The sequence below is a fragment of the Chiloscyllium punctatum genome, chromosome 20, assembly GCF_047496795.1.
Source record: "Chiloscyllium punctatum isolate Juve2018m chromosome 20, sChiPun1.3, whole genome shotgun sequence".
Taxonomy (NCBI): domain Eukaryota; kingdom Metazoa; phylum Chordata; class Chondrichthyes; order Orectolobiformes; family Hemiscylliidae; genus Chiloscyllium; species Chiloscyllium punctatum.
In genome coordinates this window covers 61,037,152-61,109,240 of record NC_092758.1, presented here as the reverse complement: position 1 = coordinate 61,109,240, position 72,089 = coordinate 61,037,152, and the positions used below count along the sequence as shown (strand labels likewise).

Genomic DNA, 72,089 nt, shown 5'->3' with positions numbered 1-72,089 from the left:
TGAGGCAGAATGTTGCGTCTGAAGATATATTCGTCCAAGATTGATAAAATTGATGCCAACAATATACATTTAATTGATGCCTCATTTGAAGTGTACACAGAGCTGTGATTGGAGCAGTGGAGCAAAGAAACATAATCACCTCAAGCAACAGTGACTGGATATTTTCCTCGAAAAATAATAGCCGACCTCCATCTCAATGAATTTTATTTACACAAACAGTGATTTTATTTGTAAAATATCATGAATTTTTAAGGAATATCTGGTGTTGGTACACATTTTATCGATTGAATGAAACAAAAGCTTTGTAAACATGCTTTTTTGCGTAACTATGTTCAGTACAGCTTCCTTTGGTTATAATCCGATCAGTTATCTGAACAATCAGTAACGGAACAAAACACTCCCCATCCGTCTCGTTTGGATAATTGAAGTTGTTCTGTATTAGTGTTCTGCTAAAAATGAGATCCCGAATAGCATGCAGCATTGTACTTTGCAACGTTGGTATCATGGACAGTTTAACTAGAGTTCTGTAATTACTAAATATAGCTTGAGCTTGTGTTAAAATGTGAAGAACACACACCATCATGATGGCAGCAAAGAAGATTTCAGTCGAAGGTTAAACAGTGATCCTTTTTTGCATTGATGAATCTGAAACCTACTAGGTACTGTTAAGCAATCATGAGACAAGATTGAATTATAAGGCAAAAAGATCCTCAAAATTCTGTGAAAATCTTGCACTTTTCCTCTCACATCACATATCTTCCAAGTGTGAGGTGATGTAGTTGAAGAGCTGAAGCGAGGGAGCGTTCTGTGGCAGCATGTCTGCACTATCTCTTAGCAGTTATTGTCCTCTGAGGCCCTTTGATGTGTTTGAAGGGCCAACACATGCAATAAAATGGGAGGTCAGGAAGGTGCTACTCCGTAAGTACAGAAACACTGGTGAAACAGCTGTAATTCCATGCCAGTACTTACTTAATATACAGTGGAGCCCATTGCCAAAGAGATCCTGAATGAAATCTTCACAGGTTTCGAGCCAGTGTTAGCAGCCTTCAGTTTTATTTTAACCCTAACAATTCCTTTCTTGAATGAATTCAGTCAAGCAAAGGATTCCAGAAGCCAGTCGTATTGATAGATTCCATTGAATGTTTATACGGTGTGGCTAATTCATGCAAAGATTAATGGTCTTTTAAACTCTTGATGGTATAGTTCCTGATTCATTACAGTTGGAGCAAGCACTGACCCTTGAAGAGGTAAACTGGCATACAACAGGCTGAGAGTAAAACGTAATAATGGCAGTGATCTCAAGAAAGACTCCAATTCATTTGTCAGTGAACAATTCTCAAAGATGACTGCTTTCACAATCAAGAAACTTGCCAAAATAAAATAAAGGCAAGAATTTGAAATGCTGACATCAGCATCCTAAATGACAAGATTGTATAACTGAGGGCATTCAAGTTCTTCGGTGGTTTTATAATGTCAGATTGTCTCGGCATTAAATCACATGGATCACTTCCAGAAAAAAAGCTCAGACACTTGAAAAGGGAAAGCAGACAGCACAGATATTACATACGTTCTTAGTCAAGCAAATATTGTTGTATCTGCAGAAGACTGATAATCTGGACCAAGATGACTTAAGACTTGCCTTGATCAGTCCCTAGAGAAGAGAGATCGAATAACAACAATTCCTTACAAGCCAGATTTCTGAACAAGGAGGAAGTGAGGACTATAGATGCTGGCGATCAGAGTCGAAAAACATGGTGCTGGAAAAGGACAGCGGGTTAGGCAGCATCCGAGGAGCAGAAGAGTCGATGTTTTGGGCATAAGCCCTTCATCAGAAATGTAGGGGGGTGGAGCTGAGAGATAAATAGAAGAGTGGGGTGGGGTTGGGGGAAAGGTAGCTGGGAAGGTGAAAGGTAGATGCAGGTAGTGATAGGTTGGAGGGGAGGGTGGAAAGGATAGGAGATGGATTGGTAGGACAGTTCAAGAGAGTGGTGCTGAGTTGGAGGTTTGGATCTGGGAGGAGGGGAGATTAGGAAATTAGTGAAGTCGCTATTGCTGCCGTGTGGTTGAAGGGTCTCAAGGCAGAAGATGTGGCATTCTTCCCTCAGTTGTTGGGTGGTTTAGATTTGGCGGTGAAGGAGGCCCGCAACTTGCATCTCCTTGGCAGAGTGGGAGGGCAAGTTGAAGTGGTCAGTCACAGAGTAGTGGTCATATTTGGTGCGTGTGTCCTGGAGATGTTCTGTGAAACATTCCGTGAGTTGGCGTCCTGTCTCCCCAATGTAGAGGAGACCACATTGAGAACAACGGTCACAGTAGATGAGACGTGTAGATGTGCAGGAAAATCTCTGCTGGATGTGAAAGGATCCTTTGGGACCTTGGATGGAGGTGAGGAGGGTGGTGTGGGCACAGGTTTTACACCTCTTGCAGCAGCAAGGGAAGGTGTCAGGTGTGGAGGGTTGGTTGCTGGGGGGCGTGGACCTAAAGAGCAAGTCGCAGAGGGGGTGGGGAGGGAAATATACCTCTGGTGGTGGAGTCTGATTGCCGGTGGTGGAAATGGTGGAAGACAATGTGCTGTAGCCAGAGATTAATGGTGGGGAAGGTGATGACCAGGATGGTTATATCGTTGTTGTGGTTGGAGGGGTGGTGCTCAAGGGCAGTGGTGCAGGAAGTGAAGGAGATGCTGGAGGGCATTGCTGACCACACGGGAAGGGAGAGTTGCAGTCTTTGAAATAGGAGGTCATCTGGGATGTCCTGGAGTGGAATTGCTCCTCCTGAGAACAGATATGGCAGAGGCGGAGGAATTGGGAATAAGGGATCATGTTTTTAACAGGCAGGGGAGGTGGGTGGAGGTGTAGTCCAGGTAACTATGGAAGTCAGTGGGTTTGAAATAGACGTCCATGTTGAGTTGGTCGCTGGAGATGGAGGGGTCCAGGAAGGGGAGGGAAGTGTTCGAGATGGTCCAGGTGAACTTAAGGTCATGGTGGAAGGTGTTGGTGAAGTTGATGAACTGTTCAATCTCTTGTGAGAGCACAAGGTGGTGCCCATACAGTCATTAATGTAGCGGAGGAAAAAGTGGGATGATGCCAGTGTAACTGCAGAAGATGGACTGTTCCACGTACCTGACGAAGAGGCAGGCATAGCTGGGGCCCAAGCACGTACCCATGCTTACCCCTTTGGTCTGCAGGAAGTTGGAGGATTTGAAGGAGAAGTTTGAGAGTGAGGATCAGTTCAGCCAATCGAATGAGTGTGTCGGTGAAGGGGTGTTAGTTGAGTCGGTGGGAGAGGAAGAAACGGAGGTTCAGAGTCCTTTGCTATGGCGGATGGATGTGTACAGGGACTGAATGTCCATGGTGAAGATGAGGCATTGGCGACAGGGGAACTTAAAGTCATGGAAAAGGTGGAGGGTGTGTGTGATGTCCTGAATGTATGTGGGGAGTTCCTGGACCATGAGGGACAGGATGGTGGCAAGGTATGCAGAGATACATTCAGTGGAGCAGGAGCTGGCTGAAACGATGGGTCGACCGGGGCAGTCAGGTTTGTGGATTTTGGGTAAGAGGTAGATCTGGGTGGTGTGGGGTTCCTGGACTATGAGGTTGGAGGCTGTGGATGCGAGATCTCCTGAGGTGATTAGGTTGTGGATGGTTTGGGAGATGATGGTTTGATTATAGGATGTGAGGTCGTGGTGGAGGTAGTAGGAGGAGGTGGCCATGAGTTGACGCCTGGCTTCAGCTGTGTAGTGGTTGGTGCACCAAACTACCAATGCATACCCCCCTCCCCACACCCCCCCCCCCCCCCCCCCCCCCGCCCCACCGAACCTTGTCCGCTGGCTTAATGGTAAGGTTGGGTTGGAGCGGAAGGAATTGAGGGATGCATGTTGTGAAGGTGAGAGGTTGGAGTGAGTGAGAGGGGTGGACAGTCTGTGGTGGTCACTGTCATGGTAGCAGTTGGAGATATAGAGGTCAAGGGAGGGTAAGAGGCCATGACAACATGTCCGAGTGGATGGAGTATGTTGGAGGTGGGAGAAGGGTCCTTGGAGGGTGGTGGGTGTCATGACTGTAAATGGAAGCACGGAGGCAGTGGAAAAAATGTTTGATCTTACAACGTGTATGAAATTCATTGACCCAGGGGATGAAGGTGAGACTTTTACTGAGGACTGATCATGCATTGTCAGTGAGGAGAAGATCTAGGGGGATGGTTAAAAGCTTGGCAGGGTTGGAGGCTGGGGTCTCGGGGCTGGGGTCTGGAGTTGGTAGTGGAGGTGGAGACTGTCTTTGGAGTGGGGGTGGTCATCTGATCATTGGTGGTGTCATGGTTGACATCGCTGGAGAGATTTACACAAGCAGTGGTGGTCAAGGTCACAGAAACAATGCATTTGGTGGCACTCACGGGCTGATGTTCCCTGCGACGTTCACTGAAGAGGTGTCTTCGGCGGTGGCGCTGCGGTGGGTGGCATGGTTGTTGGCAGTGTTCCGGTAAGTGACATCGGTTTGGGGTCAAGTGGCTTAGGCGATGGCAGCTAGTGGGTCGGAAGTGACATAACAAGCAGTGTTCCTGCAGGTTTCGGTGGCGGAGGTTACGGCAGTGTGGAGTCGGTGGTTCTGGTGGGGATCGCAAAGGCAGTATGGTCAGCAGTGGCTGTGGTCTGCAGTGGCTGCAGTTCTTGGGACAGTGGGGCAGAAGTGACATCATCAAGGTCCATTGGATTGCCTTCCCAGTCTTTTTTTCCCTCTATCCACAGCTCCAATTTTTTTTTCTGTATGTGTGTTAGGGATGTTTTATAAGGTGGTTAGAGTTTCAACTAGTACAGTTATATTTGGCTGTTCATAAAGGTTCAGCTATAATTAGAATCTATTTATTTGTAATAATTAGTCATTCTTTTTCAGCTGAGAAACCTGGTCCATGCTTTCTATTCATCTGTGTCTAAATATACAGGTATATTGGTGAATTTTTGAGTTCTTTGATGATTTTTAACTTTCTTGATGATTCCAAGATTAGCTGGGCTTCGTTTCCAGTTTGCTACCTGAGTGAGGCATATTGTGTTCAACAAGGCATCTTATCATGACCACCAGATATTCCAGTTCATGTTGAGGATATTTATTGGTGAAACACTGGAGGCGGTATTTATAAATAACTTTAAGGCAGACATAGAGAGACTCTTAATGAGCAAAGTATTGAAGCTTTTTCAGGATCAGCAAGAATGAGGAGTTGAGGGTAAAATCATATCAGTCATGATTAGATTAGATTCCCTACAGTGTGGAAACATGCCCTTCAGCCCAACGAAGAGTAACCCACCCAGACACATTTCCCTCTGACTAATGCACCTAACACTATGGGCAATTTAACATGGTCAATTCACTTAAACCTGCACATTTTTGGACTGTGGAAGGAAACCAGAGCACCGGAGGAAACCCACACAGATGCTGTGCAAACTCTACACAGACAATCCCCCAAGGGTGGGATTGAACATGGGACCCTGATGCTGGGAGGCAGCAGTGCTAACCACTGAGCCATCTTATTGAATGGTAAAGCAGGCCTGAAGAACTGAGGGGGCTACTTCTACCTAATTATGTTTGTACAGCAAATATATTCACTTTGGGATGACTAACCACAGCTTTTCCAAGGGCATAAGCTTTCATTTAACAAAGGTTGGTTGACATTTTGAGAAGGTTTCCTTCAGCTTTCTCAGCCAACTGAACTGGATGACACTTCATAAAGAATGTTCTCAAACATTCCAAGAGTTCCAACTATTCCAAGTCAGTCTTATGATCCATAACTAGTTACATCTGTTTCTTCTTCAGAGATTGCTAATTAGGAGATACCTAGAGAAGACCTTAATACCTTGCTCCAGTCAAACTTAGTTTTGTCTTTTCAACAGTTTACGGTGATTCCTTTGATAATAACCTTCTAGATCATAGAGGGCAGAATTCTTCACCAAGTCTTATTTAGCCCATTCAGCCTTCTCCATCATTCGATCTTGGCTGATATGTTTCTCATTCTCATTCTCCTGCTTCTCTCCAAACCCCTTGATCCCTTTACTAATCAAGAACCTATTTACTTCTGTCTTAAAAACACTCAGTGCCTTAGTCTCCACAACTTTCAGTGGCACTGAGTTCCACAGATTCATCACCTTCTCGCTGAAGCAATTCTTATTCCTCTCAGTTCAAAAGGGTTGTCCCTTCAACCTGAGGCTGTGCTCTTGGGTCCTAGTCTCTGATACTAGTGCAAACATCTTCTCCACGTCCACCTGCAAACTAAGCAACAATGCCCCCAGTTCCTTTGTCCCAATCATTAATGTTTAATGTGAATACTTTGGTTACAATGCTGATCCCTGAGGAACTTCCATAGTCACTGGTTGCTATCCTAAAAAGACCCCTTCATCCTTACTCTGTGCCTTCTGCCAGACAGCCAATCCTTTATCCATGCTACTGCCTTGCTGTTATCACCATGGGCTCTTATCTTGTTTAGTTATGTCCTGTGCAACATCTTGTCAAAGATCTTCTGGAAATCCAAATAGATCATTTCCATGGACTGCCCTTTGTCTAACTTGCTTATTACTTTCTCAAAACATTCTAACAGATTTATTGGGCATGACCTCCCCTTGACAAAGCTCTGCTGACTCCATCCTTTTTACTATGCATTTCCATGCACTCCATAATCTCATCCTTAATGATGGACTCTTAAATCTTACCAATGACTGAGGTCAGGCTAACCAGCCTATAGTTTCCTGTCTTCCGTCTCCCACCCTTCTGAGATGTGTGCTACAATAGCCATTTTCTTGGACCCTCCTTGACTCCAGTGATTCTGAAAGATCACCGTCAATATCTCTCACAATCTCCTCAGCTGTTTCCTTCAGAACCCTTGGGTGTAGTCCATCCTCTCCTGGTATATACTTCAGACCCGTCAGCTTCTCCAGGACTTTTTCTCTAGTGACAGTAAGGACCAAATAAGGACAGCAGTTTCCTTCATTAAAGGACATTGGTGAACCTGACGGATCTTTCTTGACAATTGGCAACGGCTTCATCGTCATCATTCGACTCCTAATTCTAGAATTTATTTTAAATTGAAATCAAATTCCATCATCTGGGTCCCCAGGACCTGTGCTCTGGATTAATGGCCTTAATGGGTTCTCCATTAGTATTTCTCCAGCCTCAGTTTCTAATGATCCAATGCCCACTCTGCCTCTCTCTTACCTTTCATATATCTAAAATAGAATTGCAATTTTCTTTTATACTAATCGCCAGCTTACCCTTATATTTCACCTTCTCCCCCCTTATTCCTTCTTTAGTTATCCTCTGCTGGTTTTTAAAGAATTTTCCTCTTGCTTCCCACTAATCTTCATCACATCTTATACTTTGTCTTTTGCTTTTATGCTGTCCTTGACTTCACTTGTCAGGCTTGGTTGCCTTGTCCTCCCCTCAGTTTGTTTCTTCTTGCTTGGAGGGGAATTTCTGCTGTATCTTCTGAATTATCCCAAGACACACCTGTCATTTTCTGCTCCAAGATCTTCCATGCTAGACTCTTCTTCCAATCAGCTCTCGCCAGATCCTCCCTCATGTCCTTGCAGTTGGCTTCCCTCAATTGTAAAACAGTTACATCTGATTCAACTTCTCCCCCTCAAACTGCAGTGTGAATTCTCTCATGTTATGGTCACTGCCCAATAGAGGTTCCTTCACCTTAAGCTTCCTAATCAATTCTGGCTCATTTCACATCACCAAATCCTGAATAGCCTGTTTCTTCATGGGTTCTTTAACAAGCTACTCCAAAATACTATCTTGCAGACATTGCATAGATTCCTGATTTTTCCCATCCACCCCTGTATATTGAAGGCCCTTTAATTTTTTTTGATTATTGTCATCTCCCCTTTCCTATTCCCTGATTTATTTTCTTTCTCACATCCTGACTATTGCGAGGAAGCCTTTATATAACTCCTCTCAAGATGCCTTTTCCTTTGTGATTTCTTAACTCTACCCATCTCGATTCCACGTCTTCTGCCTATACTGAGCCGTAAAGGACTCAAAACATTAACTCTGTTTCTCTCTTCACAGATGTTGCCAGACCTGCTGAGTTTGTCCAGCACTTTGATTTATTTCAGATTTAGAACATTCTCAGAATTTCACTTGTAACATTATTTTTACGGGTTGGTGCTGCTTGAATGGAGAAAAATTTAGTATCCAGACTGTTTATTGAACTAGTACATTAAAAACAAACCAAGGCAAGATCTCTGCTGGACCATCCTGGAGTAAGTCAATGTCATGTGATGTGATGTGACTTCCTGTAATGGTGTCAGCTGATGACTGTTCCCTTACACAACAGTTGAATTTTTTAGTTCCAGGTTAAACAGTGAGTTAGAAAATAAAGGTCAACTAATTAAATGTAAGTTCACAATTTCTTATATTATGTTAGTAAAAGAACTTGTGTCAATTGAAGTGTGTCTTTTATTTTTAATCCTTTATCTTATTTTTCTTTTACATTCCACTGTTCTTTTCCTCTCTCATTGGTATTTTTGTCTATTTCTCTGTCTTCCCTTTACTTCCAAGGACCTGTTTGTTTATGTGACATTTCTGAACTAACGAGAGGAATTACCTTCAAACAACCGTACAATAATTGCACATGCCACATGATGAGGCAAACTTTAGCGCAAGAGAGGACTGCAGATGCTTGACATTAGAGTCGAGAGTGTAGTGCTGGAAAAGCACAACAAGTCAGGCAGCATCCAATGAAAGACTTTTGCCCAAAACATCGATTCTCCTGCGCCTCGGGTGCTGCCTAACCTGCTATGTTTTTCCAGCATCACACTCTCAACTAGCATTAGCGCAAAGAATGTAACAGCACCAATGAATAACAAAACCTCTGCCACTTCATTCTCCGTTGTCTATCTTGATAGGAGGGAAGCACTTAGTGAACTAGACATGTTGGTACATGTTGAATAACTACAAAAGTGTTGGCTCCATCTCTGGGGCTGGACTCAGCCTCGCTCATTACAGAATGGAGCAGCATGAATGTTTGACACACGTGCCAATACATTTATACTTTGGTTACTCCTATTGCCTGGGACATATTTGTGTACACTAAAAGTTTGTAAATGCTTTGTTAAAATAACAAGTAATGTCTGCTCACTTCAGGAGCACAAATTTGCAAATATATTTGCAGATCCAGTAAATAGAAGAGCAAGAGGTTGATGGGGATGCAGATATGTGATTTAGCAGACATTGAACTCCTTCCCTCACTCCCATTACAGGAATCGATCAACAGACCAGCCACTAAAGACCATGTGGCAATGGTAAGGATTGCAATGGGTTACCAACATAGCAATTGTAATGACTTCCAAAGTTAGTGATATTTCCTTCCTTGATCTGTCTGTAGCCTGGGATATTGGGCATGCAGATTTGGATATTTTTAAGGCTGCAAATGGACTTCAAGTGGCAACATCTGAATAGAACAGTATGAGAGCAATGGGAGACAATTAATAAGGATTAATTAAAGGTTAAGATTACAGAAAAAAAGAGATGACACATACTGAAGAATACTGCAGAGTCTTTAAAGGTGTGGAAAGTGTAGGCAAAAAACTTAAAAAGGAAACTTTTAAAGCTAAGGGAGTGCATTATAACTGGCAGGTAGAATAAAGGAAAATCCAAAAGGTTTCTTTTTGGAAAAAGAACAAGAGAATAACTACAGGAAGAATAGTTCACATCATAAACTATTGAAGTAATCTGTGTGGAAGTAGAAGACATAAGCAAGGTCCTGCAGACCTATACAAAGTATTTGTTCATGATAGAAAAGGATGAAGTGGATATAGGTATTTGGGTGGGGAACTGTGAAATATTAGGAGAAATTAACATGGGGAAGAGGAACTATTGGAGAGTTTAACAGCCTTAAAAAGAAGTATATTAGCAAGCTCAGTATTCCAGGCAGTTGAGAGATCAAAGAAGGAGATATCATGAACTCTGGAAATGGCTTTTAGGCCTTCTCTGGCCACTGGTTCCAGGGGCTAAGAGAATCACTTTTCAGAAGTTCAATAATAGGCAGCATAGGTTTAAGATGACAGGAGAAAGTTTTAAAAGGGAGCCAAAGGAGAACTTTTTCACAAAAAGCATATATGGACTGAGCTATCAGAGGTACAATTACAACATTTAAAAGACATTTCGACAGATACATGGATAGGAAACATTTAGAGGGAAATGAGCCAAATGCAGGCAAATAGGACTAATTCAGTTTAGGAAACCTTGTCAGCATGGATGAGTTGGGGCGAAGGGCCTGTTGTGATGTATGACTCTATGACTAAGGTTGCATTATCTTTAAAAAAGCAAGAAAGGGTTAGACCAGGAGATTAGAAGTCTATTGGTCTAACCTCAGTGGTGTGGAAGTTATTAGATTTGAAGAAAAGAATATGGTTGCGCAGATAGATTATGTCAGTATAGATTTGTTAAAGGGTATGTCATGTATGACAAGTTTGATCAAATCTTTTGAAATGGTAATCAGGAATGTCAGTGAGGATAATTCATTTGATGGGCTTTAACAAGGCTTTCGGTAAACTCCCTCATGAAAGACTGGTTAAGAAAGTAAGAGCCAATGAGTTCTTGGGCAAAGTGGCACATTGAATACACAATTGTCCAAGAGGCAGGAAGCAGAGGAGGATGTTTGACAGATGCTTCTATGACTAGGTCTGCATTGCTCAGTGCTGTGACCCTTGAGGTTTATGGTGTACATACATGATTTGCACTTAATTATACGGAGTATGACCAATAAGTTTGCAGATGACATGAAAATTGTTAAGATAGTGAATAGGATAACCAAAAAATCTACAGGAGAATATCAGTGGACTGGTGGGCAGAGAACTGGCTAGTGGAATTAAACTTGGAAAGTGTAAGGTCAGTTGGGACAGTCAAGAAGGCAAGGGATTACACTGTGGATATTAGGACCCTGGAAAATGTTGAGCAGAAGAAGGACCTTAGTGTGGATATCATAGGTCCCTGAAAGGAACAGGCCAGGTAGAAAAAGTAGTTAAGGCAGATGGGATGCCTACCTTTATTAGCCAAGACATGCGATAAAATAACAGGGAGCTTGCTGGACCTGAATAATACTTAAAAAGGTGTTGCTGGAAAAGCGCTGCAGGTCAGGCAGCATCAAAGGAGAAGGAGAAGCAACATTTCAGGCATAAGCCCTTCTTCAGGAATGAGGAGGGTGTGCCAAGCAGGCCAAGATAAAAGGTAGGGAGGAGGGACTTGGAGGAGGGGCGTTGGGAATGCGATAGGTGGAAGGAGATTAAGGTGAGGGTGATAGGCCGGAGAGGGGGTGGCGGCGGAGAGGTCGGGAAGAAGATTACAGGTCTAGAAGGTGGTGCCGAGTCTGAGGGTTGGGACTGAGAAAAGGTGGGGGGAGGGGAAATGAGGAAGCTGGAGAAATCTGCATTCATCCCTTGTGGTTGGAGGGTTCCTAGGTGGAAGATGAGGCGCTCTTCCTCCAGGCGTCGTGTGGCCAGGGTCTGGCGATGGAGGGGGCCAAGGACCTGCATGTCCTTGGCGGAGTGGGAGGGGGAGTTAAAGTGTTGAGCCACGGGGTGGTTGGGTTGGTTGGTGCGGGTGTCCCAGAGGTGTTCTCTGAAACGTTCCGCAAGTAGGCGGCTTGTCTCCCCAATGTATAGGAGGCTACATCGAGTGCAGCAGATCCAGTAAATGATGTGTGTGGAGGTGCAGGTGAATTTATGGTGGATATGGAAGGATCTTTTGTGGCCTTGGAGGAAAGTGAGGGGGGGAGGTGTGGGCGCAAGTTTTGCATTTCTTGCGGTTGCAGGGGAAGGTGCCAGGAGTGGAGGTTGGGTTGGTGGGGGGTGTGGATCTGACGAGGGAGTCGCGGAGGGAGTTGTCTTTCCGGTACGCTGATAGGGGTGGAGTCCGATTGGAGGTGGCGGAAATGACGAAGGATGATACGATGTATCTGGAGGTTGGTGGGGTTGTAGGTGGGGACCAGTGGGGTTCTGTCCTGGTGGCAATTGGAGGGGTGGGGTTGAAGGGTGGAGGAGCGGGAAGTGGAGGAGATGCGGTGGAGAGCATCGTCAACCACGTCTGAGGGGAAATTGCAGTCTTTAAAGAAGGAGGCTATCTGTGTTGTTCGGTATTGGAATTGGTCCTCCTGGGAGCAGATACGGCGAAGGCGAAGGAATTGGGAACATGGGATGGCGTTTTTATTTTTTTGGAAAACACCCGAGTGACCAGTGACAAACAGTACCCTTCACAAAAGGCAATGCTGTGTGATCAGTTTTTAGATTTATTTATTTATTTTTCTTTGTTTTCTAAACAACTCAAGGGTATTGGCCACCTGTTTTACTTCTTTTCCTTAACCCCCACCCTATCGCCTAACTGCGGTAGTGCTTATTTTTTCCCCAGCACCCATGGTGTGTGTGTGCAGGTGTGAGACACAGTGAGAGACACAAAGTGCACGAATCTTTATTCAATTTCCACCACCAGGAAGAACGGAAAACACCCGAGTGGCCAGTGACAAGCACTGCCCTTCACATCAAAGGGCAATGCTGTGTGATCAAAACAGTGAAGGGGAGGGTAGGGACTAAATCAAAATAGAGTTGGAGAGGGAAATGATGCACTCCACTCCCTGCGGCGCCCACCTCTCCCTGAACGACTCCAGGGTGTTGGTGGACACCGCGTGCTCCTTCTCCAGAGACACCCGGGCTCTAACGTAACCCCGGAAGAGGGGCAGGCAGTCGGCCCTAATGACCCCCTCCACGGCCCGCTGCCTGGACCTGTTGATGGCCAGGCCCAGGAGCAGACCCACGAGGAGGTCTTCGGACCTGCCCTCCCTCCTCCGTACTGGGTGCCCGAAGATCAGGAGCGTGGGACTGAAGTGCAGCCAAAAGCAGAGGAAGAGGTTTTTGAGAAAATCAAAAAGGGAGTGCAAACGCCCACACCCAATATATACATGGTCCACGGACTCCACAGCACCACAGAACAAGCAGTTGGGCTGGGAATCCGTGAACCACCGCAATCTGCGGTTGCAGGGGACTGCTGCGTGCAGCACCCTCCACCCCAGATCCCCAAGAGAAAGGGGGAGGACTCCCGCGTAGAGAGCCCTCCACTGGGGATCCCCACCGCCTGGTGGCAAATGGGCACGCCAAGGCATTTCCGGACGGTGGATGAGGGAGAAGAGGTGGACGGTGTGCAGCAGCTGTCTATACAGGGCCCTCCTCTTTACATCCTTGAAAGAGACAAAATTAAAATTCCGGAGGTGGCTCAGTTTGTGGGGCACAGGCTCCCGCAGGAAGTACGGGACCTGGTGATGGCGTTTTTACAGGGGGGTAGGGTGGGAGGAGGTATAATCTAGGTAGCTGTAGGAGTCAGTCGGTTTATAGTAAACGTCCGTGTTGAGTCGGTCGTCTGAGATAGAAGTGGAGAGGTCTAGGAAGGGTAAGAAGGAGTCTGAGATAGTCCAGGTAAGTTTGAGGTCTGGCTGGAAGGTGTTAGTAAAGTGGATGAACTGTTCAACCTCCTCGTGGGAGCACGAGGTAGTGCTGATACAGTCATCAATGTAGCGGAGGAAAAGGTGGGGGGTGGTGCCAGTGTAGCTACGGAAGATGGACTGTTCCACATATCCAATGAAGAGACAGGCATAGCTGGGGCCCATGCGGGTGCCCATGGCTACTCCTTTGGTTTGGAGAAAGTGGGAGGATTGGAAGGAGAAGTTGTTTAAAGTGAGGACCAGTTCAATCAGTCGAAGGAGGGTGTCAGTGGGAGGGTACTGGTTAGGTTGGCGGGAAAGGAATAAGCGAGGGCTTTGAGGCCTTCGTGATGGGGGATGGAGGTGTACAGGGACTGGATGTCCATGGTGATGATAAGGCATTGGGGGCCAGGGAAGCAAAAATCATGGAGGAGGTGGAGGGCATGGGTGGTGTCCCGAACATAGGTGGGGAGTTCTTGGACTAAGGGAGACAGGACCATGTCAAGGTATGCAGAAATGAGTTCGGTGGGGCAGGAGCTGGCTGAGACAATGGGTTGGCTGGGGCAGTCAGGTTTGTGGATTTTGGGCAGGATGTAGAAACAGGCGGTGCGGGGTTGTGGGACTATGAGGTTGGAGGCGGTGCATGGGAAATCCCCTGAGGTGATGAGGTTATGGATGGTCTGGGAGATAATGGTTTGGTGGTGGGAGGTGGGGTCATGGTCAAGGGGGCAGTAGGAGGAGGTATCCATGAGCTGGCATTTAGCCTCAGCAATATAAAGATTGGTGTGCCAAACCATCACTGCGCCTCCCTTGTCTGCCGGTTTGATGGTGAGGTTGGGGTTGGAGCGGACGGAGTGGAGGGCTGCACGTTGCGAGGGTGAGAGGAGTGGACAGGTTGAGGCGGTCAATGTCTCTGGCACCTTCCCCTGCAACCACAAGAAATGCAAAACTTGCGCCCACACCTCCCCCCCTTACTTCCCTCCAAGGCCACAAGGGATCCTTCCATATCCATCACAAATACGTGCACCTCCACACACATCATTTACTGCATCTGCTGCACCCGATGTGGCCTCCTCTATATTGGGGAGACAGGCCGCCTACTTGCGGAACGTTTCAGAGAACACATCTGGGATGCCCGTACCAACCAACCCAACCGCCCCATAGCTGAACACTTTAACTCCCCCTCCTACTCCGCCAAGGACATGCAGGTCCTTGGCCTCCTCCATCGCCAGACTATAGCAACACGATGCCTGGAGGAAGAGCGCCTCATCTTCCGCCTAGGAACCCTCCAACCACACGGGATGAATGCAGATTTCTTCAGCTTTCTCATTTCCCCTCCCCCCCCACCTTTTCTCAGTCCCAACCCTCAGACTCAGCACCACCTTCTAGACCTGTAATCTTCTTCCCGACCTCTCCGCCCCCACTCCCTCTCCGGCCTATCACCCTCACCTTAATCTCCTTCCACCTATCATATTCCCAACGCCCCTCCCCCAAGTCCCTCCTCCCTACCTTTTATCTTAGCCTGCTTGGCACACCCTTCTCATTCCTGAAGAAGGGCTTATGCGCGAAACGTCGATTCTCCTGCTCCTTTGATGCTGCCTGACCTGCAGCGCTTTTCCAGCAATACATTTTCAAGTTCTGATGTCCAGCATCTGCAGTCCTCACTTTCTCCCGGACCTGAATAATAGTCTGGTTAGACCATAACCAAAAGACTGCATGCACTTTTGATCACCACATTCTAGCAAAGATGTGATTGCGTTAGAGAGGTTACAGTAAAGATCAGCAGAACACTGCCTGGACTGGAAGTTCTCAGTGTGAAGGCAGATTCGATAGACTTAATATGGTATAATATGAGGAGCATAAATAGGTTGAATAAGGAAGGCACAATTTCCAATAGTAAAGGACTCAATTACAATGAGGCATAGATTTAACATGCAAAGTAGTAGGTTAAGAGGTAAGAAGGTGGTGGGAACCTGGAACTTACTGTCTGAAAGAGCGATGGAATTAGAAACTCTCATATTGCTTAAACAGTATTTAGATTTCATTTGTATGACTATAGCCTCCGGGTCTCTGGGCCAAAATCTTAAAAATGGGATTAGTGTAGTCAGATCTCTGTTGGATCAACGTGGATATGATTCACCAAATGTTCTCCTTCTGTGCTGAAAACATTTGACTCTGAGTCTATAATTTTGTAAAATATCCAACAGCATTGAACAGATCATCACTGACCAAACTTTCATCATGATAGTACAATTCACAGTGTTTCGTTATGGATGTCATTCAGTGTGCCTGTGACATTGCATGTTGTGGCTCTTGTGATGACTGTACTACTAAATAAAAATGTTTATGAATCCAAACTGAAACTAGCATGTTGGTCTTCTAATTAGTCATTGAGTCTGCCCCATACTGAAAGAACAAGTCAGATAGAATCGGTGTCTAGCACCTATTATGGAGTGAATGGGATTGAGCCTGATGTTTGGATAGCAAGTTTGGGATCTTGTATCCTTTAGAAAAGGCCTGCTAACTCAAAAGCCAATCAAGTAGGTGACAGGCCAGTGATAGGCCTATTTCTGGGATCAGGACCTAGGAATGGAGTTCTAGGTTAAGGGGCATGTAAGAATGTCCGCCAAACCCCCACCTTGCCCAATGTAGCAACCTTATGGCTGTTAAAACTTGGCCAGTCAGCAGGGATTCTGTGTATGGGACATTTTGACCAAGTACAGCTCTGCAAATTGCAAAACCAGAAGCTAAACAGTGCCAACACAGCAGCCAGGTGCTAATGACATGAGCATAGTATAAAAAGACATATCTCATCAGCAATACTTCCCAGAGTCTCTTTTAACTTTAGTCCAGCTAGAAAATCGTTATTCTCTTTCTAGCTTCGATGAAGGGCTTTTGCCCAAAACATCGACTCTCCGGCTCCTCAGATGCTGCCTGACCTGCTGTGCTTTTCCAGTGCCACACTTTTCGACTCTTTGTCTCTCACTCCAGCAGTCAGTTGGTCCTTGCCTTTGACAAAACATACCTCCAGCAACATATCAACATAAGGGGGAATGCATATTTTCAATCAGAAGCTAGACAGAAAAGTCCCCAAAGATGAGAGTGTGGTGCTGGAAAATCACAGCAGGTCAGGCAGCATCCGAGGAGCAGGAGAAATGATGTTTGGGGCAATAGGCCTTCATCAGGAATCAGCCACACTCTCGACCCTGATCTCCAGCATCTGCAGTCCTCACTTTCTCCTAGAAAAGTAGCCAGACCTAGCTACACAAAGAAACAAACATTAACAAGCCATCCAAATGATTGACAATACCTTGAACCATAAAGCTAGACTTCCTGATTGACCAGAACAGTGGAAAATTCTAGAGAGCCATCCAAAAAGGTATAAAAACAAAGCTTACTTGCAGATCAATCTCTTGGACCTTCTGAAGACAAAGAAGCAACTGTTGTGGCAAAGACAAAGGCAAAGACTGATTCACCGCTCAGTGAGAGAGAAAGAGAGCAATGATTTTGTAAACCTGACTAAAGTGACAAGAAACTCTGGGAAGTATTGTAATGACTAAGGGATCAAGCAGGATTAGGAGCAGTATTGTTAGTATTAAAGCCTTATTGCTACTTGATCCTTTAATAAATTTGCGACAGTTTGAATCGGTACCAACTTGTTACTGTAGTGATTTAATTGCTCTGGTATTGTGGCATACCTGGATAAACTCATTTAAAACTAATTGAATGAAATGTCTGATGGGCCCTAAAGGACTCAGACAACACCAATGCCAAAGCCCTCAATTAGCACCAATTACCTACTTGGAGATGGGTAAATACCAGCAGTGGGAAGGAATGAGGCCATTCAGTGGATGTTAATTGTCCACTTAAGAGGCTCAATTGGCATTGAGGTGTGAAGTCTGATGATTGCCCATATTACCTTGGGCATAAACAGATTGGGACAGTACGACAGTAATAATGTAAAAATCCATCAATTTAGTTCCCTTTTATATTGTGAAAATGGAAACATAAATCTGTTTTCCAATATATAGTCTGCACAGGGACATTTGTTTCTGCAATAGGTTTGGAACCAGAAGGAGATGATAACAACATAACGATTGTTCATGTATTTTATTTTAGAGTTGCACTCCATACCAAGAAACATGGAAGAGGATAGAAGGTGATTGGGCTTACTCTTTATTTTTTATTGAACTGAACCCTGAAAAGTACTGTATTATTCATAAAACATAACTTTCCAGTAATAATCGTATATAAAAATAACAGTAATAATGTAATAATCCATCAAGTTAGTTCCCTTTTATATTGTGAAAATGGAAACATAAATCTGTTTTCCAATATATAGTCTGCACAGGGAAATTTGTTTCTGCAATAGGTTTGGAACCAGAAGGAGACAATAACAACATAACTATTTTCATGTGTTTTTATTTTAGAGTTGCAATTTTTAATATGCCTGAATTTTTATAGGACTCAAAGTTTTGTGGTTTAAAGAAGACAGCCATATATTGTTACCTAATAAAATAACTTTACATTGAGTAATTTGTAAAATATGAACCCAAATAAATTCATGTTTGCAGGTTCTTTTTGTATAGTTTTTAGCATTTCACAGGAAAAGCAACTTTACTGCAATGGTATAGAATTTTGCATTTTAGATCTCTATGGTTACAATGATTTAATAGACTGTGACATTTAATCCAACCAAAGTAAATTGAAAGTTTAAACACTATTGCAGAGCAGAGATTAACTTAAAAAAAACTTTGATTCATGCTTTTTCTTTTCCCACCCTCAAAACATTCCAATTTGCTTTTGAACCAGATCAGTACTTTTGAAATGTTATCCCTTGTGAAGGAGTGCAAAGTTTAATGAAAACTGAATTAAACATATTTCAGAAGAATCTTGTTCCTCAAGACTCTATTCATCTCCATGTATCTCCCTACTTTTAAAAACTTCATGAAAATCTACCTTAATAATCACTCCCAAGACTCTACAAAATTTATTGAGTCTTCCTCATGCTGAAAGAGCAAGTCAGATAGAATTGGTGTCTGGCTCCTTTTAGGGGGAGAATGGGATTGAGCCATTTTCTTCATTGATGACACTGAGTTGTAGCCTTTTAGTGGGTGACTGTTGTGTTTGTTGGAGGTGTTTATGAGTCAGAAACTGCTTAATCACATGAGAATATCATAGACAAACCTAATCCTTTTCTCCACTGTCACCTGCACGTTTGGAGCCAAGTTGGAAAAGGTCATTAGGCAGTCATCAGGAAAGATTCTTTTCAATAATTCAACATACATTAGAAATTGCCCTTCAAGCTTCTTGATATATGTGTCTCAGTAGCACAGTTGTATTATACTGGTTTGCTTTAGTATTGGGATAGCCAATGAGGTACTTCATGCATTCTATTAAATTGGTAGCTGTCTGATATGATTATAACTCCTTTTCCATTATATATCTAATGTCATAATGCTACCCACTACAGGATTTATTGTAAAGTTTGTTCATTTAGTGAGTGTATGGTTAGTGTTTTTTAGTTCGTCTCAAATTGCCGTTAGCTATTAAATAACTGCTTAGTTTTGTAACATTCTTACTGCATTGCATGCCAGGATTTGTGATGTAATCATTACCCCCGGCTGCAAGATTGAACTGCACATTTGCTGTTGCAGTTTTGTATCATTTCAAATTATATTGGTGTTGGATTTCTCAGTACAAATGTTTGTACTTAATTTGACAGAGTTTTCCATCATGTCTTTCTTTTGTTCCATGGTATAAAAGAAAGTTAAAAGTGCAATTTATTTAATTTCAAATGACTAATTGTTATTACTAAACAATGAGCAGTCATTGAATTTAATCCTAATAATGTGTGGATAATTCTGAAAAAAACTTAATAAAAACAAAATTTGACCTCTTTTGTCCCTGTAAATCTGTGACCACAAACATGATATAATAGCTTTTTTATGGAGTTTGTTAGTTAAGTTGATTGGATAGTTTATCTACAACACCCAGAAGGAGTTTCAATTCTTGCACCATGAAAGTTCTGCCTTTTCAATTTCCCTCCTCACCTGAGGCGTGGTGACTCCCAGGTTAAATCACCACCTGTCATGTCTCTCTGATGAGAGGTCAGCCTTATAGTCCAGTAGGACTATGGCGACTTTACCATTTAATGATACATTAATTCCTTTGGATTTTCACAAGGAAGTTGGAAAAGTTCCTATGAGTAGAAGGATGCTGCTGCCATTCTTCTTTTCTTGACTGGATTTAAAGGCCTATTTGGTACAAAGTGGCGGATAGTCAACCACTAGTGAGTCTTAACATAATGGGTAGGCCACTTTTGGAATATTGTGTGTAATTCTGGTCTCCCTCTTTTCAGAAGGATGTTGTGAAACTTGAAAGGGTTCAGGAAAGATTTGTAAGGATGTTGCCAGGGTTGGAGGATTTGAGCTCTGGGGAGAGATTGAATAGACTAGGGTTGTTTTTCCTGCAGCGTCGGATGGTAAGGGGTGACCTTATAGAGGTTTATAAAATCAAGAGGGGCATGGATAGGGTAAATAGACAAGGTCTTTTCCCCGGGGTTGGGAGAGTTGAGAAGTAGAGGACATAGGTTTAAGGTGAGAGGGGGAAAATTTAAAAGGGACCTAAGAGACAAATTTTCACGCAGAGAGTGGAGTGCGAATGGAATGAGCTGCCAGAAAAGTGGTGGAGGCTGGTACAATTACAACATTTGAAAAGCATCTAGATGGACATATGAATAGGAAAGGTTTAGAGGGATATAGGACCAAGTGCTGGCAAATGGGATTAGATTAGATTGGGTTATCTGGTTATCTGAGTTGAACCGAAGGGTCTGTTTCCATGCTGTACATCTCTATGACTCTAAGATTGCTTTTGGACTTTGTATTTATGAGCTGTGTTCCATTTTGTGGCTAAATTTTTATCTGGGTGTCCTTACAGAAGGAGCACGTGGTGTCCAGCACCTTTAGAAGCCTTTTGAGAGAAGTGGGCTCCAAGAGGTTTTGAGTGCATTATTTCCCCCTCCAACTCTAATTTTGTTCCCTCCTTTTTCCCTAAGCTTTGTCAAATTTGCACTGTGAGTAGTGCTTGTTATTTATTCTTTAAATTAGTAACACGAGTGATTCAGTGGTGGTTTTAAAAAGTATTCTCCAGAGGAACAGGAAAGAAAAAAGCGGAATTCTTGGAGTGCATTATTGTTCATTTCAATTACAGTTTGGTTTCATTCCTCCCTCTTGTCCCACCTTACCTTTTTTCAATATTACACTCCCCAAGGTGGGCAGTGCTTGTAATTTAGTGTTTGTTTTGATTTTTTAATCGGATGATTTGGTAATGGTTTATTGATAAAAGAAGAAAAATTTTAAAAAAGCAATCTTCCTTAGAAAAGTAACTTTAAAAAAGAAATGAGCTGAGTTCTTGTAGTGTAACTGAGTTGGGTAGAGCGCTAAATTTTCCCTCCAATCTTGATTGAGTCAGGAGTTTGAATCACACAGCTATCAAAATCTCGGACAAATCTTTATTGGGTGTTAAATTTAATTGTAGAAATCCACTGTCAATCAAATAAAATATCTGAATTCTTCTCCAGTGTGAAAGGTGGACGCTGACGTTTGTGCTAACCTATACACTTACAAAAAAAACTCTTGTAACTATCTGAGATTTGTTTGGGCTAATGTTGTTAATTTAACAGTTCGATATCAGTGTGTGAAACAGTGTGGGTAGATTCACAGACCTGATGGGAATGGAGTTCTATGAAATTGATCTCAGCAGTGAAGGAATGATTTTGTTCCAAGTCCCATGAAGATTTATGGCTTAGAGAGAACACACAAGCGCTGGTGATTCCATGTATCTGCTGATCTTGTTTGTCAAGGTTGAAGAGATCATACATCTGAGAAGGTATGCTGTCTTCTTGCATCATTGATGAATGGAGTCACCCCAATTCTACCACCTTAAACAATCGAATGAGTTGCTTTGTCCTGGAGACACATTTATCCAAACGAATGGAATTAATTCTCTTACACTCCTGACTTGCGCATTTTAGAGAGCAGAGATCAGGTGAGTTACTCGCCATACAATTCCTAGACCATTTATTTGATACTATGCCTAGTCAAATACTGTTGACATCATGGGGTGTCACTTTCTCTTCCTCTCTTATGTTTAGCTGTTTCATCCATGTTACAAAGAAGAGTGCAGTTAGATTTGGAGCAAGTGGTCCAAAAGTCCATTCCAGCTACCATAGAAAATGAATCCATTTCTTTGTTTCTCACTTCGTTTGTGAGCAGTTTTATTTAATACATTATTGTTACTTTACTTCATTCTGTGTGCAATCTGACATAAGAGATGAGTCTTTTTTATCTTTTAAATAGTCATTAATTTGTGGAATTGTCTTTCCTTGGCAGCAGTGGAGGCTGTGTCATTGAATAATTTAAGACTGAGTTAAATAGATGAAGGCATGTACAACAATCGGATCAGTCATGACCTTGCTGAATAGTGCAACAGGTTCAAAGTGCTGAATGGCCTACTCCTGTTTGCAAGTTATATTTTGTATGTACAATATACTAGGGGATTGCTGCACTGTTATCTTCTCCTTCATTGCAGTTCATCATTCTTCTATTCGAGGTCACCTCTTTCAGCATTTCCGAATAACTTCAGTTGACTAAGAACTGCACCAAGCAGATCTGAGAAATTTCTACAATCTCAGTAAACCTGCACAATAATCCAAAATGTGCATATAGAGTGCCCCCAATAAATATTTGATTTCTTTCATACCATATTTCATTCTGTGATATTTAAACTTCCAGATTACTGTTGCTTGAAGGGAATGAGTTAAAAACGTTTGTGTTTTTCACAAGGAACCTTTTCTTGCATTGTATAAAAGCCGTCTGACAATTTCTTATTGATCTATCTCTCCTTGCCACAATGTCTCACACATCTTAACTTCATAACTGCCACTAGCTGCAACTGCAAAAGTGTTGCATAATATGGTGACCATGCTGAACTGTCTGACAGTTAATTGAAACCATTGCAAGAAAAAAAATTACTTTCACCACTGATTCTTTTCTCATAGAAGTTAATATTAATTATTGTTGACTTACCAACAGTTTTTATTCGCTACTGCACTGAAAACTAATTTAAGTTTGGATCAGGATTAGTCAAGGACAACAAGGAAAATGCACGAGTTATTAGAGAATGTAGTTAAGAAGAGAAATGTGCATATGCATTTCATTATGTTGTAAGATGGATTTGTGTCTATCATATTAACTACATGGAGTCAAAATGCAATTTTGGTCTCAGCTGCAGATAGTAAAATAAACGTTTTTTTCTGCAAGATAATTAAGACAATAATAAAGTAAGCAAGATCATGAAATCACATGCCCAACACAAATGTAATGTTGTAGCTCAATTGAGTGAATGAATGATCTCTGCAATATCATTTGCTGGTATCTTTGGAGAATAGCCACCAGCTCCCAACTTTGTAACTAGAATAATGACTTAATATCGGCCCTGAAGTATAGCAACTACTCCTGAAGCCATGTTCTTTGATCTGTTTACATTCCAGTTTCAGTTGGCTGGATGTTTTAAAATCGTTACAAATTCAATCAGTTGAGAAAATGTGGAGATATGTAGAATATCTGTCAGCCAGAGAATTTGAAAGTTGAGACAACATTTAGTGGACATTTAATATTTCTAGCAATTATGTTTTATTTAATCTGATTTTTTTTTCCTTTGGCTAGGTCATGAAAATATCCAGAAGAGTGATTATTAAAATTCAGTCGAACAAATGGAGATTTGACACCATCCATTCAGCTGTGTCTGCTACATTATTTTCTTCCATTTCTGTACTAAGCCAAGCTTCTGTTCCCCTTTTCAGAAAGGAATGGGTGATATGGGGATCCAATTACAGGCAACCAGTATTACCTAAATAAGCGGATAGGATCAAGGATAACCCCAAGGCATTCTATGCGTATGTGAGAAACCTGAGAATGACGAGAACGAGGGTAGGTCCGATCAAGGACAGTGGTGGGAGACTGTGTATTGAGTCGGAAGAGATAGGAGAGGTCTTGAACAAGTACTTCTCTTCAGTATTTACGAACGAGAGGGACCGTATTGTTGAAGAGGAGAGTGTGAAACGGACTGATAAGCTAGAAGAGATACCTGTTAGGAAGGAAGATGTGTTGGACATTTTGAACAACTTGAGGATAGACAAGTCCCCCGGGCCTGACGGGATATATCCTAGGATTATGTGGGAAGCAAGAGAGGAAATTGCAGTACCGTTGGCAATGATCTTCTTGTCTTCACTGGCAACTGGGGTGGTACCAGGGGACTGGAGAGTAGCGAATGTTGTGCCCCTGTTCAAAAAAGGGAATAGGGATAACCCCGGGAATTACAGGCCAGTTAGTCTTACTTCTGTGGTAGGCAAAGTAATGGAAAGGGTACTGAGGGATAGGATTTACGAGTATCTGGAAAGACACTGCTTGATTAGGGACAGCCAGCACGGATTTGTGAAGGGTAGGTCTTGCCTTACAAGTCTTATTGAATTCTTTGAGGAGGTGACCAAGCATGTGGATGAGGGTAGAGCAGTGGATGTAGTGTACATGGATTTTAGTAAGGCATTTGATAAGGTTCCCCATTGTAGGCTTTTGCGGAAATTCAGGAGGCATGGGATAGAGGGAAATTTGGCCAATTGGATAGAAAACTGGCTAACCGGTCGAAGTCAGAGAGTGGTAGTAGATGGTAAATATTCAGCATGGAGTCCAGTTACAAGTGGAGTTCCGCAGGGATCAGTTCTGGGTCCTCTGCTGTTTGTAATTTTTATTAATGACTTAGATGAGGGAGTCGAAGGGTGGGTCAGTAAATTTGCAGATGATACAAAGATAGGTGGAGTTGTGGACAGTGAGGAGGGCTGTTGTCGGCTGCAGAGGGACTTAGATATGATGCAGAGCTGGGCTGAGGAGTGGCAGATGGAGTTCAACCCTGCCAAGTGTGAGGTTGTCCATTTTGGAAGAACAAATAAGAATGCCGAATACAGGGTTAATGGTAGGGTTCTTGGTCAGGTGGAGGAACAGAGGGATCTTGGGGTCTATGTTCATAGATCTTTGAAAGTTGCCACTCAGGTGGATAGAGTTTGTAAGAAGGCCTATGGAGTGTTATCGTTCATTAGCAGAGGGATTGAATTCAAGAGTCGTGAAGTGATGTTGCAGCTGTACAGGACTTTGGTTAGGCCACAGTTGGAGTACTGTGTGCAGTTCTGGTCGCCTCACTTTAGGAAAGATGTGGAAGCTTTGGAGAGGGTGCAGAGAAGATTTACCAGGATGTTGCCTGGAATGGAGAGTAGGTCATACGAGGATAGGTTGAGAGTTCTCGGCCTTTTCTCGTTGGAACAGCGAAGGATGAGGGGTGACTTGATAGAGGTTTATAAGATGATCAGAGGAATAGATAGAGTAGACAGTCAGAAACTTTTTCCCCGGGTACAACACAGTGTTACAAGGGGACATAAATTTAAGGTGAAGGGTGGAAGGTATAGGGGAGATGTCAGGGGTGGGTTCTTTACCCAGAGAGTGGTGGGGGCATGGAATGCGCTGCCCGTGGGAGTGGTAGAGTCAGATTCATTGGCGACCTTTAAGCGGCATTTGGATAGGTACATGGATGGGTGCTTAATCTAGGATAGAAGTTCGGCACAACATCGTGGGCCGAAGGGCCTGTTCTGTGCTGTATTGTTCTATGTTCTATGTTCTATGGTCAAGGTTAGAACCCCAAAACATGTATTTAGCAAGGAACAATAAGGAACAAACGAGGTGAGGACCTCAAGACAGGCAATCGGATATATCGGAAGATTATTGAAGTTGATTGCAATTGATTTTTGCTCTATGGCAGAGAAAGATGAGTCTCTGGGAAGTGGCGAAAGTTTTACTTTCTATTTTAAGTGTTCATTTTGAATGGAAATTGCTGATAAAGTTATTAAAATAAGTGAATCATACAATGAAATATGGAATTAAACTCATTAATGATGGTAGAACAGATGGTGTGTGAAGGCTGCAGTATGTGGGAACACCTGGACACCACTGTGATCCAGGGCTGACATACTTGCAATAAGTGTAAGACATTCAAGCAATTTCAGCTCAGAATTTAAATGGGAGACTATACTACAGACACTGTGATACATCAGGAAGAGAAGAAATTACTTGGATTCTTTGCATCAGGTGGCAATCACAACCACTTAAGATACGGGCTCTGTGTGTGATCAACAGTCAGGAATAGGAAGGTGTGCAACATGAGTGAGGCATGTACAGGAGGGCAGTGCACAGGAATGTCAGCCTCTACAATTGTCCAATCGGTTTGAGGATCTCTCAGCCTGTTAGGACAAGAGTAGTGACTGCAGGGTGGTTGAACAAATTGAGAATGATACTATGATACATTTATGTGGGGGGACATCAACAAGCAATATAGTAGGTTTAGGAAATAGTGTAGTGAAGGGTATTGACACCATTGTCTATGGCAAAGACAGAGTCCATGTGGCTGTGTTGCCTGCCAGTGCCAGGGTTTAGGATGATTTGGAGATGCCGGTGCTGGACTGGGGTGTACAAAGTTAAAAATCACAAACACCAGGTTATAGTCCAACAGGTTTAATTGGAAGCACACTAGCTTTCAGAGTGATGGTCCTTCATCAGGTGATTGTGGAGGGCTCGATCATAACACAGAATTTATAGCAAAGAATTTGCAGTGTGATGTAACTGAAATTATACATTGAAGAATTGATTGTCTGTTAAGCCTTTCATCTGTTAGAATACAGTGATAGTTTCACTTCTTTCATGTGTAAATCACAAAACCCTTTTATTTAAAGTTGCATTCTCGGGTCAGCTGTTAACAATGGTGACAGCTAGACAATATGTTGAAGGTGTTGGCCCCCTGCATTCTCTGTCTATGACCTGATGTTTAGATTGATTCTAATCTAAAAAGTGAGATAACAGAGTTTTACATAAATTCATGCAGTTTTTAAGCTCAAAGTTCTACATGAATGTATGCAGTTTTTGAGTAAATGCAATGTAACTCTGCAAGTACAAATTCACCACATAAAATATATGTGTGCATGTGGGTCTTTGTGTGTGTGTGTGCGTGTCTGTCTGGGGTGGGGGTTGTGAGTGTGAGAAAGTGTGTGTGTGCGTGTGTGGTGAGTGCAGAGTGTTTTAAGTCTGTGAGGGGGTGCGTGTGGGAGAGTGTGTGTGGGTGTCTGTGTGCGCGTCTATGTATGCCTGTGTCCGTGTGTATGTGAGAGTGTGTGTGTGTAGGAATATCTGTGTGTGTGTGTGTGTGTGTGTAGGAATATCTGTGTGTGTGTGTGTGTGTGTGTGTGTGTGTGTGTGTGTGTGTGTAGTGCAATGGTGATCACCTGTAATGTGACATGAACCCAAGGTCCTGGTTGAGGCCCTTCCTTTGGGTACCGAACTTAGCTATCAGCCTCTGCTCGGCCACTTTCCTCTGCTGCCTGTCCCGAAGTCCACCTTGGAGAATGGTCACCCGAAGGTCCGAGACTGAATGTCCTGGACCATTGAAGTGTTCCCCAACTGGGAGGGAACCCTCCTGTCTGTTGATTGTTGTACGGTGCCCATTCATCCGTTGTCGTAGCCTTTGCTCGGTTTCCCCAATGTACCATGCCTCCAGGCATCCTTGCCTGCAATGTATAAGATAGACAATGTTGGCTGAGTCACATGAGTACCTGCCATGTACAAGGTGGGAGGTGTTCCCACACGTAATAGTGGTATCTATGTCCACAATCTGACACGTCTTGCAGTGTCCACTGTGACAGTGTTGTATGGAGTTGTCCTGAGAGCCGGGCAGTTTGCTACAATCAATGATCTGTTTGAGGTTTGGCGGTTGTTTAAAGGCAAGTAGTGGAGGTGTGGGGAAGGTCTTGGTGAGGTGCTCATCCTCATTGATATTTGCTGAGGCTAGAAAGGAACTTGCAGTGGGTCGGGGAGGATCCTAAAGTCATGAACCATGTGCATAGCAACAAGATATGTAGAACTGGGAAAGACATTTACATAGTCAGTATGAGGAGTTAGACATGAAATTAACAATCAGAGCCTCAAATGTTACATCTTTTAGATTATTACCTGAATGTATACAAATTGGCACAGGGTACATAAAATTAGAGTTGAATAGGTGACTAAAAACTGGTGTGGGTGATGTAAGTTTCACTTCTTGTGCTACTGGCACCAGCACTGGGGCAATGGGTCTGTACAATTGGGATTCTCTGTATTGAACTATTTTGACCACTGTTTTTACTCGGGAAATAAGGTTTAAAACTAAATAGTGGGGGCAAGGGAGAAGATGTAGAGAGATCTGGTATATCCAGGAGTGGAGACAAAGTAAGAGAGTAAAACAGTAATATGCCAAATGATGGTCAAAGAATTGGGAAGAAGGGACAAAGAAAAATACACAAGCAATTAGGAATGGCATGGTGGCTCAGTGGTTAGCACTGCTACCTCACAGCACTAGGGTACCTAGTTCGATTCTGGCCTTGGGCGACTGTCTGTGTGGAGTTTGTACATTCTCCCTGTGTCTGTGTGGGTTTGCTCCAGTTTCCTCCCACAGTCGCAAAGATGTGCAGGCCAGGTGAATTGGCCATGCTAAATTGCCCGCAGTGTTAGGAGCATTAGTCAGAGGGAAATGGGACTGGGTGGGTTACGCTTCAGAGGGTCAGTGCGGACTTGTTGGGCTGAAGGGCCTGTTTCCACACTGTAAGTAATCTAATCAAGACTATATTTCATTAAGGAAACAAAATAAAGCTAAAAGATTATATTTAATTGCATAGAATATTCATTACAAAATAAACACATTTCTAGCTCATATTTACACAAATAAATATGACAAGGATTGTGTCATGAATATTGAGGTGTGTATGGCATGATAGACTGGAAAATATCTTGGGAAGAAAACATGAAGTGGTTGCAGACTGTTCTTAGTAAGTTCTTTGAGTGTGCAAAAATCTGGTAGGTGGATAGTGATGAAAGAATATGGGAAGTTTTTTAGTTTTTGGGGGAAGATAGAAAAGAAATTAAAGGAAGATAAGTTTTCAGGACCATGGTAAAACGTGATTGCCTGGACAGGGAACATATGAAATCGAGGTAATCCATACAGTGCCCCTGTAGGAAAAATGGAAAAGCAGAATATTACTTAAATTGAGAACAACTACAGAAATCCAAGATTCCAATGGATCTAGGTGTACTAGGGAATTAGTGAGATTACATGTTGAATACTGTTCGCTATTTTGTTTTCCTCTTTTAAAAAGGATGTAAGTGCTTCAGGGGAATTTCAGAATAGGTTTCTTGGATTGATACCCGGAATGAGTGAGTCATCTTATGAGGATAGACAGTACAGGCTGGTTTGATACCACTGGAGTTTAGAGTGATGGATGCCTTGATTGAAACATAGAAGATCGTGAATGGTTTTGACAGGCAGAGCATTGAAAGGATGTTTCCTTTTCTGGAGAAGCTCAGAATTCAGGGTGGCTGTTTTAAAATTAGATATGCATTCGGGTAATTTTGTTTCCTCTGAGGGTTGTATGACTTTGGAACTTTCTGCCTCAGACAATGGAGACAGGGTCATTCAATACCTTTAAGGCAGAAAGAGATTCATGTGAGTTAAAGGAATCAGAGGTTATGGGGATGGAAGGGAATGTAGAATTTGAAACTTAAACTGAACAGCCAATGGTAGAGCAGGCTTGGTGAGTGCGGGCACCGTATGGATTACTTCTATTTCGTACGTTCCCTCTGACACCTTCCCTTATTCTCCTCTCCATGCTGTCCCTCGATATTTTCCGAAGATACCATATGCCAAAGTGAGGGCAGGAACCAGACACCTGAATCAAATACAACTCTGACCCTCTGCTTCAACTGCCCTGTTCTCCCGAACTTATTTTGAAATGTGAATGCTGTGATTGGCCTCACAATGAGCTCAGTATCCCACTTGTAGTGCTAAATGATTTCAGGAAGTGAGGGGTCCACTAAAAGGGCAATACTTCCAAACACCGAGCTGACCCAGTTCTCGTGGATTTTGATTCTGCAGCAGGTGCTGAAAAAACGGAAGAAAAAAGGGGAAAATCTTATCCTAACTAATCTGCCTATTGCAAATGTATCTGTCCATGTCAATATTGGTAAGCGTGACCTCTCTTTGTCGAGAAGAGTTTCCATCTTCACATTGAGAATGCCCTCTATCATGTTATGTGGTGCTACCACTGCTAACTGAACTTCCAACATACCGAACAACTCAGGACCGGGCGTCCACAAGGTACCATTGGCCAAAAGCTGCAGTGGGATTGTACTCCAGGACAATCTACAGTCTCACAGCCTGAGTGGGGCATATCCCCCACTCAGCCATTACCATCAAGGCCGGGGAGGAATCCTTGTTCAATGGACTGTGCAGGAGGACATGCCAGGAGCAGCACTAGGTATACCTAAAAATAAGATGTTAACCTGATGAAGCTACCAACCAGGAATACTTGCCAAATGACACAAACAACAAGTTAGAGATCTCAAACAAATGGGTCAGATCTAAGTTCTGCAGTTTGCCACTTCCAGATGTGAATAATCACGGACAATTTAACAACTTACTAGAGGAGTAGGCTCCACAAATATCCCCATTCTCAATGTCACAAAACCCCAACATTTCAATGCAAAAGATAATGCTGAAGCATTCACAGCAATCCTCAGCCAGAAGTGCCAAGTGGATGTTTCATCTCGGCCTCCTCCATTGGTCCACAATGATGATTATTCTTAGCTGTGCATACAACTGCCCCAAGTTTCTGCCCAAATTGATCATGGCATTGATTTCCAGTTCTGGAAGTGGCTGCCACCTACAGACCTCGGAGGTCTTTGCAGTTGGAAAGAAAATTTAAGTGAACATCACAGATGCCAGTCTTTAGCCAATTTGATTCACTCTACGTCATATAAAAAAACAGAGACAGAAAATACTGCAAGGGCTATGAGCCCTGACAATATACCAGCAGTAATACTGAAGGTTTGTGCTCCAGAATTTGCCATATTTCTAGCCAAGCTATTCCAGTACAACACTGGCAGCTGGCTGAGAAATAATAATTAAGCGCCCAGGATTGTCCTCTATACAAGAAGCCAGGCAAATACAATTTTGCCACACACCTCCCCAATAATCTATTCTCGATCATTGGTAAAGTGTAAGAAGGCGTCATCACTAGTACTATCAACCAGCACATTGCTTAGCAATAACATGCTCACTGGCACCCAGTTTGGTTTCCAAAAGAGCCACTTATCTGACCTTATTACAGCACAAGTTTGAGCCAGGACACGAGCCGAACTCCAAAGATGACATGAGTGACTGCCCTTGACATCAAGGCAACAGTTGATGAAATGCAGGTTTACCAATGTCCACCTCTCTCTCCTGGAAAGTGCACAGCTGGATGGCCCATGGTTCTTTGAGCCCAGTGATGGTTAGATGGGCATGGAGTTGACATCCAGTGAAGTTCCACTTCTGCAAGGCCATCTGGATGAAATAGACCTCGATACTTAAAGGCCAAGCATGAAGGTTAACAGCTTCACTTACAATGCACATTTTCATTTAAATTCCAGTTTTAAAGAGAAGTCAAGCCAATTTCACTTGCCTTAAAAATAAATTGCCGGAAAAGCTCAGGCAGTCTGGCAGCATCTGTGGAGAGAAATCAGAGTTAATGCTTTAGATCCAGTGACCTCAGAACATTTTTTCGAAGTTCCACATCAGAGAGTGAAAGGTGAGAAGGTTTAGTAAATACATGACAGGAGGTGAGTTTGGGAGAAAAGATGGGGTCAAAGGGAAGGGGAGGGGAGGAAGGTTTCTAAGGGCTGTGGGTATCTCCACATTGTGGCATCTTGTGTTCCTTCATTCCTGAAAGGAAAAGAAAAAAATTCTTGTTAGATGAAGTAGAACTGGGGAGCAGTGCAGCTATGAGCCAGTGTGAAGTGGTGCTGTTGGAGAGAGAGGCCGAGAATGTGCATATGACAACAAATGACATTGAGTATTGATCTCAGGATGCACGAGAACAGCTGTCTGTGGAATGTTGAACATCATGGAGACACCTATGATCCTGGGTGGATTCAAAACATGAAGGATGGAACTTGAGTATGAATCCACGTGGTGTGAATCTGAGCCAAAGGCAGTCACTGAGGAATGTGATGTGAAAATGAGTTTTAGCAAATACCTTGTCAAACACCATGTGCAACAACGAAATTAATGATAGTGGACAAGAAAAGAGATTGGAAATAAATCCTGTTGAAGAGAGGAAAAGAACCTCTTTAAGTTGGGCATGCCTAGAAGAGAGATGGCAGTGACTTAAATGCTCCGGTTTCCTCCCACAATCCAAAAATGTGCAGGTTAGGTGAATTGGCCGTGCTAAATTGCCCGTTGTGTTAGGTGAAGGGTAATGGGTCTGTGTGGGTTATGCTTCGGTGGGTCGGTGTGGACTTGTTGGGCCGAAGGGCCTGTTTCCACACTGTAGGTAATCTAATAAATGAAAACTGAAAGAAAGGCGAATGCTGGAAATCAGAATCGGTTCTGAGGAAGGGTCACTGGACTCAAAATGTTAACTCTGCTGGATCTAGTGAGCTTTTCAGGCAATTTCTACTTTTGTTTCTGATTTCCAGTATTCGCAGTTCTTTTGGTCTTTACACTTGCCTTAATATTTGCTCTACAGTTATTCTAGTTAGTGTGAATATGAACCGTGTTGGAATCACTGAAGACCATTTCATTCTTTTTGTTATAGATAGGGATTGAGTATTTAACGCAAAAATATTTCCCTTTACTTTTTATTTCCTTTCCCTTTTTAAGGTTTCATTTTCCTTATTCAAGTAACATATCAATAAGAATGGGTGAGAAAACTGCTGCCAGATTTCTGACTGTTCTGCTATCCAGCTGGCTGATCGGAAGTGTATGCGAATCCATGCAGTGTGATATGCCCTGTGGTTTTTCTATCCTTCCTCCTGTGAAGCCTTGATTTTTCTCTCCAGCACTTTAACATGCCATTCAGAACTCACTTTTCGATGAATTGCAGATACAATACCAATTTGTGTTAGTGTATTCACATATTTATGCCTGAACATTCTTGCATTCACCCATCTTTTTAGCAATGCATCTAGATAATGCAACCTTTACAGCAAAGCATTTAATTACTGGATATTAAAACAAAAACCCCTCTAAATGACCGTATAATAGGCTTAGAGGTGAATATTTTAACATAATTATAGATAATCTAATGCCAACAGAACTTAAGGATCATCATTCAATAATAAACTCAAATAGGGTGATGTTTCCTTCTGTTATTGTCTTTGTCTGTCATTTTTTACGTCTATTCAATGCTCAAGTGCTGTTCCTGTACCTGTGGCTGTGCACATCTTGCTTTGAGCACCATCTGGTGGTCTTCTATGAGATTACATTCCTGTAACATTGATGCCCAGGTCTCCTATCTATTATTATAGGTGGGAAAATAGCCATTGGCTGAAATAAAGATAGTGTGAAAACATGAAAATGGAATTTCATGTAATGTCACAACTTTCTATATAGTTGGTTTGTTAAATCACAAAGCAGAGCTGTTTTGACCATGAGAATACCTAAGTATAATAACATCAAAAACCAAGATTTGGAGATGCCGGTGTTGGACTTGGACAAAGTTAAAAATCACACAACACCAGGTTATAGTCCAACAGGTTTAATTGGAAGCACACTAGCTTTCGGAGCGACGCTCCTTCATCAGGTGATAGTGGAGGGCTCGATCGTAGTGAGATAACAGAGTTTTACATAAATTCATGCAGTTTTTGAGCTCAGAGTTCTACATGAATGCATACAGTTTTTGAGCAAAGTGCAATATAACCCTGCAAGTAGATTAGAATCAATCTAAACATCATGGCATAGACAGAGAACACAGGGGGCTAACTCCTTCAACATATTGTTTAGCTATCACCATTGTTAACAGCTAACCCGAGAATGCAACTTTAAAAAAAAGGTTTTGTGATTTACACATGAAAGAAGTGAAACTATCACTGTATTCTAACAGATGAAAGGCTTAACAGACAATCAATTTTTCAATGTATAATTTCAGTTACATCACACTGTAAATTTTTGCTATAAATTCTGTGTTACGATCGAGCCCTCCACTATCACCTGATGAAGGAGCGTCACTCCGAAAGCCAGTGTGCTTCCAATTAAACCTGTTGGACTATAACCTGGTGTTTGTGATTTTTAATCAAAAACCAAGGAAGTGTGATTGCTGGTCAATTATTGTTAAAGTTTTACATATTGAAATACATTTCAAACACAGTTTCTTCTGTCTTCTTAGACCTTTATACATGCAACAATTGTTGCAGAAAATTGATGAGGACAACTCCTCAGAGGACTTCATTCATTCTGAGGGTTCACTCTGACAGGACACAGAGCTGTGTAAGTATTCTCATGACAGTGGGTCCACTCAATTCAGTTAGCCAGGTTTTCACCTGGTAGTTTGCGCTTCACCAATCAGCAAAATTAGTGCCAGAATAGCTATGGAGACTGCATGTTGTGTGAGATAATCCCAATTTGGCTGGGCTCCTGTGCTGAAACCCTGAGGCTATTGTTGAGAAGGTAAATGTACATCAGCGAATTGACCAAGTTGTCTTATAGTGTAAGTGAAAGTGAGTACTGCAGATGCTGGAGATCCGAGTCTAGACTAGATTAGACTGGTGCTGGAAAAGCACAGCAAGTCAGGCAGCATCCGAGAAGCAGGAAAATCAACGTTTTGGGCACAAGCCCTTCAACCTGATGAATTCTGATGATGAGCTTTTGCCTGAATCATCGATTTTCCTGCTCCTCGGTTGCTGCCTGACCTGCTGTGCTTTTCCAGCACCACTCTAATCTTGAGTGTAATATTGTAGTTTATTGAGGATTCCAATTTGACCACTAATGGAATAGTGGCATTTCTAAAAATAATTAATTGTACGCAAGCATCACTGGCCAGTCAGCATTTATTGCCTATTCCTAACCATTTTGAAATCAGTAGTGAACTACCTTCTTGAAATCAACTGAAAGAAATGAAGTAGGGTCAGATGGTGTGGAATTTATGTGGGTAGAATTGAGGAACTGCAAAGGTTAAAAAAAAACCATAGCTGGAGTTATGTACAGGCCTCCAAACAGTAGTCAGGAGCTGGGGTGCAAGGTACACCAGGAGATAGAAAAGATGTATTGGGAAGGCAAAGTTACAATGATCATGGGTGATTTCAATATGCAGGTGGACTTGGATTTCAAGAAAAGGAATCTCTGGATGTCTATGAGATGGCTTTTTGGAGCAGTTTGTGGTGGAACCCACTAGGGAATAGGCAATATTGGATTTAGTGTTATGCAAAGAGGCAGACTTGATAAGGGAGCTGAAGGTGAAAGATCCCTTAGGAGGCAGTGATCATAACATGACTGAATTTACTCTGCAATTTGAGAGGGCAAAGATAGAATCAGAGGTAACGGTATTATAGCTGAATAAAGGCAACTACAGAAGCATGAGGTAGGAGCTGGGTAGAATTGACTGGAAGAGGAGCCTAGCAGGAAAGGCAATGGAATAGCAATAGCAGGGGTTTCTGGGAGTAATTCAGGAGACACAGCAGAGATTCATCCCAAGGAAAGAGAAGCATAGTACAGGGAGGACGAGGCAACCATGACTGACTAGGGAAATCAGGGATAGCATAAAAGAGAAAGCATGTAATGTGATGAAAGGCAGTGGGAAACCAGAGGATTGGGAAGCTTACAAAAACCAACAGAGGGCAACAAAAAAATAAATAAGGAAGGAGAAGATTAAATATGAGGGTAAGCTAGCCAGTAATATAAAGGAAGACTCTAAGAGTTTCTTTAGATATATAAAAGGCAAGAGAGAGGCAAAAGTGAACATTGGGCTGCTGGAAAATGACACTGGAGAGGTAGTAGTGGGGAACAAGGAAATAACTGAGGAACTGAATAATTACTTTGTGTCATTTTTCACGGTGGAAGACACAAGTAATATCCCAAAAATTCAAGACAGTGAGGGATCAGAGTGGAGTATGGTGTCAGAAAAACTGAATGGCCTGAAGGTGGATAAATCACCTGAAGCAGATGGACCACACCCCAGAGTTCTAAGGGAGACAGCTGAAGAGATAGTGGAGGAAGTAGTGGTAATCTTTCAGGAATCACGAGAATCAGGGATGGTTCCGGAGGACTGGAAAATTGCTAATGTGACATCCCTGTTTAAAAAGGGAGTAAGGCAAAAGACAGAAAATTACAGACTGATTAGCCTAACTACGGCCATGGGTAATTTCCTCGAAGCCATTGTGAAGGATGAGATTTCTGAATACTTGGAAGTGTATGCTAAAATAGGGCAAAGTCAGCATGGTTTCATCAAGGGGAGGTCATGCCTGACAAATCAGCTAGAATTCTTTGAGGACGTAACGAGCAGTTTAGACCAAGGAGAGTCAGTGGATGTTATCTACCTGGACTTCAAGAGGGCCTTTGACAGCATGCCACACAGGAGGCAACTGAGTAAGATAAGGGCCCCGTGATGTTAAAGGCATGGATAGAAGCTTGGCTGATTGACAGAAAGCAGAGAGTGGGGATAAAATGGTCCTTGTCAGGAAGGCAGCCGGTGATAAGTGGTGTTCTGCAATGCTCAATGTTGGGAGCACAACTTTTCGTTTTAACGATCTTGATGAAGGAAGTGAAGGTATACTGGCTAAGTTTGCAGATGATACAAAGATAGTTAGAGGTTGAGGAGGCAGGAAGGCTGCAGAAGGATTTGGACTGGTTAGGAGAGTGAGCAAACAAGTGGCAGATGGAGTACAATGTGGGAAAGTGAGAGGTTATGCACTTTGGATAAGAAGAATAGAAGCATGGACATTTTTCTAAATGGGGAGAAAGTTCAGAAGTTGGAAGTGTGAAGAGACTTGGGAGTTCTCATTTGGGATTCTCTCAAGATAAACTTGCAGGTTGAGTCAGTAGTTAGGAAGGCAGATGCCATGATGGCATTTATTTTGAGAGGACTTGTATATAAAAGCAGGGATGTACTTCTGAGGCTTTATTAGACTCTGGTTGGACCACATTTGGAGTATTGTGCAGCGTTTTGGGCCTCATATCTCAGGAAGGATGTACTGGCCCTGGAGCAGGTTCAGAGGAAGTTCACGAGAATAGTCCCAGGAATGAGGAACATTTGAGGACTCTGGATTTATACTCAGTGAAGTTTAGAATGATGAGGAGAGATCTAATTGAAACATACAAAATACTGAACAGTCTGGATAGAGTAAATGTTGGAAAGATGTCTCCATTGGTAGGAGAGGCTAGGACTTGAGGACACAGCCTTAGAGTAAAGGGAAGACCTTTTTTGAACAGAGATAAGGAGAAACTTTTCAGCCACAGAGTGGTGAATCTATGGAATTCATTGCCACAGAAGGCTGTGGAGGCCTGGATAATTCAGAGTCCACCACATTGCTTGTGGGTCTGAAGTCCTAAAATAGATAGGTTCTTGAGTATCAAGGGGATCGAGGATTATGGGGAGAAAGTGAGAGAATGAGGTTGAGAAAATCATCTGCCATGACTAAATGGTGGAGCAGACTCGATGGGCTGAATGGCCTAATTTCTGATTCTATGCGTTATGGTCTTACAGTTAACCTTTGGGTGCAGGTCCAACCACAATGCTGTTAGGAAGAGAAATTAAGGATTTTGATCCAAAGACAGTGAGGCAATGATGACAAATTTCCAAGTTAATAGCTCAGAGGGGAATTAGGGGTGGTGGTATCCACATGCATCTGTTGTCTTTGCCTTTCGGTGTGGTAGAAATCAAGGATTTAGAAGGGGCTGTCGAAGGAGTCTCGATGAGCTGTAGATGGTACATACTGTGGCTACACACTGGTGCTACTGTAAGCCAATGGTAAATGGAGGAAATACCGAAGGTGGTAGATGGGGTGACAGTCAAATGGGCTATGTTGTCATGGGTGGACTCAAGATTCTTTAGTCTTGTTGGAAGTTGCAGGCAAGTGAAGACATTTCTCTTGCAACCCAGACTTATGCCTCATAAAAAGTAGACAGACTTTGAGGAGGCAGAAGACAAGCTATTCATTTCAGAAATTAAATCCCTGACCTGCTCTTGTTGCCACTGTGATTATATGGCTGGTCCAGTTCAGTTTCTGCTCTTTGGAGACCCCCAAGATGTTTAGAAAAGGTGGTGGCATAGTAGTATTATTGTTGGACTATTAATCTGGAGATCCAGCTAAAAGGAGAAAGTGAGGACTGCAGATGCTGGAGACCAGAGTTGAAAAGTGTGGTGCTGGAAAAGCGCAGCAAGTCAGTCAGCATCCGAGGAGCAGGAAAATCGATGTTTCAGGCATAAGCCCTTCTTCAGGAATGAGGCTGGTGTACCAAACGGGCTGAGATAAAAGGTGGTGGGGGGTCGAACTTTGGGGAGGGGTGCTGAAGATACGATAGGCGGAAGGAGGTGAGGGTGAGGGTGATAGGCCGGAGAGGGGGTGGGGGTAGAGAGGTTGGGAAGAAGTTTGCAGGTCAAGAGGGCGGTGCTGAATCCAGGGGTTGGGACTGAGATAAGGTGGGGGGAGGGGAAATGAGGAAGCTGGAGAAATCTACAATCATCCCGTGTGGTTGGAGGGTTCCTAAGTGGAAGATGAGGCGCTCTTCCTCCAGGCGTCATGTGGTCAGGGTCTGGCGATGGAGGAGGCCAAGGACCTGCATGTCCTTGGCGGAGTGGGAGGGGGAGTTAAAGTGTTCAGCCACAGGATGGTTAGGTTGGTTGGTGCGGGTGTCCCAGAGGTGTTCCCTGAAACGTTCCACAAGTAGGCGGCCTGTCTCCCCAATGTAGAGGAGACCACATCGGGTGCAGCGGATACAGTAAATGATGTGTGTGGAGGTGCAGGTGAATTTGTGATGGATATGGAAGGATCCATTGGGGCCTTGGAGGGAGGTGAGGGGGGAGGTGTGGGTGCAAGTTTTGCATTTCTTGCGGTTGCAGGGGAAGGTGCCAGGAGTGGAGATTGGGTTGGTAGGGGGTGTGGATCTGACGAGGGAGTCGCGGAGGGAGTGGTCTCCCCAGAACGCTGCTAGGTGTGGGGAGGGAAATATATCCCTGGTGGTGGGGTCTGTTTGGAGGTGGCCGAAATGACGGAGGATGATATGATATATCTGGAGGTTGGTGGGGTGGTAGGTGAGGACCAGTGGGGTTCTGTCCTGGTGGCGATTGGAGGGGTGGGGTTCAAGGGCGGAGGTGTGGGAAGGGGAGGAGATGCGGTGGAGAGCATCGTCGACCACGTCGGAGGGGAAATTGCGGTCGTTGAAGAAGGAGGCCATTTGGGTAGTTTGGTGTTGGAACTGGTCCTCCTGGAAGCAGATGCAGCAGAGGTGAAGGAATTTGAAATATGGAATGGTGTTTTTACAGGGGGCAGGGTGGGACGAGGTATAATCTAGGTAGCTGTGGGAGTTGGTCGGTTTGTAGTAAATGTCTGTGTTGAGTCGGTCGCCCGAGATAGAAATGGAGAGGCCTAGGAAGGGGAGGGACGAGTCTGAGACGGTCCAGGTAAATTTGAGGTCGGGGTGGAAGGTGTTAGTAAAGTAGATGAACTGTTCAACCACCTCGTGGGAGCTCGAGGTAGCGCCAATACAATCATCGATGTAGCGGAGGAAAAGGTGAAGGATGGTGCCAGTGCAGCTGCGGAAGATGGACTGTTCCACATATCTGACGAAGAGACAGGCATAGCTGGGGCCCATGCGGGTGCCCATGGCTACTCCTTTGGTTTGGAGGAAGTGGGAGGATTGGAAAGAGAAGTTGTTCAGAGTGAGGACCAGTTCAGTCAGTCGAAGGAGGGTGTCAGTGGAAGGGTACTGGTTGGATCGGCAGGAGAGGAAGAAGCAGAGGGCTTGGAGGCCTTCGTGATGGGGGATGGAGGTGTTATAGGGACTGGATGTCCATTATGATGATAAGGCGTTGGGGGCCGGGGAAGCGAAAATCATGGAGGAGTTGGAGGGCGTGGGTGGTGTCCCGACCGTAGTGGGGAGTTCTTGGACTAAGGGGGACAGGACAGTGTCGAGGTATGCAGAGATTCAGCTAAAGTCCTGGGTGTGTGGATTCAAATCCTACAATGGCAGGTGATGGAATTTGATTTATTATTTTCACATGTACCTAGGTACTGTAAAAGATTTTGTTTGTGTGCACTACAGGCAGGTCATACCACACAAAGTGCAAAGGCATAATTGAAAAGAGCAAAGAATACAATGTTTTGGCTGTAGAGAAGGTGCACAAAGAGAGAGGTCAACAGTAAATTTCAAATTTGAGAGGTCCATTCAGAAGTCTAATAATAGCAGGGCAGAAGTTGTCCTTGAATCTGTTGAAGCTTTGTAAGCTTTTGTATCTTCTCCCAACAGATGAGGTTGCAAGAGACTATAACTGGGGTGGGAGGGGCCTTTGATTATGTTGGCTACATTTCTAAGGCAACGAGAAGTGTAGTTGGAATCAATGGAATTCACTAGAAATCTAGAACTAAAATGTCTGATGGTGACCACAAAGCCATTGTTGATCATCAGGAGAAACCCACCTAGTTCACTAATGTCCTTTCGGGAAGGAACCTGCAATCTTTACCTGGTCTGTCCGACATGTGACTTCAGACCTACAAGCAATGTGGGTAACTCTTAACTAATCCTTTAGGCAATTAGGATGGGCAATAAATGCTCTAGCCAATGTTACCCACATCCTGTGAATAGATAACAAAATAACAACTCCAGAAACTGCTGTAATGATCCAAAATTCTAAAGCCTTCCCTCTTACACCATCCTTTTAGTCATGGGCTCATCTGACCTTTTCCCGTACTCAATAACGTGGCACTGGAAGTAATCCAGAGACTACAACCTTAATAATTTTCCTCTTTAATCCATTACCTAACTGTCTAAATTCCAGTTGCAGGATCTCTTTTTTTTTATCCATGTTATTGATATCAACATGTACCATGACAGCTGGCTGTTCACAGTCTCCCTTCAGAATGCCCAGCAGCTACTCTGAGACATCCCTGACCCTGGCACCCGGGAGGCAACATCCCATTCAATCCCATCCCATCCCATTCAATTTGCTGCCATAGAACCCCCTGTCAGTTCCCCTTATAATCAAGTCCCATGTCACAAAAGGTCTCCTAGTCTTTGTCTGCCCCTGCTGTGCAGCAGAGCCAACCACGGTGCCGCAAACGTGGTTGTAGCTGCTTTGCTTTGTGAGGCCATTCCCCCAACAGTATCAACATATGTTTATGAGAAGGAATAACCACACGGGATTCCTGCTTTGCCAGCGCATGCTTACTAGGCCTTCTTGCAGTCATCCAATGCTTTTCTTCTTGTGTAGCCTTTACTTGTAGTGTGACCAGCTTACTAAACATGCTAACCACAACGTTCTCTCTTGTCCTCTTCTCTCCTCTCCTTATTCCTAAACCTGGTTCCTAAGACAATGCTTTTGCTCTGCATCACCTCTTAAACCTGACATCTCGTCCAAAGCTCTGCCTCTGGATTCAGTGAAGGTTCACTCTGCTCTCTTGTTTCTTCTCCACTGAGCAAATGTCTGCTCCATAACTTGTAATCTATCTTGCTATTTTAAATAAATGAATTGACAGCATTAATCAATTCCTCTGAAATTCAATTCTTTTGTTCATGTTTTTGACCAAGACTTTAAGGCAAGGTGTGCACATATTTTGATAACATTTGTTTTAGAATTTGGATTTTGAAATTGTGGCAAATGGATTTTGGTCTGAGTGTATAAGAGAGTTTAATGGTTAACTTCAGTATAAAATCCCCACAGCGCAGAAAGAGGCCATTTGGCCCATCAAGTCTGCACTGACCTCTGAACAGCATCCCACCCAGAACCAGTCCCCCACTTGTTCGCCATAATTCTGCAATTGCAATGGATAACTCACCTTGCCTACAAATCCTTGGACCAAGAGTCAATTTAGCATTGTCAATGCAACTAACCTGCACAGGTTTGAACTGTAGGAGGAAACTGTAGAACCTGGAAGAAACCCACACAGACACAGGGAGAACTCACAAATTCCACACAGACAGATACTCAAGGCTAGAATTGAACATGGCTGGGAGGCAGCAGTGCTACCCACTGAGCCACTGTGTAATTGTTTTCTTTTTGCTTAGGGAAAGTACCTGTAACTTGAACAATTCACAGAAACCCTTATACAAGTCAGAAACTGTTTCCTCCAGGAAAAGAAGTTATTTTAGATCTGTTGGAAATAAAGTAACCTTCATGTAATAGTTTACTTTGAAACTTCAAGACCAGAAGTGTTTGAGTCGAAGCTGAAAAGTATGTTTGAAGCTGAGAAAGTTAAAGTACAGTAGTGAAACTAATCAAGGAAAAGAGTATTAAACTCATTGCATTACATGCTTGTGTTTCAATGAAAGACCACCTTATTAAATAAAACAAGCCACAATCTGATCTATTAAGCCAGATTCTGAAATCTGATTTGTCTTGTAATAATATCAGCTGCCTCATAACACGGTAATGAGATAAGAAGCTGAGTAGCCCAGGTGGAACCTAAACTTTGTGTCACTGAGCAGGTTATTGTTGAGTAAGGTATCACTTGATAGCAGTGTTGACAACCCCTTCTATCAAACTGCTGATAGTGGAGAGTAGATGATTTGTCAGGAATTGGCTGGGTTGGACCTTGATCTTGATTCAGAATTGGCTCAGTGATAGGAAACAAAGGATAAATGTCATTGATTTTATTTTGGGAACAGGAGACAATTTCCAGAGGTGTTCCACAGGATTATAGATGGTTATTTGACAATTTATCTGTAATATATGATTCCAAGAGCATGATTATGCCAGGCTGTTGCTTGACTGTGGAACACGGTTGAACAAACCCTCCGTTGTTAGCAAGGACGGCTTTGTGGTTTTGACAGGGTTGTATTCCTGTTGTCATTTCTAGTGCTTGTGTTGTTGTCTGGTTATCAATGCAATGTCATTTCTTTTAGACTTTGATATGACTGGGTGGCTTGCTAGGTCATTTCAACAAGTGCAGTTTCAGAGTCAACTACATTGCTGCAGTCTGGAGTCACACAAGGCCAGACCAGATAAGGATGGCAGATTTCCTTCCCTAAAGGACACTAATAAATTGAGAGAGTGTCTTTCACAAACAAATGGCTGCCTTCATGGAGTTTTAGACATGGTCCTGGTGATTATTATGTAGACTTTGGATGCCAATTTGAATGTCTTTTTAAATTGTGAGACAGATCTGTGGCCTTCCATCACTGGTTTCTGCCAAAGTAGTCTACAGCAGAGTTATAGGGGTAAGGAGGGAATAGGAAGTTAACTCAGGTTACTCTTTTCACCCACTATCATGCTGGTACCCAGCTCATACCCTTCCCTCCCCTGACCTATCTCATGTCCCAGACAGTGCACAATCTTGATGATTTTAGCAATACCAGTATCTTTTTGCGGCAATATGAATAGCTAGTCAGGGAATGGATTCCCCCTTAACATCTTCCTTTTCTATCTCATGTTGGCCTCACACTAAGTTAAGAGACAATTTTTGTTGTTCTCCTCTACCTGTAAACTTCATTGCTGCATAAAGCTGTGCGGAATGCAGCTGATTACTAACATTCTGGTGATCATCACAGGCAAGTATTGAAGAACACCTTCAACAGAGTAATGGCATGACTGGTCAGGTTCCTCACAGGGGGCTTGAACCAAGTGTGAATGGATAGTCCTTTCTCCTCTGAACCAATTATCAAGTTTACTTCCTGGAGTGCAAGTTTTGGAATGTTGAATTTCCACAGGTTTGAAAGAATTCTGACAGCATCTCGAGAACCTGCATGAAATTCCTATTTTAGTTTTATATTATCAATGCATGGATGGATAATTATCTATTTCAATTTATTAAACTCTTGGTTGTCAGGATGGAATCGCTGAAGTGTATGCTGTTTTTGGCAGTTTATACACAGAGTCTAGCCAGATGGAAGAATTAAAGTGCCCATTCATTCTAGCTAGAGTATTACTGGAAAGGTTACCTTATTACCACACTTGCTAAATATTTTATCTGTATTCTGCATTATGCATTTATGTGCAGCTGTATCTTGGAAGGATACTGGAAATATCACTGTCAGTGCAATGGAAAGGTCCAGCTGGGAAGAAGTTGAAGTTCAATTTCATGATTATCAGAGAGCAGTTCTTTATCTAGGAGACTTCTAGATGTCAGACATTACCCGAGTCTATTAGAGAATTGCTCTTTCAAGTTGAACATGCTTCTGTGAATATTGTGATATTGGTTGTAGCTACAACTCTGGCTTCTCTCCTGTGCAACTCCAATTTATGCAGGTGCTGATCCCACTACAACTTCTCATCATTGTACATTGATGGTGATGATCTACCTAGTCAGATCTGCTATTAATCACATTCAAGATAGCTTTCATCAGGGCATTGTCTCTTTTCAAGATCCTCCCACATGAAAGAAAGTACTCAGTCACCAGTTTCCTCATTTCCCCATCTTATCCCAGTTCCAAACTTCCAGCTCAGCACTGCCCTCATGACCTGTCCTACCTGTCCATCTTCCTTCTCACTGATCCGCTCCACCCTACCCATGACCTATCACCTTTACCCCCACCTCCATCCACCTATTGTACTCTCAGCTACCTTCCCCTCAGCCCCACTCCCCCCTCCCATTTATCTCTCCACCCCCGAGGCTTTCAGCCTCATTCCTGAGGAAGGGCTTTTGCCTGAAATGTTGATTTTCCTGCTCCTCAGATGCTGCCTGACTGGCTGTGCTTTTCCAGAACCACACTATCGACTCAGTCTTAAAGGTTTCCCCCAAAAAAATCAGATTGCAAGTGTAACAGGTGAGCTTTTACTCAGATTGAACCATGACAAGTTTCATTGCCCTCTTGATCAGCTGTTCGAACCACCCCCCCTTCAGTTCCCTGGTCTGTTTTTCAAGTGTAGAGAAAGCCGTGCAATTCAAAATTCAGACTAAGATTAACATCAATTTCAAAAGACCCTCATTAATGCCTCCTTATGACATTGATTGCACCAGCTCACCTAATGCAATGAATAAAGCTGAGCTTTCATTGACTGGGTTTATCACCCACATCCATGTACACTTAAGTTAAACCCAAAGTCATTGCATGAACTTACAAACTTGCATAAACATTTTTCTCCAATTTTAAGGACACACTGTTCTTTTTTTGTTGATATTCCTCCTTCTGTCTTTTATGCACATTGGGATGTGCTCACAAGGAATTGTGGTGGTATTGTTATTAGTGTTCCTTCACTGATACTAATTAAAATTCAGGAACTTCCTTCACGACACTGTTGTGGACCGACATCAGATTGACTGCAGTTACTAAGAAGTAGTTCTCCACCACCTTTTCAAAGACGAAAGTGGATGGGCAATAGATGCTAACTTTGCCAGCAAAGCTCAATTCTGTGAATTATTAAAACAAAAACAATAATAGAGCCATCATTCATTACATTCTGTAATAACCTGCTTCGGAACAATTGATGGATTACCACAATAACTATTTGGCTACTGATCAAAATCAGTTTACAAGAACTGAATCCCAGAGAATTGTCTTTGACATTGAAGATACATTTGACTAAGTACAGTGTTCTATTGAAACTAAGGTCAAAATACAGTGGGAAAACTCCCCTCTAATTACACCTACTTACACCTATGGTGCAAAGTTCAGGTTTCCACTTATTCCTGGAACTATTCTGATCATATTTTGAGTAAACAACTATGCTGAAATAATTTCATTGCCAAAGGTGAGTTGGGAGATGTAGAGACTCTGTTAATGAGAAACTAACACTGTCAAAGAAAGAGTATTTCTAATTGCCCTAAATATTTGGTGCATGTGGTGTCTGTGGTAATATGATGTGATGCTTCTTCAACAAATGATTAATTTACAGAACTATCGGAATTTCTGTTAAAGTTGAAACCGCTGTAATACTCTCTTTTTGAGAAACATGCCCTGTCAAGGAAATGTGTTCTTTTTATCAATGAGAAAAAGCAAAAATGAATATCCGTAATCAATAAGTTGTCTCCTTTGCACTCTTTTAATATGGACATGATTGGCACCTGAATAACAATGAGTTCAGGATGTGTGATAAATGGGCTTGCTCAGATTGGACTAAGTATCAGCAAATCCCTACAGGATCTGCCCCCACAGATCCACACTGCCTCTCAAAACAGCATCCCGTCTAGACCCATCCTCGTATATTTCCCATATAACCCACATATCTCTGAACATTATGGGTAATTTAGCATGGCCAATCCACATCTTTGGACTGTTGGAGGAAACCAGAGCGTACCCACACAGAGAATGTGCAAACTCCACACAATCACCCAAGGCTGGAATTGAACTTGGGTTCCTGGTACAGTGAGGCAGCAGTGCTAACCACTGAGCCACCATGTTGTCTGCAAGTAGTTCTTGAGTTAATTTCAAATGTGGTATAGGTGCAGTGTCAAAATGGCAGCTTCAGTATAACTATAGCTGAAGATTGCACAGAGCTGCATTTAAAGTTCAGAATTCCACATTTTTAGAATTCTACAAAACACTGTACATTGCCAAAATTAAGACAACAAGATTACAGTCTCCAGTCTTCAGGGTGTACCTTACCACATTGTCTGCTGTACTCCTTTTGCAAAGACTTTCATGACTGCAGTTAATTGTTTTTGCTCATTCACGGATAGAAACTGTATATGCAATGCCCTTCTGTGAAACTTTTTATTGTTGCCAAAGATCTTAAATAACAAGCAAGATGGGTTTCTTAAAAACTTTATGCCAATTATTTTTAAGATTAAAGTGGAATCTGCTTATTGTTAATTAACCTCATTTTATAGAAAAAATAAATCAAATGCACGATTGCATTTTCCATTTATAATGAACAGGAAGCATTCCTGACAATCGAAAGTGGCAGACTAGGTGCTTTCACTTCCCTGTTCAGTGTTTCAGGAATGGAGCAGCCCTCAGAACAAAACACTAACCTTCACAGTAAAGAGTTTTTGTCTGAACTCTAATGGAATTTCTTAATCATTAACATGAGAAGTTAAATTTAACAATGGAAGGTAGGCTTCGATCACATTTCACAAAATATGTAATTCATATTCCAATGCAATTCATAATTTTAAAGAAAAATACCATCAAAAAGAATTGAATGAACAATTTGTTACCTTTCTCAACAAATCTCATGTTTTTTTGTTTCCATTATGCACTTGAAGTTAATAACGATTAACTCACCCCTTACTGTAATCTTATTTCATTTTAGATCCTAGCTCTAATATATTTGCAATGGTACTTGAATTGAGTCACCTCCTGTGCTGGCTGCCACAAATTTACACAAAATCTTTGAAAGCATTCACTGTAAAGTGATTCATATTGATATAGACAGAAGATTAACTAAAATCAACAAACACATGATCTGTTCTGAAAAGACTTGCAGAAGGTAAATATAAGAAACGATGGTATGTACGTTTTACTTTGATCTTTGTACAATTGATCTATTCCATTGCTTCTTGAGCAGTCTCTACAGAAAGGAATAGCTCTGTTTGATTCCCTTCCAATAAGCCTACAATATTTGGGATATTAAAATAATTCATTGCGATGTGATGTGCATTCAGGTTTGTAAGTTTATCAGTTGTGTTCATTAGTAATGCATCCATCTCAAACTTATAATTGATGTAAAATTGTTTAGCTTTCAGTATCAGCCTCAGCTAAGTGGTAGCATTCCCATCTATACATCAAAACATATGGGTTCAATGTCCCATTCCAGAGATTCAGGACTGGATTCTAAGTTGAGATTAGTGTGTCAGTCCCCAGTGAGGGTCTCAACTCTACAATATATGGTAAACAGTCACCGAGAAGTGATTTTTTCTGTATTTTGTGGTCAGTAAATGGCTTCACCACCCAGTTCAAGTCAGTGGACTTGCTGTCAATGATAGCAAGCCAATAACGAGGCCGTTCGATTTGGAAGGTGCTATAGCCAGATGTACAGTTAAGAGAGAGAGAGAAAAACAAACTTTCAACTTCAGTAATTCTGAGCAACTTTAAATCTTTCAGTGAATTATCTCAATAGTGAAGTCATCATTGTGGGAAGACAGGTAGTGAGGCCATCCAGTCTACTGTAGGAAGCCGCATTCAAGAAGCTGGCCTGTTCCCCACACCCTTGAGGGGTTCAGAGTAATAATTTACTATTGGCTATAACATATTTTAATTGATCACCTGATGCTCATGGAAACATAATGCTCCAAACTGGATCCCACTCCAGGAAAATGGTCCCAGCAGCAAGGAAATGTTTGTTGGTAATTTTCTGCACAACCCTGACTTCATTCTCAGTCAATAGGTTTCAACCCTTAACATAATCTAGGCTGACACTCCACTGCAGCATCAAGGGAGTGCTGTACTATTGGAGCTACCATCTTTTACACGAGATTTTAAACTGAATCTCTGTCTGCCTGCTCAAGTGAATGTAAAAGATCCCATGACACAGTTCTGCCTGTTGTCTTGGCAATGTTTTATCCCATGATGAGTATCACAAAAAAACAGATTATCCAGTCTTTATTTCATCACAGTTTGTGTGAACATATGTAGAAATCCTGTTGTGTTTCCTACATTACAACAGTGACTAGATATCATATAACAATATGATGTCTTGAGTTATGAAAACCACTTTTCTAATGTGAAACTCCTGGTGTGCAAATCTAGAATTAAGGCTTAACCTGTCTTCACTCTGCTTTGTTCCAGTGGAACAATTCAGCTTGTATTCACACTATAATTATTTTTTATACTTTCATTGCAGGTACAGAGAAAGTAAAGCTAACGTTAACTATTCCAGCATAACTATAATGTTTGCAGTCAGATGACAGATGCGACTACAGGCCAAATTCAGACCTTTTCCATTGCTTTGAAAAAAAGTTATATTTTAATTTGCACCATTGTGAATTTTTGTTGTGTACAAGGTAAAACTTTTGACAGGAGACTTGCTGCCTCGAAATGTGTTCATGCTGCCCTGTCTGCAGGGAACAGTCATTGCTTTCCATTTCCCTCCTCATGTGATGAAAGGTCATTGGCCTGAGATGTTTCTCTCTCTCTACAGGTGTTAGCTGACCTGCTGAGTGTTTCTGGAAATTTCTACTTTTTCCCTGGGCTGCATTTAATTCACATTGGTGACCCTTAGACACCTACTGAACGTCCTCTGGCAGTTCATCAATCAGGAGGATTTCAATTTTCAGTCGCTACATCTCCCTATCACTACAATTTCCTCCAGTGTAATTGCCATTCTCCAGTCATCAGACTCTGACTGTGTTTTATTCCATTCCCTACTCCTGCATTCAAATAATAATTGGTAAATTGATTAGTGTTAAAAGTGTTCTGTTTGCTCGAGAGATAGACTTAATCTGTGGTTGGGGCACTGTGGATCCAAAAGCTGAATGATTTACAAACTTTTGATGTGAACCTGGATTTATATAGAGCCCATAGTGTGATAAAATACCTAGGAATTTTGTGCTAGGAAAATTAGAACAACATGTAGAAAGTAGGAAGAGAATTAAAGAAGGTGGCATGATTGACATGACAATTTTTTGAATGCTTTTAAAGGGGCTATGAGAGGAATTTACACAGAGTTCAAGATGACTGAAGATACTGCCACCAATAACTCAACAATTTCCTCACACTTTGCATGTATCACCTCCTCTTCGAACTTTGACCGATACAGAAAAGGTCAAAGTTTCAAGAGGAGGTGATACATCCAACCTGTGAGGAAACTGTTGAGTCATTGATTAGCATTGGTGTGAATAGATGTAGATTTTGAATTCAATGCAAAGGAAAGTGGGAGATGATGTGGACTATGTAGCCCAAGTAGTGGGACAGTAGAATAGAGTGTGGAATAATGTATGAGTGGGATATGTATGAGCAGCAGCATTGTGTTCATTCAGAGGAATTTGAATGTTTGGAAAGGGAAGCTTTGAAGAAGTTCAGCTTGTAAATCTGTGCTGCTGATTGTGGAACCAGGTGATATTTATGGAGATGGAACTAATAATATTGATCAGGAACAAGGGTGTGATGTTTCTGGTGAAAGCTGAACAGGGTGACTAATGCTAAATTGGAGTAAGTTCTATGCCATTCACAACTTACTTTTGGACAGAAGAGTTACACCCAAAATGTTCTCTGCCTCCTGGTGCCGCCTGTTCTGCTGTGTTCTTCCAGCTTCCTGCTTGTCCACCTTGGATTCCAGCATCTGGATTTTTTTTTGTCTCTTAATTTTGGACAAGCCGTCAGACAGAATAGGGTTATTTTTGAATTTAAGGTGATATTAATGTCTCAGTTCACTGTCTACAAGCCTGTCAGTAAAAAAAAATAATATTTGTTATCATAATATGGATGATTAAACTTTCCAGCTGCTTTTCTTTTTGATGTGGTTTCTCTCTTTGTATGTCCGCTGGAAAATATTTAAAATAGTCAAATCAAAATGAACATTAATAACGGCTGCTTCACTTAATTTTATACTGGAAGCACAGAAATATTTTTAAGTTGGTAAATAGGTTAAATCCAAAGCAGTGCAGATAACCCAAATTAAAACTTTGCTGGTTTGGCCATGCCTGTTTTCTGAAACCATGGTGGAACCAAACACCATGCTACACAGGGAACCTTTCTTTCCTATGTGAACACTTAAGCAAAAATATACTTCCATTGATGAATCTGTGATAGTCTAATGAAGAAGCAAAATGTATACGTTATTTCTTTGGAAGGATAATGTGTTTAACCCATGACAGCTTGATTATTAATGATTTCAGGGTAGGCTGAAATTAATAGTGATAGAGGTAGTCTCATTGCAAGTTATAAAATGCAGCAAGTTTAAAATTATGAGCCATAATTCCAGGATTAGAATGTAGAAGTGGGATGAAAAGAAATTTCTTCATCAGAGTAATGTAAATCTTTAGAATTCTCTGCCCTAGCGGGCGTTGATTTCCTCGATTTTCTTTTTGCCCTCAGTCTATTCAAGATTGAGATCAACAGATGTTTTGCTACTTAAAAAACAAATTAAGTGAAATGAGGATTGAGCAGAAAAATGGAATTGAGAACAGGGATCAGCTATGATCATTCTGGACAGTGCAGCAAGTTTGAAGTGGCATTTGACCTAATCCTGCTCCTATTTCTTATGTCCTTTCTTTAATCAGCACAGTTTTCAAGTTGCTTTGGATCATATAGACTGTGGCTTTTTTCTTCTAAGATTATGCTGGGTCCTGAAAGACTGTTTTCCATTTTACTTTGTCTGGGACATTTGAACTGCTGAAGAAGCTATCAGATATGATAGTGATGTCAGGATGGCTGATGTATTGTTGGTATAGGGTGTGGAAGCTGCTGGACAGCAAGGTCATCCAGAGTGAAACCGTCTGCAGTACCTGTTTGCAGCTGAAGGAACTTCAGATTTAGGTTGAGGAGCTGGAGTCTATGATACAGACATGGCATCTCATAAGGGAAGAGGAAAGCTACCTGCATGATTTGCTCCAGGAGAAGATCACACTGCTCAATCGAGATAAATTTGGTCTATGATCAGGAACAGGTGGGTGTAACTGCAGATGAGGCAGTTATGGGGACACAAGGAGGAGCTTCAGCCTTTGCAAATTGTTCAACAATTTGAGCTACAAACCTTCACAAACCTTGCAAAATTGTTCAACAGTTGTGAGAATTTTGAAAGCTGAACAGATGAGAGAGGGAATTGCATGGAAGTGAGTGAACTGACCATGACAACACAATACAGGGGCCCAATGAAGTAGGGGGCAGAAATTGGAATGTGGCAGTTTTACAAGACAATATATTTAGGAGGTAGGTAGAGTTCTCTGCAGCTGTGAGACCCCTACCTTGTACAAAGGTTAAGGCTATCTCCTTGGGGCTGGAGTAGATCTTGAAGGGAAGGGGAGTGATCTGATTGTTGTCAGCCATGTTGGTACAAATGGTATTGATTGGACTGGAAAAGAGATTCTACTGAAAGAATTTGAACAGTTAGGAGCTAGATTAAGAAACATAACCTCCAAGGGTAATTATCTCAGAATTACTACCTGAACCACAGGCAAGCTGGCATAAAGTAAATGATGTCAAAGAGTTAAACCCATGGCTCAAAGATTTGTTGTATGTGTAATAGGTTTTAATTCATGGGATTTTGGCACCAGAACTGGGGTATTAGTGAGCTGTTCAGGTAGGACAGGCTTCACTTGAACGGTGCCAGATCCAATGTCCTTGGCAAATCAAATTAATTGGCCTGTAGAGAGGACTTTAAACTAATTAGGGGGTGGGTGAAGGTTTTGGGAGAGGGGAAATGTAGGCTCACAAAGCAAAAGGATAAGGCTGTGTCACAGGGCAACTGTTTGGATAGCAATATTCAGAGTCATACAGGAAGATATAAAATGTACAAATATAGAAAACAGCAGCAATAGAATCAAAGGGGAATAAATGTTTAAACTGAAAAATTAATGGCTCTTTATTTGAAGGTGTAGTGCACAGGATAGATCAATGGGATGCAGTGGATGCAGAGCATTTGGTTTTCGAGCAGAAATTTAAGAAAGCATCACATCAGGCTACTGAATAGGATAAGAGCTTATGTTTTTGGGATAATAAATTAATATGGATTGAGGACTGGCAAACTAATAAAAGACAGAGGGTTGGACAAAGGGTGGCAATTTAGACACTGACCTGTAACTAGTGGTGTCATAGAGATCTGTGCTGGGGTCACAGTTATTTACAATATGCATGATTGACTTGGATGAGGGAAATGAATGTCAAGTTTGCTAATTATGTAAAAATAGGTGGGAACATAACTGGTGAAGATGACAGAGTCTGCAGAGGGGATAGACTGTTTAAGCAAGTAAGCAAAATCTTGGCAAGTGGAATACAATGTTGGAAAATCTATCGTTATACACTTTGGCAGAAAGAAGAGAGGAGATGGATATTACATAAATGGAGAAAGATTGCAGAAATATGCAGCAAATAGAAATTTTGGAGTCCTATTGAATAAATCACAAAAAGAGAACATATAAATTCAGCAGGTAATAAGGATAACAATGGGAACAATGGCCTTTATTTCAAAAGAAAATAGAATATCAAAGTAGGGAGATCTTGCTGAAACTATACACAAAACTAGCTCGGTTATGGTCCAATATTGTGAACACTTTTGGTCCTATTATCTATAGAAAGATATACTAGCATTGAAAAAGTCCAGGGAAAGTTCACTAAATTGACCACAATATATAGAGGGATTTTCTTATGAGAAGGCGTTGAGTAGGCTGTGCCTGTACTCATTGATGTTTTAAAGAATTAGAGGCTACTTTATTGAAACAGACAAGATTATCGGGGGCTTTTTCCAGTGTGGAAGCTGGAGGGTTATTTATTCTTGTGAGACAGTCTAGGATCAGAGAGCAGAATCTCAGATTAAGGGGTTGCCTGGTTAGGACATAGATGAGGAGGATTTACCTTTCCTGAAAGGGCAGTAAATTTGTGGAATTCTTTACCACAGAAGGTTATAGTGGCTGGATCATTAATTATACTCAAGGCTGAGATAGACTCTTATTCAGTAAAGGAATTAAAGGTTATGGGGAAACGTCAGAAAAATAGTGCTGAGGATGATAAGATCAGCAGTGTTCCCACTCAATGTCAATGAACCTCTTTTCATACTTCTGCGTGTACATTTAATGGCCTCAAATACTTGTGATGAAAGAAGATCTCCAAATTGAGGAAATCTGAAAAAAGTTTTTTGCAGTTATCCAGTAGTTTCATTAAAATCTAAATTTCTACAAAAATGTAGGTTGCAACTCACTATCAGAATTATTTTCAAACATTCTATGCATCTACAATATTTTCTGTTTTCATCTAATCTAAATGTTGCCTAATTACAACTTCATATGGGTAGTAAGACATCTGTCTGTAACAAAGGATAAACAATGCTGACACTACAGGGTTAGAAATGTATGTGGCATGGCAGACTCACAAATATTGACATCACTGGTTTTGTCAGTTACAAGATCCCATCTTGGCACCAGCAATGTCCAATGGGATGGAGAAGGATAATTTGTGTGGTCATTTCTGCCTCCCCATTGAAACCAATTAAAGTACATTTGATAATTGAAACAAAATATACAATGCGGGGATAGACAGATATTTAATCAGCAAGGAGATCAAAGGTTATGGTAAAAGACAGGAAAGTGGAGTTGAGGATTATCAGTTCAGCTGATCTCATTGAATGGGAGAGCTGACTCAATGGGCTGAATGGCCTACGTCTGCTTATACATGTGATGCTCTTATGGTCTTATTGCCTTTTTGGTAGATGGTGAGTGGCTTGCAGGGGATGTTGCAGATGGTAGTATTCCCACATATATGCTACTCTTGTCCTTCCAGATGGAAGTGATCATGGGTTTGGAAGGCACTGTCTAAGGATTTTGGCTGAAACTCTGCAGTACATCTTAGTGTTGGAGGTGGATGTTTGTGGATGTGTTGCCGATCAAGCAGAATGCTTTGTCCTGAATAGAGTCAAATTTGTTGAATATTGCTGGAGATACACCCATCCAGGCAAGTGTGGAGTATTCCATCACGCTCCTGTCTTGTGCCTTGTAGATGGTGATCAGGTTTTGGGGAGTAAGAAGGTGAGTTGCTCACTTCAATATTCCTAGCCTCCAGCCTGTTTTTGTAGCCACTGCAATTATATGTTATAGAACATAGAACATAGAAGAATACAGCGCAGTACAGGCCCTTCAGCCCTCGATGTTGCGCCGATCAAAGCCCACCTAACCTACACTAACCCACTATCCTCCATATACCTATCCAATGCCCGCTTAAATACCCATAAAGAGGGAGAGTCCACTACTGCTACTGGCAGGGCATTCCATGAACTTACGACTCGCTGAGTGAAGAACCTACCCCTAACATCAGTCCTATATCTACCCCCCCTTAATTTAAAGCTATGCCCCCAATGTTCTATTGAGTTTCAGGTCAGTGGTAACCTCTAGGATGTTGATAATGGGGGATTTAGCAATGTTAACACAATTGAATGTCAAGGGCTGGTGGTTAGATTGTCTTATATGGGAGATGATGATTGTCTAGCATTTGTGTGGCAAGAATTAAACTTGTTAACCATGAGCCCAAGACTGGATGTTGTCCAGTTTGGACTCTGAAGAGTCATGAATGGATGAAAGCCCCACTTCTAACCTTATGATGGAGGGAAGGTCATTGATGAAACAGCTGAAGATAGTTGGGCCCAGGTTCTCTGAGGAACTCCTGCAGAGGTGCCCTGGAGCTGAGAAGACTGACCTCCAATAACAAAAAACATCTTCCTATGTGTCAGGTCTTACTCCAATCAGCAGAAATTTTGCTCCCTGATACCTTTGATTCCAACTTTTGCAAAGGTCCATGACACCATATTCAATTGAATGCAGCCTTGATGTCAAAGGAGTCAATCTCAGTTTACCTCTGGAATTCAGCTCTTTTTTCCATGTTTGAACAAAGGCTGGAATAAGGTCAGGAGCTGAGGGCCGTAATGAAATCCAACTGGGCACCATTGAGCAGGTTATTGTTGAGCAAGTACTTCTTGATAACACTATTTATAACACCTTCGATCACTTCACTGACGATCAAGAGCAGACTGATAGGGCAGTGATTGGCCAGGTTGGGCTTTGTATACAGGACATATCATACAATTTTCCACATTGTTGGGAAGATGCCAATGTTGTAACTGCACTGGACCAGCTTGGTTAAGGATATGGAAAGTTCTGGAGCACAGATCTTCTATTGCTTGCACATTGTCAAGGTCCATAGCCTTTGCAGTTTTCAGTGCATCAAACCATTGCTTGCTATCATGTGGAGTGAATCAAATTGGTTGAACTCTGGTATCTGTAATGCTAGGGACCACCGGAGAAGTCCAAGATGGATCATCCACTCAGCACTTTCTGGGTGAAGATTGTTGAAAATGCTTCAGCTTTATCTTTTGCACCAATGTGCTGCCCAACACCCCCATCAGCACCACTGGGGATATTTGTGAAACAACTCTTGTGAGTTGTTTAATCATCCATGACTGGTTGTGGCAGGATTGCAGAACTTAGATCAGATCAGTTGGTTGTGAAATTGCTTAGCGCTGTCTACACTTGCCGCTTGCGCTGTTCGGCATACAACTGTTCGCTGTTCGCTGTTCGGTCTCTTTTGGTGGCTTCATCAAGTTGACACCTCAGCTTCATGTATGCCTGGTGCTGCTCTGGCTTGCCCTTCTGCACTCGCCATTGAACCAGGGTTGATTCCCTGGTTTAATGATAATGGTAGATTGGGGATATGCAAGGCCACAAAGTTCCAGATTGTGCTGGAGTACAGTTCTGCTGCTGCTGATGGCCCACAGTGCTTCATGGATGCTGAGTCTTGAGTTGCTGGACCTGTTTGAACTCTCTCCCATTTAACATGGTCATTGTGCCACACAACAGGATGGAGGGTATTCTCAATGCGAAAATGGGACTTCATCTCCAAAAGGAGAAAGTGAAGACTGCAGATGCTGGAGATCAGAGTCGAGAGTGTGGTGCTGGAAAAGCACAGCAGGTCAGGCAGCATCTGAGGAGTAGGAGAATCGATGTTTCGGGCATCAGACCTTCATCAGGAATTTGATGAAGGGCTTATGTCCGAAATGTCGATTCTCCTGCTCCTCGGATGCTGCCTGGCTTGCTGACCTTCATCTCCAAAAGGCCAGTGTGGTGGTCTTACAGTTATGGACAGATACATCTGCAGCTGGCAGATTGGTCAGGATAAGGCCAGGTATGTCTTTGGTTGGTTCCCTCACCATCTGCTGCAGACCCAATATAGCAAATAATTCCTCTAGGACCCAACCAGCTCGATCAGTTGTGCTGTTGTTGGTGGTGTATGTTGAAGATCCCCCAGCCTTGGTACGTTTTCACCACATTAGACCATGTCAACCCGGACCAAAGCCTCTACCTGGGACAGCAGTGCCTCAGTGACCTGGATAAGTGGCCAGCAATGTAGGAGGAAGGTCAATTCCTCACACCACCAGCATAACTGTCACCACCTTTTCTCCAATACCATACACTCACTCCATCTGTACTGCTGCATTCACCTTGCAACAAGGCTCAACCCCTATCTTTCAATATTTCCTGCAATGTCTTAACCACAAACCTTGACACCACTAACCCTTCTGGTTCACTATGCTGTTTAATCACTTTCACTCAAGAGAAGTCTTTACCTGCACCAATGGTAACTGCCTGTGCATTCCACTGATGTCTCCCATCATAGCTGACTTGCTTTCTTTCCAGAAGCCTCCGAGGTGAGCTCAGATGTTATGGTGACCTCAGTAGTCATGTGGTAATGTTCTGCAGGTCAGAGCATTCCGATCTGTAACCTTACCATTATGTGCAATGAATCAAAACATAGTTTAACAATTACTATGAAGTCTGGCCTGAGCTTATATAAATACTCGAAGAACCCATATGAGAACACAATGACTTTCTCATGTGCTGCTGACTTCGTTGTGAAGATAGGACACAATTTTATAAAGTTTTAAACTTATGACTATTCAAGGCATGCAAATAAATTATAAAGGGACTCATAGGATCAAGAAATGGCTGACATACTGCAAACATGTAGCTGACTTCATCTCTGCATCTCCATCCACCGTTAAACAGTTGAGATTTCGCATCACCATGCTCTCCACATTTCCAAAGCTTGCTTACTCCACAAAGACCCCTTCAATATCAGAATCATTGGGTGGAATATTAGAGTTTTGAGTGACATGGGCTATGGTGATATTTGCCAAAAGACCAACATCTGCACCACAACTAAAAGGCAACTATGCACCTGGTGGAGCACTACCAAGCAGGAAGTTGCCCTACTCAGTCAAGGACAGAAACTGAATATGTTGGAGGAGAAGATGGTGCCACAGTTCTCTGACAGGGACCTGGAATACTGATTGATGGGGTGGTGCAAAGTAAAGGAGTCCTCTCCTGTAGGATGAATAGAGGAGGTTATGACACCAGACCCTGATAGCCTGGTCCAAAGTCAGTACTGGGTCAGTGTCATCTCAATGGTATGGAGTAATGGCTAGCAGAAGAAGGCTGGGATATACCTGCCAAGACATCTCTGTCTCACCAACTGAGTAATACCATTCTTCACTCCACTGCAACTCTCACCATAACCATTCAGTGTCATTCATTACAGATCACTTCTAACCACTGGTTGTGATGCTTTCACTCTCTGTTGTCTTCAAGATCAGGTGGCACAACCACCACTACCACTGCAGGGAAATGGCCAGTTATGCTGGAAACCACCTCCTTGACCTCTGAGGATGGGAGTACAGATGTCACAGAGGAAGCATCAGCAGGGCTGCCTGTGGCCCACCCACCAGTAAAGATAATGACACATTGGAGGCCAGTGCCCAGATGGTAAGAGATTAGGAACCTTACAGGTTAGGTCCTGTCCTGTCTGTATGTAACATTGTTTCCCTTTAAAGGGCCTCACATTGGAAGGTATTGCATCCCCTTCCACTTCTACATGTCAGTGAGGCACTGCACATGGAGATTCCCTTTCTGACAGCCCTTCCTGTTAACCTCAGAGACTTTACACACTCAGGTCGCCACCCATTCTGTCCACTGACCATGGTTCTGCTCACCTTCCCTTCTCAGCTCCTGACCTATCAGGTGTCCGTACCTATTATGACATTTATTGTCCCTCACCTGTCAGACTGCACATGCCTGTGGACAAAACCCTGCTATCACATGACCACCTTCCCATCCATACATTACCTAGAATCATCTTAATGACACAGTTGGCCCCCCTTCACAATTGGGTAAAAACAATGACTGCAGATGCTGAAAACCAAATACTGGATTAGTGGTGCTGGAAGAGCACAGCAGTTCAGGCAGCATCCAACGAGCAGCGAAATCGACGTTTCGGGCAAAAGCCCTTCATCAGGATTCCTGATGAAGGGCTTTTGCCCGAAACGTCGATTTCGCTGCTCGTTGGATGCTGCCTGAACTGCTGTGCTCTTCCAGCACCACTAATTCAGTATCCCCCTTCACAATTGTCAGCCCAGTCTACGTAACCTGGAGGATGGGCCCAGCTCCTGTCCTTACCAAGCTTTTCATTCTACCACAAATCTCATTGTAACCTACATCACTCCAAACACTATAAAATTCCACCTCATACTCTTTTTCTTCCACAATAAATTAATGCCGTTAACTCTCTGTTAAGCAACAATACAATCCTGCCAAGTACATTTGATCCTATGACTAAGCTAGTCTCAACAAATAATGATGACACATTAATAAAGTGAAACATGTAATGTGAAATGATTACAAGCGAAAGTTAAATTGAAAAGCACCTTTAGCATTATTGTCAATATTAGTGGCAATGGAATTGGTTCAGAAAGTTTGGGCTGAAGCTGAGTTTTACTGTTTAACCAGGAGGCTCTTTAACATTGCCAGCTGGTGATGGGTATCACAACTGAAAAGTTCCCTGCTATAGAACAACACGCCTCCTGAGCTTGACACCGGCATTTTTATTTTAAGTTTAACTTTTTGTGACAAGAATTCGTGTATCGAAATTGCATTTTATGAAGATAGTTTTGAATCAATCTGGTCAGAGATGTTATTACACACCCTTGGAGCAAGTGAGTCTTGAACTTAGGCCTCCTGATGCAGAGGTAGAGACACTAACACGAATCATGAGAGCCCTCAAGTAGACCCATGGAATCTTTTACATCCAACTGTCAATCCAAATGGAGTCTTGGCTTAATGTTTTACCTGACATATCTCCTATGCACTAGTCTAGATTTTTGAACTTCACGTAAGAAATGGGAAAAAGCAAGAAGACAGAAGTGATGCTTTCTTCTCGTAATGTCATCAGCTATTGTATGCTATTGTCAAAATCCCCCATCAATGTATTGTAACAGACATACCTTGGAATGTTTTATTACTTTAAAGATTATATGTAAACTATGAGTTGTTGTATGTGATATCAGATTCAACAATGTCGCTGGTAGCTGAAAGCCACAGGAGATTTTTTTTAAAAACAGTGTGCTGTCAGACTGTTTTTGATCTCCTAATTGGTAAAGGTCATTTTATTGATCTCATTCTTTGAGGTGGAGAGACTGAATAAACATGGACTGAAACAAACTAAACATTTGAATGGAGGCCAATTTTTTTCACCCTGAAACGTTGTTTACACCTAGTGATGTTGGGTTTTGTCAGGTAAGGTATAAACCTGAACCTTTAGTAAAGTGCCCAACCTTGTGATAATTGCTTTAATGTTTTACGTATCTTCCAGTAGAGGGCACTACTCTCCTTTAGTGTGTCTCCAGTTCTCAGAGGAGTGAGACTAGCACAAGGGATATTTAACACTGCGTCTGTTATTATAGTATATTTACCCTTCAAATGAATGTACATTTCAGCTCAGTTTCCTATTACCATGATGACAGCTATTCAGCAGGGCGCAAGGACTGTAATTCCTGAGTTTGACCAGCTCATTTTGGTGCTGGCAAACTTCATTTAAAGGAGTGCTAGGAGGCAGCCTGGCTGTCTACAAGCAGCCTGATCAAAGAACAGAAAAGCATCTGGTTTTACTCTGTTTTCTGTCACAAAGGGGGAAAAAAAATCCCCTACAAGTAAATCATGAAAATGAATACCTGTAGCTGTCCTCCGGCACTAAGGAGGCTGCAGCTATTTTACACATGACCTATTTCCACTTTGGAGGTCATGAGTAATTTGATTTAATCAGCAATTATATTATTAATATTTTCACATTTAAATTATTACTCAACACATTAATAAAGCATTGGAATCAAATTTCCATGCTCAAATTTGCATTACTTAACTCACACTTAATAGTTCAAATTTGCAAATCTGTTGATGCTGATCAAATTATCGCAAGAGGCAAGCAACCCTGCAGGCTTGGGTTCAAGGATAACATCCCATGATCACTGAAGTATATCCAGTCAGCTAAATTGCCTTTGTTGCTAATTCATAATCAAACACAAACATGCAGCATACCCTGCATTTCAAAAAGAGTCTGATTATATTGGACAGAAGCACTAATCCAAATAGGTAGAGGCATAGTCTGTCTATATCGTGCCCACTATTAACTTGCTTTTCAGTTATTCTATATTTATTATTCGAAGCAGGCTTACACTAATCTGAATAAATATGTCATTGTGTAATTTACACAGCTCTTCACAGCCACACCATTTAACAAATTGACCGCACGTTTAAATGTTCCATTTCAGCCTTGTGATTTAAGCAGTAGTCATACATGAAAATCAGTAGGGTGACCCTGGTGTTTAAGCTGGTGCTTGCTGGTTAGGTGACCTCAGGTGTATGACCAGTTGTGGAAGCAATTTGAAGTACTTTCATATCGGAGTCGAAATCACTTACCTCTAATGCCCACATGACAAGTCCTGAGAACGCTCACCACATATCATCCAATGTCTCGAATATACATACAATAGACTGCATAAGGGCCTTTGTGAGGAAAAGTATTGAAGAAGGGTGTATTGGACAAAAGATAACTGAGGACCTGTAGTCATACTCTTCTGTTCACAGTACTTTGTCTGTGATTACAAAGGTGCCTGACCACCAAGCTCAGCTTCTATCACCCAGGCTTATTTCAATCCAGCAGAGGGCTCACTGTCTTATCAGCCCCTAATTCCACAACAAGAAAGCCTTTCGCCAGAGACTACAGAGTTTTTGGTAAAGATTCATCACTTTTGTACCGCAGCGAGTCAGTGACAAGGCAGAATGATCCAATTTTACACAAATGCGTGCTTTACCAATGTCTAGAGTGCCGTCAATGGCACCCACATAAACCTTTTAAGCTCCAAAAGAAAGCACTCACCAGAAAGGTGGAGAATTTCTTCTTTCCTGCAATAGGATGCCCTAAGGCCAACCAGAAAGCAGGCCAATAACAGAGTCACCTAGATTTAAAATGTTAGCTTGCTCTCTCACTATGGATGCTGTCTGACCCGCTGTGATCTCCAGCATTTATTGTTTCCAATAGATTCCAGCACGTGCAGTAATTTGATTTTACCAACATATGAGGTTGGAGTGCTACCTGCATCAGAAGCAATGGATGAGGGTTAATCCAGCAATCCATTCCTCCACCCTTTTTTTAAAGAGACTATTGAACTCTGCCTCTTGTCTCCTTTTTCTTTGCAAAAATACAGATTTCAAGGTGATGTAATGCAGATAATTGACAAGGTAGATGAATCCAGACTACTGCCAGTAATTGTTGGATTAAGATGAGAAGCCAAAGTGTAGATGTTATAAAAAGTTTGTTTTAAACTGCCTTTCTGAATTAAGGTAAAATAGAATAATGAAGAGGGGCATGTGAACTGCTGCTAATTCTCTCTGATGATAAGCTTGTGTGCAGGAGACCCAGGGCCAGTACTATTAAAATCCACATGCCAGGTTCAACATCTGTATAAAAAGATGAAAATAGAGCACTTTGCATGGATAGACTTTCAGTCCATCAGCCAGTCTGATTAAAAATATGCCGAAAAAAGAGGAGAAATGGGTAAAGAGGCAGACGGGAAAACTATTACTGTTGTTGAGAGCAAGGGGGAAACACCCTAGTTACCAGGCAGAATGCTGGTGGAGGCTAGTTCTCTCACTGAAGGTATGGAAACTGGGGAGATTGAAGGTCACTGGAAGATTTGCCCTGACAAGGTCAGGAGAAAGTCTGGAAATTGCTGCTGGAAAACATTTAGAGATTTTCAGAAGACTGATGGAAATAACTTTTGAGGACATAGTACATTAAAGAGTCAAAGAATTATTAAGGTGCACGACTATGTTCCTTGTTAATAACTTTGGATTATATGTTGTTGCTATGAAGCAGAGGTCGACCTCCACCCACCCCCCCCCCCCCCCCCCCACCACCCCCACCACCCCCACCACTCCCACAGTATCTGAAACCGAAACACACAGAGAGATGCACCTCACCTCACCTCATAATCTGTGAAAGAAGTATGAAACGTGGTATGACCTGCCTCTCACCGTTCCCCCCCCCCACCCCCCCAAACCTGTCATGAAGGATTGATTAAATGAAATGAAATCCTTTCACTCACTCTACAATCATCAAGTAACAATTTAGTTATCTAACTCCAAGAGTGAACAAATTGACAGAATTACTAACAAACCGAACAATTCCCCTCTAACTATTAACTAATCCCAAATAAAACAAAATTATAATGTTATGCTGCTCTAATAAATACAATACTTATAGAACAAAACAATAGATTTAGTCACTCAAAATTACAGCCATGGCTTCCAGACTTTTTTGTATCTTGTCCATTGATGTTCTTTCAGAAATGTCTCCTCCATCAGGAATGCCTTTCTCTGTGAATTCTGGTGTCAGGATTATTAGCTAAGAGTGCTGCTGTACCTTTAGTCAGATGATGGTTACTCTGAGAGCTGAGAGAGTCAATCTCTTCAGTTGGCAGTTTGCTCTCTGCCAATTTTCAAATGCCCTCTTCTTTATACCCATGATGACCTATTCATTTCTTAACAATTGGGATCGGTCCTAGGTTGAAAAGTGTGGCACTGGAAAAGCACAGCAGGTCAGGCTGATGAAGGGCTTATACCTGAAATGTCGATTGTCCTGATCCTCGGAAGCTGCCTGACCTGCTGTGCTTTTCCAGTGCCACACTTTTCGACTCTGATCTCCAGCATCTGCAGTCCTCACTTTCTCCTGGTTCTAGGTTCTAGGTCAAAATCATCAGATTTAAATTTACTTGGTCCTTAGTCTCCAAGTCCCTGGTTTAAATTAATTGGCTAAATTTTTAAAATTCTGTTGCTTGGTAAAAATGCTGTTTTGCCTGCTAACAGTATAGCCTTTTGATATAAATGTTTCAAATTGAGCACCTGCAACTGGCAAGCTGCTGCCCACAGATACTGATTTTCAAATTGTCAAGGATAGAAAGAAACATTTTTTAAAGGGACCACACGTTCTTCCCCACTATCACTTTATAAACATCAAATTTAACACCCTATCTTCCAAATCACAAATACTCTACCCAACTTCGAAACATTGTAAAGACTACAGCTCCTGAGGGAGTGAGCCACTATGTGTAATTATGGTGTGGGATTATCAGTCAAATTCAGAAATTAATCAGGAATTTTTTTTTAGATTAGTGTATTAGGTGTGCACTGTGGATTTTAAGCCAATGTTGATTTTAGCTTGTTTGTTACAGTAAAAGGTTTAAAATTTAAAATTATATAGTGCAATTGCTTTACGTTAATCACTCAGAATTCAAATCTTTTTAAAGTTATCAGTTTGCATGGTGATTGTAACAATGGGTACAAGATTAACTTTAAAACATTCTGGAACAGAGATCTGGAGAAATCTCTGTACATAGGGATTTCAAAGACTATGGAATTCACTTAAGTGTCAGCAATTAAAGCAGAAACTGTTTCAACATTTAAGATAAGATTAGACCGATGAAGCAAGGAAAAAGAATTGAAGGAATCTAGGAACAGGGTTGGTAAATGTGACTGGAACCATTTAATTGTGGACATGAACTGATTGAGACAAATAGACTAATTCTGCATTCAATACTTGGTCCAGATCTTCTAATCTACAGATACACAGCGACTGGACATACTGTGGAAGATATGTGTTAAGATTATGTGGACATCCCAATGCACTATCTACCAGGATCTGAACCCTCCAATGGGGAATAACTCAGTTTTTGAAATCTGCTGAAGTTAGACTCAGATACTGCAGTGGATTCTGACTGATTCACCTCAATATTTTGTCAGAAATTGTGAGAGGAATTAAAACCTGGTCTATTTCTTGCTAAATATAAAATTAATGCCCCTTCCAAATCACTGACACTGACCTCCCACTGCATATCTCATAGGCAACCAGTACCACTTTCCCCAACCAGAGTCAACTCACTAACCCAGCACATGTTGAAGCTGAAAGATGACCCCTGACCTCTGACCTCTGACTCAACACCTATCCCAATCATTCCTTGCCTGACAGAAACAACTCTCCAGCCCATGCCAGCGCACCACCTACCTGAGCACCTGCTCCCAAACCAACCTTAACTGCCACCCCAATTCCCACTTTCTGATGACCCCATCAACATTCAGCACCTATCTCCAGCCTGAATCTCCCAGCTCTTTCCAACATGTCCTAACAACCACACCCCTCACCGATTACCTACAGGTACAATCTCCAATTCATAGCATTCTGATCTGGCTCGTAATCACCCAAGTTCCAACAACCCCCAAGGCCACAGCCCTATACCTTGAGCACTCACCCGCCCCCCACATCCTATCCTCCCAGCTGGCCTTGATTCACCTGCCACATAATCTTCTCATCCACCTGGCACCCTACCCCATCTCCCACCTGTCACACTACTCTGTCACCCTCCTGCCATCGTCTTCCTTCAGCAATGTGCCAATTGAAGGGGATTCTAGCTTGTTCTATTCCTTAAATTAACAGTCCAACTTTCAATTTTCAGAATTGGTTGGCTGAGAGAAGGCAGAGAGTGGTTGTAGATGGAAAGTATTCTGCCTGGAGGTCAGTGTTGAGTGGTGTCCCGCAGGACTCTGTTCTTGGGCCTCTGCTTTTTTGTAGTTTCTATAAATGACTTGGATGAGAAGGTTGAGGGGTGGGTTAGTAAATTTGCAGATGACACAAAGGTTGGAGATGCCATTGATAATATCAAGGGTTATTGCAGGCTGCAGTGCAACATAGACAGGATGCAGAGCTGGGCTGAGAAATGGCAGATGGAGTTCAACCTGGATAAATGTGAAGTGATGCATTTTGGAAGGTCAAACCCCAATGCTGAATATAGGATTAAGGACAGGATTCTTGGCAGTGTTGAAGAATAGAAGGATCTTGTTTTTCAAGTATATAGATCCCTCAAAGTTGCCACCCAGGTGGATAGGGTTGTTAAGAAAGCATATGGTATTTTGGATTTCATTAATAGGGGGATTGAGTTTAAGAGCTGCGAGGTTTTGCTGCAGCTCTACAAGTCCCTGGTGAGACCACACTTGGAATATTGTATCCAGTTCTGGTCGTTCTACTAAAGGAAAGATACAGAGGCTTTGGAGAGGGTGCAAAGAAGGTTTACCAGGATGCTGCCTGGACTAGAGGGCTTGCCTTATGAAAAAAGGTTGACTAAGCTCAGACTTTTCTCTCTGAAGAGAAGGAGCAAGAGAGGTGACCTGATCGAGGTGTACAAGGTAATGAGAGGCATAGATACAGCCAATAGCCAGAGACTTTTCCCCAGGGCAGGATTGACTGGCACGAGGGGTCATAATTTTAAGATATTCGGAGAAAGGTATAGCGGGGACGCCAGAGGAAGGTTCGTTACGCAGAAAGTTGTGAATGCATGGAATGCGTTGCCAGTGGTGGTGGAAGCAAAGTCATTAGGACATTTAAATGACCACTGGATATGCACATGGAGAGCAGTGAATTGAGGGGTGTGAAAGTTACGTTAATGCATTTTACATCACAGCATGGTGGCACAGTGGTTAGCACTGTTGCCTGACAGAGCCAGAGACCTGGGTTCAATTCCCACTTCAGGCAACTGTCTGTGTGGAGTTTGCACATTCTCCCCGTGTCTGCGGGGGTTTGCTCCGGTTTCCTCCCACAGTCCAAAAATGTGCAGGTTAGATGAATTAGCCATGGTAAATTGCCCGTAGTGTTAGGTGATGGGGTAAATGTAGGGGAATGGGTCTGGGTGGGTTACGCTTCGGCAGGGTCGGTGTGGACTTGTTGGGCTGAATGGCCTGTTTCCACACTGTAGGTAATCTAATCTAATCAGGATTAATCATGGGCCAAAAGGCTGTTTTGTGCTGTACTTTTCTATGATCTATGTTCTATCTCACCTCATTAATATTCAAATTTGTATGTCACAGAACCCACTGGACAAGGTGGACATTGAGAAATCTCGACATGTAATGATTATTTAATGATACCTGGCAGCTTCAGTGTGCTCTTTTGTCTGAAGGACCTCCACATTGGATATCGAGCAATAAGATCTCAGGACATGTACCATGGGCACCAGCCAATGCACATCTTGTACATGGACATTGGTATCTGATGTGTTAACCTCTAAGAAGCCTCATGACACATCTCTGATCCACTTAAAGGAATCTGCACTTCAAACCGCACCTTGCGTTGCACTGGCAATTATCGTTGTAATGCTGCAACAAGGACATCAGAAGGTCAAGGGACATGCATCCAGGACCAGAATGCCCTTCAGTGCTCTTCATTCAATGTCATAGTGCTCACAACCTCCTCAGCCCGAGCTACTAGGCTCACATAATTTCTGTCTTGCACTGCCATTTTGTGCAGACACAAATCCAGGAAGATTGTCCTGCCCTTCTGAAGAAGGGTCACTTGAACCAAAACGTTAACTCTGATTTCTCTCCACAGATGCTGCCAGAACTGAAAAAGCTGAACTTTTTGAGTAATTTCTATTTTTGTCTCTGCAGTTCTTTCTGTTTTTGGATAGAGCTGGCCTCACTCGAGCCAAGGGAGGTAGCCTTTACTCAGTGGGTCCTATTGCAGTAAGTCAAAGGCAGCCTTTGATACACATCTAGGGACTTGTATTTATTCAGTCAGCCGCTTGTGCCGGTCAGAGTCATGATCGGCTCCGGTCAATAAATGAGGAGCTGAATATCAGTCAGCACACAACTCTTTCTGGCAGTGGTTTATAGTGCATGTTTTCGTTCAATTAACAAGATGGTGCTTTATGGTAAAGGCAGACTAAATGGCTGTTGCAGCATAACACCACACCAGGACCACATTTGAGCCTCTTTAGAACTAAATGTAAATGGGGAAAATCATCCCTGCCCTCTGATAATTCCTAACAGTCAATATCGACACTCGATAATTCCACAAATACCTAATTTTTGATGCAAGGGAAACATTATGTTTAATTTTCCTTTTACTTATTTTTAAGTTGTAATGATTATTTGATCAGAGTCAAGGAGTGTGGTGCTGGAAAAGCGCAGCCAGTCAGGCAGCATCTGTGGAGCAGGGGAGTTGATGTTTCGAGCATAAGCTCTTCATCAGGAATGGGGATGGCGGTGGGGTGGCCAAAAGGGGCTGAGAGATAAATGGGATGGGAGTGGGGCTGGGAGGAGGGTAGCTGGGAATGCGATAGGCAGATGAAGGTGGGGATGAAGGTGATAGGTCAGAGAGGAGGGTGGAGCTGATAGGTGGGAAGGAAGGTGGACAGTTAGGACAGGTCAAGAGGGAAGTGCCGAGTTGGAAGCTATGGATAAAACAGGGGGAAAACTGGTGAAATCCACATTGATCCCATCTGGTTGGAGGGTCCTAAGGTGGAAGATGAGGCATTCTTCCTCCAGGCATTGGGTGGCTAGAGTTTGGTGGTAGAGGAGGCCCAAGACTTGCATATCCTTGGTGGAATGAGAGGGGGAGTTACAGTGTTCGGCACAAGATGGTAGAGTTATTTAGTGCATGTATCCCAGTGATCTTCTCTGAAACATTCCACAAGTTGGCACCCCGTCTTCCACATTGAGAGCACCAGACACAGGAAACAATGTGTGTGGAAGTACAGGTCAGCTGTACTGTCAGATGTGGCAGGATTCTTTGGGTCCTTGGACGGAAGTGGGGGGGGGTGGGGGTGGTGTGTGGGTGCAGGTTTTACACTTCTTGCAGTGGCAGGGGAAGGTGCCAGAGGTGGAGGGTAGATTGGTGGGGGGTGTGGACCTAACAAGAGAATCGCGGAAGGAATGGTCTCTCCGGAAAACAAATAGGGATATGGAGGGAAATATATCTTTGGTGGTGGTGTCTGGTTCTACATCTTCCTTCCCACCAATCAACTCCACCCTCCTCTCCAACCTATCACCAACACACCCCACCTTCATCTACCTATCACATTCCCAGCTATCTTCCCCCCAGCTCTATCCTGTGCTATTTATCTCTCAGCCCCCTTGGGCAACCCCCCCCCCCCCCACCATTCCTGATGAAGGGCTTATGCTTGAAACATCGACTCTCCTGCTCCTTGGATGCTGCCTGACAAGCTGTGCTTTTCCAGCACCACACGCTTCAACTCTGATGTCCAGCCTCTGCAGTCCTCACTTTCTCCTAGTTGGTTATAAATGTACTGTGAAGTCTTTTCCAAGGATGCGCACATTGAAGAAGTTCTCCTCCCTTCTACAAAGACCTCAGTGAGTCTCTCTCTCTCTTTCTCTTTCTCACTGCACCCCCCAGGTCATCTCCTCTACCCTGCAGCTCTTCAGCCATGTCCTGAAGCAGACTCATTACCACAGACACATCTCCTTCCTCAGTGCCTGCCTACAGAACCGACCAATCCTACGTTGACTCCAGACTACATTCACACCATTACAATTTGGACCTGACCAGGACAACCACTACCTACAGCAAATCCAAAGTCTCCAGAAACAGTTCTCCCTCTGGATACTTCACTTTACGCTCGTAGCCATGCACCTACACTCTCTGCAGTCAGCCCTGCTCCAGCTAAGGGCCACACCCTCCCAGACCTGCAAAGGACTATTGCTGTTCTTTATCCTTAGAAGAATCCACACACACAACAAACACTTTTTCTCCACCATATTGGACATCAAAGAGTGCAAGTACACCAAACTTTCATGTACTTAACTCCAAACTCAGGATTCCTTAATCATCCCAAAAGCTTCTCCTGGCCTCTGGAACTGCTCAGATGTCATTAACCATACGTCCACTATAGCCGCTACCACTGCGGCAAATGGTGACGTCACTTCCATCCCCGCTGGCCCACAGACCACAGCCATTGCCGACTACACTGCCTCCACGATCATCGGTAAGACGACCGCCTTCGTGACTGCTGCAAGATCCACCGCTGCTAAAACCACTGCAAAGTCTATCTGGCATGTCACGTTCGCCCCTGTAGTTGCTGCTGCCTTAGTCATTCTGACCCACCGACATCATTCACCGGAACACCACCGATGACTTCACAAACGTCATGTGTTACATCACTTCGGCCCCATGCTTGCCACCGAAGGCATCGCTTCTGCCCTCCTAACATTGAGCTTTTCTTCCGCCACCTTTGCCTCCATGCTTACTTTTTCCATCAGGATTCCCGCCCACCCTCTGAGGACCCCTTCTCCCACATCCAACACACTCCATCCACCTTGACACCCCATGTTGGTGTGTTACCCGCCCTCGATCTCTTCACTTCTCACTGCCACCGTGACATTGACCGCCTCAAACTGTTCACCCCCTCACCCACTTCAACCTCTCACACTCACAAAGTGCAGCCCTCTTTCCGCTCCAACCCCAATCTCACTACCAAACCAGCAGACAAGGGGAGCACAGTGGTCGGATGGCATACCGCTGCAGCCAGGAGCCAACTCGCGGACACCTCCTCCTCCTGCATCCTCGACAATGACCTCATCTCCCATCACCAAACCATCATCTCCCAAATCACTCACCTCAGGAGATCTCCTACCCACAGCCTCCAACCTCATAGTCTGGGGACCCCACACCACTGGTTCTACCTCCTACCCAAGATCCACATGCCTGACTGCCCAGGTCAACTCATTTTCTTGGCTTGCTCCTGCCCACTGAACTCATCTTTGCATACCTTAACACCATCCTGTCACCCTTGGTCCAGGATCTCCCATATATTTTCAGGACACACTCACGTCCTCCACTTCCTCCATGATTTTCATTTCCCTGGCACCCAACGCCTCATCTTCATCATGGACATCCAGTCCCTGTACACATCCATCCGCCATGGCAAAGGCCTTCAAGCGTTGCACGTCTTCCTCTTCCACCGACCCAACCAGTACCCCTCCATTGACACATTAATTCAATTGGCTGAACTGGTCCTGACCCTCAACAATTTATTTTAAAATCCTCCCACTTCCACTAGACTACGAGCACCCGTATGGGCTCCAGCTCTGCCTGCGTCTTCATTGGATATATGACCAGTCTGTCTTCTGCATTTACACCAGCACCATTCCACACCTTTTCCTCTGCTATATCGATGACTGTATCGGCGCCATCTCATGCTTCCATGAGGAGGTTGAACAGTCCAACAACTTCATGGACACCTTTTATCCTGATCCCAAGTTCACCTGGACCATCTCGGACACCTCCCTCCCCTTCCTGGACCTCTCCATCTCCATTTCCAGCGACCAACTCAACATGGACATCTTCTACAAACCCACTAACTCCCCAGGCCGCTTGGACTACATCTTCTCCCACCCTGCCTCCTGTAAAAATGATATCCCTTATTCCCAATTCCTCTGCCTCTGCCACATCTGCTCCCAAGAGAACCAATTCCCCCGTAGAACATTCCAGACCGTCTCCTTCTTCAAAGACCAGAACTTCCCCTTCCACGTGGTTGACGATGCTCTCCAGTGCATCTCCTTCACTTCTTGCATCTCTGCCCTCAAACCCCACCCCTCCAATGCAACAAGGACAGAACCCCACAGGTCCTCACCTTCCACCCCACCTATCTCCGGATACATCACATCATCCTTCATCATATCCACTACCTACAAACAAACCCCTGGAGAGACCAATCCTTCCGCAACTCCCTTGTTAAGTCCACACCCCCCACCAACCCACCCTCCACTCCTGGTACCTTCCCTTGCCGCTACAAGAGGTACAAAACTAGTGCCCACACATCCCCCCTCACCTCTGTCCAAGGCCCCAAAGGATCCTTCCACATCCAACAGAGATTTACCTGTACTTCCACACACGTCACTTCCTGTATTCATTGCTCTCGATGTGGTCCCCTCGATATTGGGGAGACAGGACGCCAACTTGCGGAAAGTTTCATAGAACATCTCTAGGACACACACTAAACAACCCCATCGCCCTGTGGCCGAACACTTTAACTCCACCTATCACTCCGCCCAGGACATGCAAGTCCTGGATCTCCTCCACCACCAAACTCTAGCTACCCAACGCCTGGATGAAGAACGCCTCATCTTCCTCCTTGGGACCCTCCAACCATTCAGGATCAATGTAGATTTCACCAGTTTCCCGATTTCCCCTCCTCCCACCTTATCCCTGATCCGACCCTCCAACTGGGCACCGCCCTCTTGAACAGTCCTACCTGTCCATCTTCCTTCCCACCTATCCACTCCATTTTCCTTTCCGACCTATCACCTTCACCTCTATCTTCATCTACCTATCGCATTCCCAGCTACCTTCTCCTTAACTCCACCTTCCTCCCATTTATCTTTCAGCCCCCTTGGGCCACCCCCTCATTCTTGATTGAGAGCTTATGCTTGACACGTCAACTCTCCTGCTCCCCAGATGCTGCCTGACTGGCTGTGCTTTTCCAGCACCACACTCTTTGACACTGATCTGCAGCATCTCGTCTTTCTCATGGATGATTGTTTGATCATCCTGGCTGAGGCATGCTAATAAAATAGTCAATGTAATACATGTCAGAAAAACAATCCTGTTGTAAAATCTGGCACTGAGAAACCATTTAAAGACAGTAACTATGTGGGTTATATCAGAAATGGCTAAATTGAACCCAAACAAACTCTAAATATGGAAACATCTTTTGGGTGAAGGTTGGGAGAGATTTGCTGAGAACAGTCTGAGTCAAGGTCAAAAATACTAGCTTTACTTTGCAAAGAAATATAGTTACAGATATT

The 72,089-nt window shown here is 43.0% G+C and overlaps 1 long non-coding RNA gene across 1 annotated transcript; it reads right to left on the bottom strand.

Moving 5' to 3' along the window:
• Positions 1-30,973: 30,973 nt before the first annotated feature.
• LOC140491798 (uncharacterized) lies at positions 30,974-61,203 on the bottom strand. Its single transcript, XR_011963429.1, has 3 exons — positions 60,858-61,203; positions 49,591-49,796; positions 30,974-31,113 (listed from the first exon to the last, which is right to left on the bottom strand). It is a non-coding gene; the product is annotated as an uncharacterized lncRNA (long non-coding RNA).
• Positions 61,204-72,089: the final 10,886 nt, after the last annotated feature.